Source organism: Camelina sativa, chromosome 5 (genome assembly GCF_030686135.1).
Source record: "Camelina sativa cultivar CO46 ecotype springtype chromosome 5, ASM3068613v1".
In the NCBI taxonomy this organism is placed as follows: domain Eukaryota; kingdom Viridiplantae; phylum Streptophyta; class Magnoliopsida; order Brassicales; family Brassicaceae; genus Camelina; species Camelina sativa.
In genome coordinates, this window is record NC_141884.1 from 27,080,977 (window position 1) to 27,151,549 (window position 70,573).

Genomic DNA, 70,573 nt, shown 5'->3' on the forward strand with positions numbered 1-70,573 from the left:
TTAGGGTTTAGATTTCACAATTCAAACGAACTTATATGTCGGTTTGGGTTCACAAATGAGATGGTTAGGGTTTAGATTTTACAAGTAGAACAAAATTATATGTCGGTTTGGGTTCACAAATGAGATGTTAGGGTTTAGATTTCACAATTTAAACGAAATTATATGTCGGCTTGGGTTCACAAATGAGATGGTTAGAGTTTAGATTTTACAAGTAGAACGAAATTATATATCGGTTTGGGTTCACAAATGAGATGGTTAGAGTTTAGATTTTATATATGTCGGTTTGGGTTTATTAAAGAGCGGTTTAAGATTTTTAATTTTATAATAATATATACAGATTTTATTTACTTATTTTATAAGGGGGTGAATGGAGGGGTGAACCTTCAAATATTGTTCAAATAATAATATAGATGTTGGAAGATGCTTTCTTATTGATCATTGAGTATCTTTATATAGAAAAACCCTTACAACCGACTTATGCTAAAATAAGTAAAAATACCAAAACATTAGTTCAATGATAAAAGACAGTAACAATCTAGTCTAAATAACCGACTAAGAAGAGGTTTTGGGCTTCATCGTATGATACGTAATGCCATATCTCGTATTAGATGAGCTTTATGCGGCTACTCTTTTGGTCTTGAGATTTGTTATATACGTCTAAATAGATCTATCAGATCTTGATTGAATCCTATCAGTAAAGAAAATTATTACTCTGATCTTTCTTGGCGACCCATCTTTCACCATAAAATATTGTAATTATGATTCTCTAAAATCTGCTGTTGAAGTGCTATGATTATTCGACTTCTGGTGATCCGAATGGTAACCGCACATTCAGTTTTGTTTTCTTTTTATCAAAATAAGTGCCAAAGTCCAAAATTTGTTTTCTTTCACCACAGAAATGTCGATACTTGTAAACCGGTTTGAGGGAATAACCGACTGCAAGCAAAAACAACCATAATCTCTAATTTACTACTTTTATCCTAAAAAATCACAGGAAAAAAAAAAATCTCCCTCCAAATATATACTCTATTTTTCTCGTCTTTTATGGTCTTCTTCCCCCAAATGTTCACCACATAAACCCTAGCGATCGATTTCCACCAAAATCCAAAATTCATCATCATCCTCCTTGAATTCGATCATGGCGACCTTACTTGAATTAACTCCACTTCAATGGAATCAGCCTCTTCCATCATATATGCAAAAGCCTCGTAATCGCAGTGGTGTTCTTCTCTACTCCAAACCTCAACGGAGATCAAACTCGATTCGTTTCCAAATCTCCGTCAAATACAAACAGTCGACGAGTTCGGACTCAGATTTGAGATCCGATTCGAATCCATTTGAACAAATCGTGGTTCAGGTCAAGAAAGCGTTAGATTCTTTGAAGAAACCAGCTATAGCTGCGGTTTTGCTTGGTTTGCTTTTGTTCTATGATCCTAATACGGCTTTAGCTGCGTCTGGTGGTAGAATTGGTGGTAACTCCTTCTCCTCGAGGTCTCGGAGCTCTTCTTCGCAATCGTATTCTGTGCCGCGAACATCGAATCCGAGCTTCTCGTATTCCGCTCCGTACTATGGTCCGTCGTCACCGTTCGGTGGGGGTTTTATGGGTCCGGCCGTTGGTTTTGGGTTTGGTGGGTTTTCGAGCTTTTCTTTGATTCTGGTTGGTTTCGCTGCCTTTGTTTTGGTCTCTGGGTTCCTCTCAGATCGCTCACAGGATGATAGCATTTTAACCGATACTCAGAAAACTAGCGTCATTAAGCTACAGGTGAGAATCATTTCTCTTTACAAGTTACTACGATCGATTTCTCTCTATAGTTATGAACGCTATTATTTATTCATTCTCAATAATATATATATATATATATATATATATGAGACTGAGAATGTGCTAAGATTGAGAATTTTGCATCTGTCCTTAGGTGGGGTTGTTGGGTTTGGGGAGGACACTACAACAAGATTTTAATCGTCTTGCTGAAAGTGCAGATACATCCACTCCAGAGGGTCTGAGCTATGTTTTAACCGGTAACTTATTCTTAACCATTTATCTTGTCCGTTATATATGTGAACAAATGTTTAAGACGTTTCCTTTTCTTTCTAGAATCCAGATTTTGTAGGTGTTTTCTTCGCAGCTTTAATCTTATTTACTTGTGGCACTATCTTGTTTTTTTTGTGTGTTTCTGCCGAATGTGTTGTTCAACTCTGATGAAATGAAAACCTAGGAGATAGATTCATCAATTAGAAATAGCTCTGTTAAAGCTAATTTGGCTTTTAGCAAAATTTATTATTTTTTTGGTGTTGTGATATATACTGACCTGTGTCTAACATATTGCTTGCATACCAAAACCTTTATTTCAGGATTCTGGTTCAGTATTGTGTTCTCAGTTAAGATAGTTTTAGGAATTACGAATCTTTCTAACCTGCTTGCTTTTGCATCATTATTGATGCTTCTCTTTTCACTTGTTATCTGTTTGGTTCTGCTGTATTTCATGCAACTCAGTTTTCTGTGTCTTACAGAGGCAACACTGGCGTTGCTGAGGCACCCTGACTACTGCATCTCCTGTTATTCATCAGTAAGTCTACTGAGTCTTTCCTGAGTGATGTGCATGCTCTTGTATTCACCATATTATCCTGCTTCATTCATTACATGGGCTAATAATTCTAGGATCATTCATAGATTCAAAAGAGAACCTTAGTACCTAACCACTTTGTCTGTATCATCTACTTTCAGGTGGATGTGAAGCCGAGTATAGAAAAGGGAGAAAAGCGATTTAATCAACTCTCAATTGAAGAACGGGGAAATTTTGATGAAGAGACACTTGTAAACGTGAATAGCATAAAGAGACAAAGCTCAAAGATTCGGAAAGCTAGCGGTTTCAGCAATGAATATATCGTGGTAAACTTATTCAAACTCTGAGTTGAACATTTAGTTGGATAGGGAAACACAGCTAAACCGGGTCTAGAAGGCTATTCCCCAAAAAGATAGTGCATGTGTTTTCTTACAATATTTTAGGTTGTTGCACTTTGGTTTGGTAATTGTTTGACCGGAAGTTTTGTAACATGTTTAGGTAACCATCTTGGTGGCTGCAGAGGGTATACATAAACTGCCGCCAATAAATGGAACTATAGATCTAAAGGAAGCCTTACAGAAACTCGGGTCGATACCAAGAAGCAAAATGATGGTAAGAGATTTTGTATCCGTAAGTTGACTTACTCATGGGAAAGGTTTAGTAGTAAATGAAAGATGTGAAACCAAAATGTTGCAGGCAGTAGAAGTACTGTGGACACCGCAGAACGAGGCTGACGCTTTGTCAGAAAGGGAACTACTTGAAGATTACCCACTTTTGAGGCCTTTGTAAAATTTTCTCGTAAAACCAAATAGAACCAATCTCTGGTTAGATGTTACTCTCTGTAAAGTGTAAACACACCATCTATGACCGACTGGTTACAGAAACAGGCAATGAAGGCAATTACGAATCTAAGCGACAGAGTTCATAATCTCTCTCGGCTTTTGTAAAGTAAAATCTAAACATCTTAAATAAAGACTCTATAATCTACCTAAGCCAAATTATACATTTGTCACATTTATCTGAGATAGGTTAGATATGACGTTAAACCAAATTCAAATTTATAGGTGATCATTTTTTTTAACTATCATGAGATTAAACAAAATACATCCCACATAATCTATAGGTTAAAGTCTTAAAGAGTTCATAATAATACTCAACATATAAAATCATCTCCAAAAACAAATGGTGGATATGCAAGCAAATCTGTAAATGTGAAGACATGTCTTAATGATCAGAAAATACCATTTAAACATTTAATAAAAAAATAAAAATAAAAATTAAAAAGGTAGCTTATATTTGCACCAGGCCGGACATTTATATTCTCCGAGGCAAAAAAACATGCACGCAACATATATATATATATAACCAATACCACACCATTAAAAGTTAAAACCAAAACAATAAAGAAAAATAAAAAAACTTCAAACTTGACAACAAAAGAGAAAAAAAAAAAAAAAAGAGAGACTTTTTTTCAAATTTCAGATCTCAAGGCAAGGATGATCGAAACGGTATTGACGAGCAAAACTCTCATCGGATTCGTCTCCGATACAAAATCATTCGAATCAATCATGGATGACTATTTCCGGATTCTAGATCTAGACAAAAACGGAACATTGTCTCCATCGGAGCTCCGGCAAGGTCTCAACCACGTGGTGGCTGTTGAATCCGAAGTCGCGTCCGGGGAAGAGACGGATAACGTGTACAAGGCGATATTCGAGAGGTTTGGTGAAGATCTGGTTCCCGAGAAGTTTAGGGATTTGGTTGCGGAGATACTGACGGCGATGGCGAGAGGAATCGGAAACTCGCCGGTGATTATGGTTGTGCATAACGACGGGTTGATTATGAAAGCTGTTCATCATGAATCTGACCAACAAGGCAAGTGATGTGATAAAATGATGAGAATCTTATTATTAAGCAAGCATTTTAGAAAGAAAATATATATTTTTTTTTTTTTATAACTTGGGTTTATGTGTGTGTATTTGAGATTTGGAATTGGGAATTTAGGGGGTGTATTCAACTTGACATTTTAAGTGATTTGTGTGAAACTTACAAATCCTATGTTATTCAATCATGTATTTTAAAAAGTCTATTAAAATCCACTGTTATTGAACTGATGATTTAAAAATCTACTTTAAAATCTACTGTTATTCAAAATAGTTTGTGGATTTAGGGGGGTGTATTGAATTTGATATTTTAAGAGATTTTGGAGTATTCTGAAATCCTCTGTTATTTAATTGATGATTTTTAAAAATCATCTGAAATCCTATGTTATTCAATGTGAAATTTATAAAAACCATTTAAAATCATTTACAATCTCTTGTTATTCAATTAATAATTTACAAATCTCACTTCAAATATACTGTTATTCAAAATATCACAAATTGTTTTTAAAAAACTTATGATTGGGATTCTGGGAGACTTTTCTAATATTTTTAGTTCAAAAATATGATTTACAAATCCCACCTATAAAGGTGAAACTTTAGAAGACTTTTATAAAAAAAAGCTGCGAAGCAATTACAATGTTTTTTGAAAATACCTCCTCCATGGACCATGACTCCATCTCTGCAACTTGTCTTCTCCTACTCTCTCTCTCTTTCTCTCAAATACATACATCAAGAAAAAAAATCCCAAATTTGTCTTAGAGCCCATCATTCAATAACTGCAATTCAAGATGTTCTCTCGGCCACCTTCGGAGCTGAGCCGTCGACGGTGACGGTCACAACCTTTAAGTGCTCGAAGTGGGAAGCTTAATTTGGTCAAAAGAATCACTCTTTTCTCCGAAAAAGAATGTCCACATCTGGGTTTAGTCTGTGCATCGCTCTTTTCTTGCTTTTTCTCTTGTTTTTTTACTCTCATTGAGTATCTTCTGCAGACAATTCTTGAGCAGGTGGTTAACGTATAATAAAACTGAATAGTTCTATTATATAGAGATAAAGAGGGAGACATCATGTACTTTCTTTTATTCCTGAAACTTCCAGGTTCATGAAAATGTTTACCACATCGAATTTCACATATTTTTTTTCTCAAACATCAAATGCTTCGATACCTACTTTAATTCTTTCAACTATTCTATCACTTTAATCAAATAACATAACTGAAAACAGAAACAACAACATATTCTTTAGATATTTGTCAGACATTGATCATTATATGAGGTGCAGTTTTTCTTGTCTTTGCCAACAAACGTGATCATTACAATCTCTCTTTTTTTTTTACCATATAAATATCCTAAAATCACCTAAAATTTAGTAATCAAATCTCACTAAATTCCAGTTCTCAAATCTCAACAAATCCTAAAATTCTAAATTCAATAATCAAATCTCCTAAAATTACAGTCAAATCTCTCAAAATTCTAAAATATTAAAATCCCAGCAAATCTCTAAGAATATCAAGTTCAATACACCCCCATTAGATTTTAATGATTTTTGAGATTCTGGAGGATTTAGGTGGGATTTGTTTAGTTAAAAATAAAGAAATCCAAATCTCATGGTTTTATGTGGGATTTGAAAGAATTTTACAATAAATCATATCAACTTCCCTAAAATCTTTCAAAATTCCAAATTTTCTAAATCCCATCAAATCTTCCAAAATCATAGTTTCAATACACCCCCCTTAATGTTGTTGATTGATTAAAGATAACATTGTAATTTCTATAACTTTGGGATGAAGTAACCTCGAAATCGTTTTGAATTTCTGAGTTTTTTTATTTAAACAAAATTTGATTAGCATTTTTGTTGCTTTTATTTGTAATGCTCAGTCATATATATGGCATTGTTAATGATGTTATTGAATCCATCTCCAAAATTATGGGTGAAATGAATCATAATAATTTTTATTTTTATTTTGGTTAAAAACCACATTTTAGTGTTCGATATATTCCTTGAGGGATAAACTTGCGAAATATGCGAAGTTTCTGGTTTTCTCATGTAAAAGTTAGTAGGTACATTTTAAATAGAAGAGAGTCATATGCGATAAACTAGTATTTTATTGGGTTTGAATGTTGAGAAAAGAAGAAAAAAACAGAATCACACTTGGAAACAAGACACTTGTCATAGCCACCTTTCATAGACAAAAGTGGATTATTACATCTTGCCAGTATCATGTCCGTTACTTTCTTTTGTTAATTGTCGATTCCATTTAACACGAAAAATGCCAAGAAAAGTGAAGTTCTTTAGCCCTTTTACAAGTTGCACATGAACAATATATATATATATATATATCTAAAATAGTACAAGTTGTGACATTAGAACAGCCATGTATTTTCGTCTCATGTATGTTTCGTGTTACTAACTTGTTTTGTTATCTTAAAATAATTTTTGGGTTCTTAAATTTCACACAACTTTTACTATTTCGATCTTATTAGCTTAAAACCAGAAATTCAAAATAATGATGAATCAAATGCGTATACGAAAATGATGAATAGAGCCCACACCAATAAACAGTAAAAAGCATAAAACTAAGAACATCTCAGAGTTTGACCCTAAAACTGCAATCACTAGCTTTGATGTTGATATTATTGTTTGTTGATAAACTATCAACAACAAGCTTACAATTCCCCAATATCCGAATCTTTTTCATCTTCAATTTTCCGAGTTTTACGGCAACAGGTGCATCCACTTTAAGATCTAACGGCACACGTCCAGTCTGTTGCTGCTGCTGCAATGCCGACAAGACAGTGTTCCCGGCTTGCGCTCTTCCTGTTAGAACCACATTTAGTTTAGTCACATTGCGATGCCCTTGATAAAACCTCGGTATAGGCCCCTCGCAGAGCTTTGTCTTGTCGTACCACACACCGATATGTCCTCCTTTTTCGTAATAAATGCCGATTTTTTTGTTGGGATTACGAGCTGTGATCTCGACTCTAAACTCCGCGGAGAGAGAGAGGTCTAAATTGATCCCGAGGTTGGTAACTCGTAAACTGTTTACTTCGTAACGCGGGAGTTTAGGGTGGAAGACAAAGTATACAACCGCAACCCCAATTGCTAACGCGATCAATGCAATGGCTAGAAGGCTTAGCACCCAACAGAATATTTTGCAGCAGAGATTTCCTTTCTTACTACGCATCGCAGGAGGCGTAACAGGCCGTTGAATCGGAAGCAGCTCTGTCTTTCTTGGAGCTGCTGGTGCTGTTGTGGTCGTCTTGTTAGTTTCCATTTGAAGAACCGGATGAACTTTTTGTTGATGATCTCCCATTGCTCTAATGTATTTAGTAATACTAATGCACCAACATGTATTTATGTATACCATTTTATATTCAAATTAATGTGTTGTGAAGTTGTTTACATGCATGACTTTTACCAACATCTTACCTTCCTCACCTATAACGTTGAATTTAATCGGAGACGACATATTAAAGAGACTAGAGGTTGTTCAACAGTTACTGTAATCTTGTAGTATTTAATTAGATAAATACAAAACCAAAAACTATATTGGTTTAGTTAGGATGATGACACATCTACTACACTGTACATATGTATGTTACTTACTAGAGATATGTGGCGGTGCATTCTACTAGTTTTTTTTTCCTAACAATAATGTATATCTTAGTTTGGCACAACCTACGAGTAGAGTAGTCCAAATCCCTTTTAGACCTCCTTTAAAAAGTGTGAATTATATAATCTCAAAGTTGAACTTATTGATACCTCTATTCAAAACAGAAGGATTATCAAAGCTACACAGTGATGGTGTAAACTTATTGAAACCAATTCATTTTATCAGTCAGAACATGGCAATAGAAAGCTAAACCCAGAATTCTCCCGGATGAGCGGTGGTGGTTCTACATCTCCGATCTCTATCCGCTCCATCGATTTCGACAAATCATCAACCGAGAAAGGAATACTACCAACAAACAAATACAAAACCCATCATTTAACATTCATACTTAAAGAACAAACAAATTAACATATTCTGGTTAAATAAATGAGATTACTCACCTGGAATCGTCATCCAATAGAAAAGAGTTACTAACAGCATTGTTTGAATCTTCTGTCATTAGTACCCTCATATTTGCTATCACCTACCATATATAGATACACCAAAAAGGTTACTGAAACATTTGGTATCTTTCATGTATAATCATATCGATGAAAGCAGATTTAAAAAACTTACGTCTGGGGATACGCTATGAGTTCCATACTTGTCGTCCCAGTACATGGTACTTATTCGGTATAGCTGTTGTATGCTGAGCACCTGCAAGCAGTATTAACTTTGTTTCTTCAACATCCGTACTTAATTTCTTCCTAATATCAAACAACTCATCCACTTACCGGACACAGATCATGACTTATCTCGTCCAAGGTTTTTTTAGGTTTTTGGTGTATGACCTGCATTTGTATTACCAACATTAATTACTTCATTTTGGATTTTACCCACATAGAGACTGACTCTTAAGTTTATAGCATATCATGGAAGAGGTACCAGAAACCCGATGGCCTGTCTGATATGCTTCAGCTCATCCCAAGAAGAACCCGCATACTCATCTGTTGCCTTGTAACACCAGTGCTCCAATTCAGCCAATCCTGCTTTTACGTATTCCCCATTGCTAAATGAACAACACTCCCGCCTTAACAAAAGGCTGTAAAGACGATATGAGAATTTCTTTATCAATATACAAAAAGGGTAATGTACAAGACATCAGATGAGAATGAGATGGTAATCAACGGGAAAAACCTGTTAAACAGTTGAACATTGATGAATGAGAATATCTGCGTAAACACCTTCCGGACCAAGAATGGAGGAACCTGAGGAAAAAAGTCCATGACATGAGTTGAAGTCATGGAATCTTTCAGATCTTTTTTTTTTTTTCATTTTAAAAAAAAATTTGAAATGGCTAGAATAGTGACTCACATGGTTCGATTTAAGAGTGTTCAGGAAGTTTGTAAGGCTCTTTACAATTCCTTGCCAGTGGGCGATCAATGCTTGCTGAGCTGCAGTGTTGCCCACGGAACGAGATGCTCCTTTCACCAGACTCGCCCTTGATGTTCTTGGTGCCTATTTTATGTAATCGACAGAAAATCTTTAAATTCAGCAAAAGAAAGCACCATTGCTTGTATTTGTAACCACATTGCCATATATACCTGAATACACAGTCCAAGGAGTGGAGAAATCTCTTTCTTTAAATTATCACGAATCATTCCATATATCTTTTCAACATAAGCTGTTAGCTGCTGCTTGAAGAGTAGAGCTGGGTATTTCGCCTCAACTTGCCTTAAGGTATCCACTCCACCGTTTATCATGGCAAGATTCACACCTTGGGGTGTTCCACGAAAGCTCTAGAGAAAGGTTGACATTGACAAGTTAAAACTTGGATATGATGAAGTATATATATTAGTAAGTTACACACACATACCTGAGTCATCCTTCCAAAGAGAGTCGCAGAAGATGAGCGGCGGCGCTGTGGAGCCAATCCTGCTGCCCCACTAGCTTTAAGTGTGCGTTGGAGGAGTAAAAGCAATGTCGAGGCATTGGATAACCAATATGCTAGTACGTTGTTGTTATCTTGCGTCTGAAATGAGAAAAGATGCAATTTTCATTCCAAAACATTTGCAATAGTCAACTGAATCCAAAATCAGTAACTTTTATTTTTGTGTCCCTAAAAAGTAAAGTAGCTCAAACTAACCTCAATAGCTTGTCCTATTGTCTGAATGATCCTATCAAAGACACTAGTTCTTTCAACTTCAAATGACCGCCATTGCAATAAGCATTTGTATATAATACATGCCGTAACAGGTCGGTTCCCTTGGAAACCCAAGTGTTGAACGATGCAGCGGATAAGCAGCTCTTGGTTTTCTTGCTGCTTCTCATTTAGTGATTTCTGTGGCTTATCGTCCACTTCAGATGGATCCCTACGGTTTATTGAATGGCTATGCAGATCCTGGTTCAAATTAAATGAAACTCAAATAGGCGAATCACACGGTTAAAAGAATCCCACAAAAACATCCAAGACTATATTTCTCAGGCATATGGAGGTACTTACCAAATTTGGCCTTGCATCAACTGATAGATGACCACTCTCTGAACCTCTCTGTTTTGTTTTCATGAACAGATGGGAAACCATTAACTTCAGACAGAAAAACAAAAACAAATAAAGGTCTATAGTTTTTATTAATGTACGATCCCTACCTGTAAAATCGACCTGGACCGGCCAGAGAGAAACTTATTTGGTGCAATGGACACAGCTTGTTGTCGTAACACTTTATTCTCTGATTCTAAATTGTTGCATTTTTCCTCCAGCCTGATCATCATAATTACAACTTTCAGTGTACCGGAGTCATGAGTTTACATAAATCTATAGGTTATGTTAATATATGGGGACCAGATCTATACTATTATTTAGTTCTTACTACTAATAGGGGAAGAAATTTATGAATAATGATTTTATCGTCTTACCTTGTCACTGATTCTTGGAGCTGCTGAGCTTTTTTCTCTGTTTCTTCCAACTTTTTCTTTCTTTCATCACTAGACTCTTGAGCTTCATCAAATTTCCTTGCTGCATCATCGGCCCTTTCTTTCTCTTGTTCAAGATTAGCCTGTTGGAACACAAATAGTTACTGATGCTAAATAGAGTCATCTGTAACTATGCTTCTAATACACTAGGAGTTGACTTCAGGCATGTTAATACCAACAACATAGCCAAGGGAAGGGATAAACCATCTGATTGCCATTGCATGCAGTATTTAAAGAATTCAGTTATCAAACTAGCTTCATTATTTGGCCCAGTGGAATTTAAGTTAGGACAAGGAGGTAGTATATATTACCTTTAGACCTTCTACTTCTTCTGTCAATGCTTCAATCTTCTGGGTATCTTCAACTAAGACTTGTGTTTCTGTTACAACAGGTGGTGCTTCTTCAATGGCCTTTTTAGCAGCTTCACGTTCCTTTACAAGAAGCGCATTTGTTTCTTCCACTTTCTTTCGCATTTCCTCTAATGAACTCTGCAGTTTCTTTATCTCCTGATTCTTTTCTTCTTCCAGGTCAACCTGCGAAACCATTCGACAATTTCCATTATAAGTTCGGATCAAAATCATCTTACCGAAAACAAATATATTTTACAATATAGATTGCTTTTCTGTATCAAATACCCTTGAGCGTTTCTCCAACTGCGCACGATATGTGAGTTCTTCGACTTTCTTTTCAAGCATATCCTTTGCCTCTTTCAATGCCCCTGTTTCCCTTGAAGCCTGAATATAAAAAGAGTGTTGAGTGTGTTTGGAATAATTAACTAGAAGATCACATACATGATAAGCTGCTTACCTACAGCCCAAACCATTAGAAAAAGAAAAAAGAAAAAAATCCATTTCATCTTCAAAGTCCCTAAAAAGTACAAAGTACATTCACATACCATTTTGAGTTTTCGAAGTTCTCTCCTTGCAAGTTTGCCTCTCCATAGTGTCTGCGACAGGATCACTCCTTTCTTAAGCTTCTTGTAGTACATGGTTGCCCTGTGACAACGCCACTGAGCCTGCAAATTAATAACAGGAGTCAATAAAAAAAAACAGCCAATACAAAGCTAATTCGACAATTAGACAAGCTGACCAATGTATAATTCCCACAAAAATACAAACCTGAATAGTTGTAGCATTCTTTGTTTGCTTCCTGAATCGGAATTGGTTATAAGCACTCATTGCTCTTAGACCTGTCTGTACAGCAAGCGCTGCTACATGGAGGTTTTTGTATGATTTTCTAGAATGTAATCTCCGAGCATTCTTCTGAATCTTCACAGCAGCAGCTTGTCTTCTCAAGTTTTCGTAAACTTTGGACGATAGCCTTCCTATAATTTTGGCAAAGAAAAAACTTATAAGTCATCTTATATCTAGAAAACCATTCATTAAGTATGAGAAGATTTTTCGTTTCTAAATTCTGAAGAAGAGACAAAGTACGCAAGATAAGGAACAAGAGAGTATAAGATGAATCAGATGGTTTACCTCTACATAAAGCTTGGAGAGATATGGTGGCTTCTCTTAGTAAAATGAATCGTTTTCGGGCCTGATGAGTCCGTATCCGTCTTTGAATTTTTTTGGCAGCAGCACTAAGAACCAGAGTTCTTCTAGCATCGAGTTCAGCCATCTGGCCCGCCCTTAAAAATATCTTAGTTTTACCAATCTGCATTACCCAACGTGTAAAATCATTAGCAATACTCTATGGCACCAGGAGTTGTAGATAATTATTGAACGAAGTAAAGACACTTGCAGAACCAATACCTGGTATCCTTGGAGTCCAATATTATCCAAGATCTTTTTTGATGCAGCCTTCTCATCGTAGCTGTACAGAGGACAAGTCAGAATGGTATACATTGATTTAAGCTCCAAGATAACTGATACAATTGGATTGACAGAGCGGAATGTTTCACTTACTTCCCTTCTAGAGCTCCAGGACATAGAAGTCCAAAACGGTTAATGAACTCAAAGAAAGGTTTACGAGTGGGATACCCCGCACAACTGATTCTGATTGCTTCCAAAACACCCTATAAGAATACAAACGAACAATATATGTGTGATAAATAAATATATGTAATACACTAATACTATACATGTCTAGATTAACATCACAGTTGGAAATATTATCCATCTGTACTTACACCACACCGGAGTTGCTGCATGATATTGACATTCTCAAATACGGCAGGCTTCAATAGGTTATTGGGCTTCACACATCTGATGTAGTGAGGCTCGGTAGAGTTTAATGTTTCCATCAGTTGCTGGAGTTGCAGCTGCATCAATTGGGAAATCACAACTTATTTCTTACATTTGTGTGAAAACAACCTCGACACTAGTATACTCTCAGAGAATAAAGCCTATTTACCTTAAAGCGAGAGCCAATGGACGAAAACTTTGAAGATTTAGATGTTTCTTCCGGGAGTGGAGGAAAGAGGCCCACAACAAAAGGACACTTCGAAGCACCCAACAACTCTTGATGTTCAGCGATCACATAATCCTTGTTTTTGTCCAGAAATAGATCAGACTGATACTGGACCTGAAATGAAATTACACAAAGGAGAAGTACTAATAAGAAACGTATAAGATAGTAGCTTTTGTTGTACAACGTTAAATTATCTTTCAAGGAAAAGGAACCTACTTCTCCAGCGTAATGAGCAACAGCAAAATCTGTTCGAGAGAGTTTTGGCTTGATGAACCTCTTGTGGGTCTTAAAAGTCTGATAAAGCTTGTTCGCAAATGTTTCATGGGTTGATTTCGGAAACATACTGAAGGACCACGAGACATTTTTTTAGAAAATGATATAATGAACATAACTCAAGTTGATGATAATATTACCATGCTTCATCAAGGAGTGCCACAATTCCACCCGGTTTCTGCAGACAGATCAATAAAATATTCAGATTACATTGTTATTTCCGAGTCCACAAAATTTTTATATGGATCAGCAATGACCTTTTCAATAAGATCAAGAACATCTTGATTGTCCACAAATTCAATGTAGCTCCAATTTATTGCTTCTTTTGTGTATTCTTCTTGTTCCATCTTGAAAACGTGCTGAAAACAGCAACAGAAACTTGTAAAGCCCAAAAGCCTAATCAGTGAATCTCAAGGGGAAATGGTTTCCAACTACAATCAAGATATTACCTGATTGAAATGTTGCTGCAACTTCTCATTTGTGAAATTAATACAGAACTGTTCGAAACTGCAGCAGATCCCTATTAGCAGGGGAACACAAAAAATGTAGTGGAATACTTAGTTCTGAACCTTGGCGTAGAAAATCCTTACCTATTTGTTTTAAAGCTCTCGAACCCATAAATATCAAGGACCCCAATGAGTGATCTAGAATTCGCATCTTGGCCAATTGAGACATTGATCTTTTCTACCAACCTGCAAATAACTAGAGACATTCATTTAGAATCAAACCTGTAAATTACCAATGCTTGTAGTGTTAAAGCAGCCACTTACCAATCAAACAACCGAGAATAAATAGTCTTAGCTAGACCATCCCTGCTGATTAACGCACTCTGTGGATCTAGACTTCTCTTGATAACTTCCTCAGGTGTGACCATAACACGTTTACACAGTGCATCTTCAAGTGCCTTTACATCACACCTAAAACAAGACTTTTAGTTAGTGCATGTACTGAGAACACACACCAAATCTTCTCAGGAAGAAGGGTTTACATGAGAAGTTCTGCCACTGTGTTAAGATGAAACTTCGCCTTGTCGTCTTTGGGAACTGATGAATCCACTTCCTTTCCCTTGGTAAATTCGATGTTTCCAATGTGAAGAATTGCAGCAACCACTCTGAAAATTGCTTCCTGTTGATTTATAAGGAGGGTGACAAATCAAAATACATTTAAACATGCATCAGAAGATCACTTTCATACACAAGCCTACCTGTTCCTTTTCGCTCATCCCGACAATATCCATTGCTCTTCTTGTCGCAATATAATCATGAGCATCACTTATACCAACAAGTTCGAAGCATTTCGACTGGTTCAGGTAATGAAACGTCTTTGGGTGACCCAACTTGTACTTTTCAATCTCCTGCTAGTTCTATTATGTTATACCAAGAGTTTTTTAATGACAATTCAGAATTAACAAAGACTTCCTGGTGAATTTACCTCCTGTGGTGCAGCACATAAGAGATAAAAACAGTGGTAGTTGCGCTCAGGATCAGAAATCTGACAGACACGAGACCTCTCTAGAAGATACGTCCTTACAGCAGCTCCAGATATTCTTCCTTGCTTATCAAATTGGATTTCAACAAATTTACCAAACCGACTGTGAGAAAACAAAATAAATATCAGTTCAAAAACTATGATAGGCCATGCAACATATGTTAAACCCCACAATTATGCATTAGTTTACATCACCTCGAATTGTTGTTCCTGACAGTTTTGGCGTTACCAAAGGCCTCAAGGACAGGATTTGACTGCAAACAGAAGTTACAGGCATATTATCACGGTGTGTGAAAGATAATGTACTCATGATCTAAAACAGTCCACACTGATTTAAAACCATACTTCAAGAACTTGTTGTTCAACTGTGCGTCCTTCTGTAACAGCACGGCCTCCAAGATATGCAAGGTACCTCATAAGCATCTTCGTGGTTTCAGTTTTTCCTGCTCCACTCTCACCACTTACCAGAATGGAATTGCTTTTGCCCTCGTTGATCATTGCCCTGAATGTATATATCGTGTCTCAGCTGATAACATAAATGACAAGTATATGATAAAGGTTCAAAGCTGAAAAATTAAGAAAACCTGTATGCAACATCAGCCACTGCAAAAACATGAGGACTTAATTCACCAAATGGAGCTCCTTTGTATTGTTGCATCATATGGGCATCATAAATGTGCGGCAGCCGTTGAAATGGATTAATAGCGATAAGGATATTTCCGGTGTATGTCTGTCAAGAAAATGATAGAAACTGTCAAGAAAAGCACAGCCTTATGGTCCAAAAAGCAAAGAATAGTATAGGTACTAACATAAATCTCGTTAAGTTCATATCTGATCTTTAAGTTCTGAAGAACACCAGGCTCATGCAGGTAAGATAGTTTTGTCATGTCATCAACTCCACCTGCAGGTGCTTCCATGTCTTTTGGGTATATCTTTGACAACTTTGCAGTGATCTATACATACAAAAAATTTGAAAATTAGCTTCAGCCTACTACAAATAGGCTTCAATTATATGGAAAACTCAAATATGTGTTTAACTCGCCTTCTTTCCATTTGTTGCCAGAACCTCAACATCTTGTCCATTGATCTTTTCGACCAGCCCATCAATCCAAGCCACATCTGGCTCTTCAATCCAGACATGAGAGCCTACAATAATGTTAACTGGAGTTCCCTGCAGTATACCAGGAAGAAATTGATCCACAACATTAAGTAACTGAACCACTAGGAAGATACACTGCTTTTGGTGAACGTATCATCCTGAAATGTATGTTAACAGGGAAAAGTGCTAATTAAGGAGTACACACTAATGTCGTGCTACCTGAAAATCTAAAGTTTCCTGAAATACGAAAATCTAAGGTCAGGACCAGTGAACTGCGTGTTTATACTGGTTTTTTCATCTCATTGTTCTTCTTCCACTCGACTTTGCCATGTCTTTTAGTGTTTACAAGCCTACACGCTACTAATAGATACATCAATGTCTAGAGATCTGTTGGATGGAATATCAATAATAACCTATACCTGAAAATAAGTTAAAACACAAAATCTAAGGCCAGGGTCAGTGAATCCTGTGTGTTTAGTGTTGGGTATCTCAATCTCATTGTTCAAGCCTAGATGTTAGTGATCAAAAACTGAGAACTCGGATTTGAGATTGATATCTCAAAATTCCGGATTTTGATTCCTTGTAATTAACACGGATGACTATAAAACAGAAATCATCAACAACGTACCATTTTGGAGTCTTCAAATCCAATGCTCCATGAGGGAAATATCTGGGGAAAGTGACTTGGTACACAAGGAAGCTAACAAATTATTGGGAAACACGTCGAAATTACAACAAATTCAACACCACTCTCAATCGGATCAGCCATAAATCTGAAATCAAATCAGTAAAAAACTGAAATGGATCGAAAGAGGGGAAAAAACGAAAAAACAGGAAGAGAGAATAGGGAATGAAAAATTCCGAGAGTGCCATAGTCTTCTTCGCCGCCGAGTTCTGTGTTTCTTCCCCTACGGATTCGCGCCAATTCGTGGCCCTAAATCGAGTCGCTTCTCTCTCTCTCTTCCTTCTCTTTCTCTACGTTTTTTCTAAAATATATATATATATATATTATTATATATCTCAATCAAAAGAGATTTTGTTTAGTTAAAAACTTTAGTGAAACTAAAAATAAAAATAAGTTATATTTTAGAAAGAGAAATATATTTATTAAAAACAAATATATAGTTTTAAATCAGAAAATGAGAAATGAAAATTGCAATAATTATTTAATAACAAATAAGAAAAGAAATCAAAATCTTTATTAAAAAAAAAAAAAAAAAAAAAGAAAGTATCAACCTTATTGGACTGTGGAGTGGAAAGCCCAGTTCCAAGGGCCCAAAAGCGAGAGAGGTGTTTTTTTCTCCGCACCGTTGAGTCAGTGATACCGAGACGAAACGCTTTCACTGAGACGATCTCTTTTCCTCCTGTAGTATCCTCTTTCGAAAAATCGAATCTGGAAGGGTTCTCAGAAGTCAGAAGATGAAAAATTAATTGACAGAGTTCGGCCATGGAACCTCCTTAGCTGTTTCGCTTTCACACTGCCCATCTCTTCTTCGCCTGTGAAATATCAATTAACTAGGGGGAGAGACGAACTCATATAATATCGTATTGATAGACTCAAGAAGACAAGAGGATCGAGATCAAACCTTACGGATGCCACAAGTTTTGATGTCGCAGAGATCTATCTCTATCGTCGAGCGTATCTGTATGGGAGAAGAGAACTGCATCAGGTAGGAGAAGGAGAGATGAATGGATTTCTTTGTTTTTTTTTTTTTGGTTTCTTGAAGAAGAAGGAGAGAATACAGAGCTCTCTGGTTTCGAATCTACAAGCAAAAAACAAGTTAGGGTTTTCTTTTTTCAAAAGAACAAAGAAGGAAACTTTAGGTTTTGGTTTGCTTTCGATGAGTTTTGATTTTTATACCATTGGGCTCTCTCTCTCACAAAACTACGTACAACGGCTACTTTTTTTTGACGGCTACAAAGTTCAACGGCTACTGCACGTAGATACGGGGCCTAATTATTAGAGATGGTCAAGTTATATAACTTGAGCTTGCATGTTGAACTTTCCTCTTCAATCTAAGCTTTGTTTCAGCTCTCTGCCATCGCTCTGGTCTGTCTTCTCTCACTCCCCACTTCAGACCTAAAACATGATCACCTCTTCATTCCACCTCAGGTATATACGTCTTCTTACTTTTCAGCTCATCTCTGAGCTGCTCCCTATCTTTCATTTAACTCTTAGTCTTAGATACAGATAGAACAAGGACTAGAAAGAGAAAAGAGAGAAACTTGAATACTGCTACATCGTTTAAATAATGGATCACTTGGATATATGCCACTCAATTACTTGGGACTCTGGACTTCACAACTACTAGTACTAGACATCACTTTTAACACCAATTAATTAAGCGAACAAAAAGGTACATTTATTTGATCCAAAAGTTCTGTCATAATTTTACAAAATTTAATAATGTTGTTGATTGATGTCTTTACTATACTTGTTCTGTTTTCTGTGCTCTGTTATCTACAATAATGTTGTTGATTGACCCTAACATATGGAGCAGATATGTTGTCAATTTTAAGTACAACAGTCTTCTTTTTTAATATATAGGATACATTAAACTAAAATATTTAATTACCTTTTTTAATGAAGAATATATTATTTGTAAATATTGTTTATTATGGTGGGGTCATATCTATTATGTAGTCAAATCTAAGATTATGTACAATGGATGTATTGAATCAGTTGAATTATTAATTCAAGAGTTGAATTCATACAATTGGGGCACTGAAAAATGAAAAAAATCTATGGGCGTGTTCTTTTTCCAATCGCTAAAATCAAATCCCGACCAAACAAATAGGCAGAAAACACCAGTTACTAAACACAGAAGTATGTGGAGAACATGAAGAAAATTGTGTGCATAAGAGTCGCTCGATGCTAAAAGTGACACATATTGTGTCGCCAAAAATAACAGCGACTTCACTTTTCTATTGTTGATGTTGTCGACATTCATATTCAGCGATCGTTTTTTTTTTCAATGAAATTTTTTGTCTACATTTGAGTCGATGTTGCTGATGTAGCGATAACTAAACAAACATGTCATATGTGTATCAAACCATGTTGAATAAACAAAAGCTGGGACCACTAGGACAAATAATACATTATTATTGGTTGTTAAAGTCTTTTATACTTTTAATTTCATCCTAACTACTTGACATCATTTATTTCATAGTAATCAAATTTTTATTTTATTTTTCTTTACTTTAAAATTTATTATTTTCATACTTTATAAACAGATACTTGTTTCATTTCATTTGAACATATAAAAATGAATAATAAAACAAAATGGAGCAAGGTGATGAAATTTATTAAACAAAACCATTGTAGATGATAAAAATTGAATGGATGTTGAGGAAAGAGAAGATAATTTGGAGTAATAAAAAGTAAAAAAATAAAATTGAATGGGTGTTAGAAAATAAAACAATACTAATGTTTTCAATCAAACCTAATAATAAGAACTAGATTCGGACCCGCATGTACGTGCGGGATTGATTTCAAAAACTAAGTTTGCTATAATGTTTATAATATATTACGTTAAGTTATGTTTGTAAACGTTTTTTGAAGAACATTATTTGATTTGTTTTTAATTTGGGTTTTGTTTTTGTTATAATAATGACACCTACATTAAAAAATATGGTATGTTTATTTCGGGACCGAAAATAGTAAGAGAAATATGGTGTATAATATGCAATATATGATATTTAAAGTTGAAATTAAGATTTTGATCCAATTTTATGATCTCTTCTCGTTATCTTTATTTTTCGTCATGTTTTTTCAACAAAGTTTTTATAATTTGAATTACTTGTTGTCCTCTCATAACCAATAGTTCTTTAGTCACCATAAAATTTGGATCGACATGGCAATAAACCTGAATCAAATATTTTTGACGGGTAAATTGTTTTATTAAACCCGTGAACTGTCAAATCGAAGAAAATCGTCAAAAGTAAAAACTTCCCAAACCGGGTGATGTAAATTTTCAAGAGGGTCAAATTCATCCCGATAAGCAAGTTGATGAACTAACTATCCAAATTATTTGATTTCATCCCGTCACCCAAAATTCTCTTATCGTATTTTACCATAATAGTTTGGATAACATTTTTCTATTTTCTGAACTACCAGTTTATGTTTTGCACCCATTTTCTTGTCCAAATATTTGACATAAATATGTCAATGGAAATTTTCAAATATATTACCAACCTGTCCCATCTTATATATATTTCTCTCAAGCAATACTCTTAAACCCGGACAAGACTAGCTGGATAGAGAGGTCTAACCGCAACATGATTGGTGTTCCATTCTGGTGATATACGTAAAATACGGCAAAAACTGGAAAACGGCTAAGATCCAAAAACCGTGGTTATACCAGCAAGCCGATTAAACCGGATCAACAAATCTTTGGAACCCAATTTTCATGCTAACGTGAAACTGTTATTTATTGGATAAGGCATCTAATTCTTTTTCATATATATAATCCGGTGTGAGACTCTACGTAACATTTCTAAAATAAAGGGTAGTTGTTTTTCTATCTATTTTTCCGTTATGTGTGTCTAATTGTTTGTCTAATTAAAAAGAAAATAATATTTTTCAACATGAATTCGGAATTTCCATTAAGTATTTGAAGTATAAATGATCTATGTATGCTACAGTAAAAAAATAAATGAACCTCTTCTTGAAAATTCAAATTTGTATAATTTAATTTTCTATTATTCAATTAGCCGGTTCATACTTCATATATAATATATGTATGATACATGTATGTTCCATGAAGCGTAAATGATCCATGTATGTTTCTAATTTATTATGACTATGAGTTTTTATTTTTAATGGATTATAGAGATTAGTATTTCTTTGGCTTTTCAAAATTTCAAAGGAGCATAATTTTTTTTTTTACCTGGTGGTTAGTTTTTTTTTTATGGGAATTCTTGGTGTAACATCCGCGAACCAGAATTTGGGATTTTGGAAGGAGTGTCGATCGACACCCTAGTGGCATCGATCGACACCACTAATTTCTGGGTTCGACCGGTTTGATTTAATTGCCGAATTGGTTCGGTTTGGTTCAATTAAATCCCTAAATCGAGTTATAAGTGTCTTAGGACGAATTTTAGGGTTTCAGAGTCTCATTTTGTCGCCGTTGAGTGAAAAGAAAGAGAGAAAAGAGAGAAAAACGTTTTCTGAGATTTCTGGGCTTGTTTTTGGTGATTTTGGAGAGATCTGAGGCTGTAGGAGGGTTAGCTGTTGCTGGAATCGAAGGGGAAGCTTCTGGAGGTGTTGTTTTCCACGTTTCTCAATCCAAACTTCTTGTTCTTGAGGTGAGTGCTTGACCATGGTTGATCTAAGCATGAGATCTCTCTTGTTTGTGTGTTTTCTTTGTGGTTTGTGTTGTCTTGTTGCTTGGGTTCGTTGTTTGTGTGATTTCTAGTGAATTCCGAGATGGTTAGACTTGATTGGAGTCGATTTTGGGTTGATTGGAGTCGGAGTTCGTCGCTGGGTTTCGCGCAGATCGTGTCTGCAGAGGAGGCATCGATCGACACTCAGGAGCATCGGTCGACACCAATTTGATGGGCATCGGTCGACACTGTTTGGCATCGGTCGACACCTTGTTGTAGCATCGATCGACACCGTTTGGCATCGGTCGACACTAGTCTTATCCGAGACTTGTTTTTCTGGTTTGATGTATTGTTGTGTGTTGTTTGTTTTGCTTGAACTTGAGGGTCTCATCTGCTTGTGTGTATAACCCAGTAGATGGGAGGATGGCCTCACTAAGTATTTATGATAATACTTACGCATCTCAATTGTTGTTTGTGGTGTGCAGGTAAAGGAAAAGTGTGATCGTGGAATCAAGGGCTATGAGGAGGAGGATGTTCTAGAGACTTGATTGATTGTGGTCTAGCTGTTGTTAGGTTGCTAGATTAAGTCAAAGGAACATTGTAGGATGTTAGTTGTTGGTTATCTCTTTATTTGATTGATGTTATTGGTTATTGGATTTGAATGTTGGAATTCTGTTGGTTTAATGAAATTTGTTTTATTTGATTATCCGCGGTTATTGATTGATGTTAGGATGTTAGTGGGTATGAGACCACTAGTAAATTAAGGTATTAAAAAAAAAAAAAAACGGGAAGGGTTGTTTCACTTGGTTTCCCTATTGTTTTTTCCAGTCTTTTTTTTGTTCTCGTTCTGGAGTTAAAAATAAGACATAAATGAAATCTTTTTTATTTTCACACCGATAAAACCAAATCAAATAAGTTTATATATATACAATTTCGTTCTCACCAAAAAAAATATATATATATATATATACAATTTCCAATTTAGTTGTTTGTTATTATGGAACCAACTTTAAAGAACTTCCAAAATCTCGGAATTATACATTGGTATTTTGGGACGATTATGAAGAACGAAAAATTGTATAAAACCAATTTCATATGCTGTTTGATATATTACATGTTTAACTCTAACTTTTGATAGATTTTTAAACTTTATAGAGTTAAAATATTAATATTATTTAATTTTTTAATAGAGTTTAAATATTATAATAATTTAAATATTCTATAAAATTTAAATATTTATAATATGTGTACCTTTCAAAAGTTACAAATATTATAAAGTTTTGAAATTTTTAAAAAATAAATATTATAATATTTTGAAACTTTGAAAAGTTTTAAATATACTCAAAAATGAAAAGCCGGATTAATTTTTAAATTTGGACGCTTAATAAATCAAGCCTCCTGCTCCTTCGTTAATATGAGTCCTATTTATAGTGATGTTGAACCATATTCCAATACTAGATTATGACCCGCGATATACCACAAGACTAGTTATACATTTTTTGTCAATAATTAATATTTGTTGATGAACACATTTAATTGTATTTTGTTTAAGTTTGGTGTCTAATTAGGCACATCACGAATGGGATTTAATAGTCGTAAAAAAAAAGAGATTTATAATATATAAAGAGTTGCCAAAAACAAAAACTACTATAAAATTTGGTGTCTAATTCGACGCTGTTTTAGAATGAACAGACCCTCGTTTATGTGTTATGCTGAACGACTCTCCAATAAAGTTTCATTCTTTCAACAAAGAAGAGATGTTACCGGGAGATTGGGCCACTCTGCACTACAGAAGACTACATCAGCAATTCATATGATGGCATATGGTAGTGCAGCTGATGTAGTTGACGAATCCCTCTGCACTGCTGAAACTACTGCACTTTCATGCTTGGAACATTTTGTTGAAAGCATCATACATTTATTTGGAGATGAGTACCTAAGGAGACCCACACAACAAGATCTTCAACGACTACTAGATATTGGACAGATACACGGATTTCCTGGGTTGATAGAAAGCATCGATTGTATGCATTGGGAGTGGAATAATTGCTCGACTGCATGGAAAGGTCAATATATATGTGGATATGGCAAACCAACTATTGTTTTAGAGGCTGTAGCTTCATAGGATCTCTAGATATGGCACGCATTTTTTGGACCTTTAGGTACATTAAACGATATCAATATTCTTGATCGCTCACCAGTTTTTAATGATATATTACAAGGTCAGCTCTAAGAGTGAAATATGTTGTCAACAGAAACGAATATCATTTAGCTTACTATGTCACAGATTGTATTTATCCAAAATGGGCAACTTTTATTCAATCTATTCCAATTCCACAAGATCCAAAAGCATCCTTATTTGCTACATATCAAGAACGTGTACGGAAAGATGTCGAGCGTGCTTTTTGGAGTCTTGCAAGCTCGATTTGCTATACTCAAAAACCCAGCTCTTTTTTTGAATAAGGAAAAATTTGGAAAGATAATAAAAGCGTGTATCATATTACACAATATGATAGTAGAAGACGAACAAGATGGGTACACTCAGTTTGATTTGTCAGAATTCACACAAGCAGAATCAAACCAAACTTCACAAGTGGATTTCACGTATTCTACAGATAGACTTTCAAATCTCACCAATATGATGACACGTCGAAATGAAGTTCGTGATAGAAAAATACATCAACAGTTGAAATCTGATCTGATTGAGAATATATGGCAAAAATTCGGCAGACATCAAGATTACAACTAATCATATTTGTAATCTGTTTTTAATATGCTTTTATGTAATGTTTGTTTAAAATTTTATGAAATGCAATAATTTTAAGTTTTATAAAATATAAAAATGTTTACAAATTAATACAAAATAATTTCTACTTCTAAAATTATAATTTTCAAAAAAAATTAAAGACTTAAAATTAGAATCTTACCAGGCATACAATTTTACAGTTTCTTATAAAATTTTAACCAAACAATTTTCAAAATTTAATATTAAAATAATTCTAACTGATGTATAAATCTTTTTTTAGTTTCTCCCATTCGATGCCCTAAGTATACTTGTTTTTAGAAGGGATAATTCTTCTATTTGTTATGGTCATACATGAATGGGCTACATCTGAGCCATAGTTTTCGTTTTTTCACATTTGTGTGGTTTATAATCTATATATCTAATTTTTCTATCTCATAGTAAAAAAAATATATCATACTAAAAAAATACAAAAAAAGTAAAAATGGGAAAAGGTGAAGCTTTAATCCTAATTTAAAACCAGAAGTAGATCGGAAACCACTGCTGATGACTCTCTCTGATTGAATTACCGATGATTCTCTCCGATCGGAAACCAAATCTCAAGCGTGTTTTATATTGCCGACGAAGATTACAACTCTGACGTTGTCTACGAAGAAATCTGATTTGTTTACCGAATTGGAATCAAAGATCTGAAACATGTATAAATAAATATGGATTTCACTTATGATAAGCGATGTCGGTGTAGTAAGTGATGAGATGAGTCGATATTAAGAGAAACTATTTATACTGGTTTGTAGATGTTTGTGATATAGATGATTAGGTAAATGTAGAGATGTTAATAGTGGGCTTTGACCCGATAGGTAACAGGGACCCATGAAAAATAAGAAACCCAAAGATCTAGTTTTTATGTCAATATTTTTCACGGGCTTCAAGTGGTTCGGGTACCCAAATTGGAGAGTGTTGTTCAGATTTATCTTATTAGGTTGTGGGTACCCATGAGACTTTCAAAAAAATTCACAAAAACCAAAATGAAGTCGATTCTCTTCTTTCATTCAAAAGTTAACCTAAAACTAAAATCCCAAAGTCGATTCTCTCTGTCAGCCACCATTCTCGACAGAGCCACCGTTCTCAGTAGAGCCAACATCCTCAACGGAGCCATCTTTCAAGCCTTGTTATGTACTAGAAACTAGTTACGTGGTTATGTTGAGTTAGAATGTAAGAATCCATATTTTATTTTCATAATTAACTTCTCTTGCTTTGTTGATTTATATTTTCTAATTACAGAGGACATTGAAGACAACTTTGATGATGGAGTTGAAGGTACTACATTTGTGGCTAGTAGCTCAGGAGAATGAGACCAAGGTGAAAAGAAATTTAAGATTGTCACTTAAGAGTAGAGATGTAATTATGACATAAATTCAATTGTTTTGTTGTTGTTTAGATTTTGATCAGGTTTTGGAAGAACCATAAGAGGAAGAATGAGAAAAAAATTGTTGTTGTTTTTGTGACTTTGTTTTTTTTTTTTTTGACAAAAAAAAAAAAAAAAAAAAAAAAAAAAAAAAAAAAAAACAAAGTCACAAAAACAACAACAATTTTTTGGTTTTGATATTTTCTATGATTTTGTCTATTCTTGTCTATGCTTTTGGTTTTATCAATGTTAACAAAACTCTTAAATATATTTGGTATACTTTATCTATATGATATAAGATTATAAATTTTTGAAAATTGTAACAGATATAATAAAATACACAAAATACATAATATAAAAGTCCCTAATATAAATCACATTTGATACCAAAAAGCTAAAGACACAAAAATACATAATGTAATATGCAAAATACATCACATAAGACAAAAAAATTTGGGTATCCAAGGGTTTACCCATAAGACTAAAAACTCGTTCGGTACTCACAAGACTTAAAACCCATTCGAGTTTTGTGAATTCGGGCTTTTTCTGGGCCAGCTTTTTTCAGGTTCAGGCCGGGCTGGGTTTTTTTACCCACCACAAGATTCCTAAGTAAATGAATTCTTGGTGAGCAAGAACAAAATCTTGTGAAGAATGAGAATATGCGGTACAATATAATCAAAGTCATAAAAATGTTGAGATTTTTTCAAATGTTACTAGATTTTAACTCGCGGTACACCGCGTGCATATAATTTTTATTATTATTTATATTTTATGTTGTATTTGTTTGTTAAATATTGAATGTTTTGTAAATAGAGAAATAACTAAATTTTCCGGCAGTTTGTACAGCTAAATGTTTATATTATTTTTTAACCTGCAATATACTTCATAACCATTTGTTTGTTATATTTTGTTTGTTTTTTAGTGTTTGAGATTCTATTTCGATTTTAAATTATTATAACAAAAAAAATAAGGTATCTAAATAAATAATAAGTTATATATACGCTATGATTAAGTCACATTGTTCCTAATGATTTAATTATTTTACACAATCTTAGTTAAATCAACTTGATTTTATATGTCAAATATTCTAATATTAATAGCATTGAAAATAATAAAATGAGAATTTAAGCCGTATTAGCAAAAATAATGATATTTTATTATTTCCAACATGTTTTCTTTATAATTCATCTACTATATAACTATATTATATAGTATTTTAAACATATTTTAATTGTACATATTCGTAATATTTTAAAATTTTATTAAGTTTATATATATTAATTATAATATTTAAATAAATGTGAATCGAAGTTCTTCTTACGTTAAGAATCAAAGCTCACAGGTATTGGAAAATAAAATGGGAATCAAATTGTTGTTTTTTTTATTTGCAAATGATTCAGAAATAAAATATCTTCCAAACATAATAAAATGTGTGGTTAATTATATCACATGTTCTGTTTACATATTAATTTTGCTGTAATTTTTTAGTTGGAATAAAATGTAAAATATTTATGAAACAAAATCTGAAGTAATGCTATTTTTGGAAAGTTTTTAGGGATTAACTTTGTTAATAAATTTGTAAATAAGTATAAATAAAAGGGTAAAATCCAAAATGTAATTCAAAAATGTATATATAGATTTGCCTAATTTTACAAATTGAAATAATTTAGGAAATTGATTATATATTGTGCAATTAGTTTCTATGCAAGTTTGGTAACTAATTTAATGGGATATTCATGTTGATCGCCGCTTAAGGTGCGTCACATTGATTTTGTCACATCGAGTTATTGTTTCAATGTTATTTGCCTAAATGTAAAATGTTTACATTTAGAGAAGACGTATGAATCTCGGCTTTGATTAATAATGACTCACTTCTCTAACCATTTGACATGTCTTACCAGTCCCACCGGTGGTTTCCACCACCTCCCCACGTCTTGCTCTCTCTCTCTCTCTCTCTCACTTCCCTTCTCTCCTCCATCGTGACATTAGAGAAATTGATTTGGATTAGTACGAACTAATCTGCTCCGACATCTTGCTCACCATCATGATGACTACTGAAATCTATATATACATTTTTATCCTAGCACTGCTAGGCTAGCAGTTATCCTCTTTTGATTGGACGGAGCGGATCGAGCATCAACGCACGTGACAAAAACTGAAACAACGGCAAACGGCGGCAACAAAACCACAACTTCGGTTCCACCTCATAAATGAAAAGATGACAACGACACACACCTTCTTTGGTGGATGGGATTTCTGCTAGGTTTTCATGCTTCGTGGTTGCTAAGGGAGTGGGAACAAAATAGAGAAATAAGAAGAATTGAAATCTTTTTGATTCTATTAAAATATAATTGCTAGAAATCAGTGTTCAAGAAAGCGCTAGGCGGTATCTGGGCGGTGACCCAGCGCCTAGAGCCTAGAACGCCTAATCGGGGTCTAGACGATTTTTAGGCGATTTAGACGTTTACAACATAAAACATTATATATATAAAATTATGTACAAATATATGTTTGAAAAATAAAAAATTTATAAATTATAAACAAAAGTAAGAAAAATACATTTATTTAAGTTATATTAACAACTTATAAATATTTATAATTACGTATACAGATATAAAAATTAATAATTTAAATATATGTAATTAAAAATAAAAAATAAATATGAAAATTAAATTAATGTAATTTTAAGCGGTTTAGGTGGTTATCTAGGCGCCTGCTGAGCGCCTAGCGCCTAGACGGCGCCTAGGCGACCGCCTAGACCGCTTTCTTGAACACTGCTAGAAATAAAGAGAGAGATTTGGAAGTCTTTTACACTACTAGAAAATCTGTTATTTATGTCTTTAATTCCATTCAATCAGTTTCTATTAAATTCTTTCATCCAATACCCCCTCCTTAGGCAATCGCTTATATACTCTGCAATAAGTTTATATGCCAGTTTGGTAACTATTTTTCCGGTATACTGATTTTGTTTCTTTGTTTTTCTGTTGCAGAGATTTTGGTGGATAATTTTAAGGAATAGTTTTGCAAATTTAATATATTATCAAAATTAAATTTGTTAACATGTATAAAATTTTGATTTTTAATTCTTTCTATCTATACTAATCATAATTAATTAATTTGATTTCGTTAAAGAAATATTGCAAAATCTAAACTAAATGATTATTTGTTTTTGTTTAATTTTATTAAATTGATTTGTTGTTTCTGTAAATATCTCACAATATAAAACCAAATCAAATATGTATATATATATATATATATTTTTAATTTTGATTTTAATTCTTTGATTTATTATGGAAACAACATTTAAACAGCTTCCAAAGATATTGAGTAATTATCGGTTTTATTTATATGGCATGTAGAATTTAATTTTGATTTCCTTATATATCAAACGAAATTGATTAATTTTTTTTTTAAAATCTGTTTGGATACTCATTTATAACTGATCTGTTTAATCACATTATACACGATCAATATAAATAGACCTTTTTGTGAAAAAACTAAAACATATAACACATATATATTTCTCAAATACCAATAATTCTTTTTAAAAAAAAACATGATGAGTATCACAAAAACTATTGTTTCTTTCTTTCTTGTAGTAATATTGGCAATTTCTATGTCGAAAAATGACGTTTTGGCCTTCGGAGGTAAGGTTTCTCTTTACAAAAATAGTCGGATTTATTGTTTTGTGTGTACATAATTGCTTTTATATAACTACGATTAATCATTAAAAACCATTACTTGAATAACATTTTCTCAGGAAAAATATATAGAATAGCCATTAGCCATGTATATACTACATATTTATGTGTGTAATCTATGCTTTTTTAAAAAAAAAAAAGTTTGATATTTTATTGAACACTTATACAATATGGCTTATGGCATATATATAATTATAGTGATCACTTGTTGTTTATATACGTGCAGATCCTGGAAACTGCATTGGTATTCCATGTGTGCGGTTCCAGTTTGGAAGCCATGAATGTCAGCCTGCTTGTCAAGCAAGAGGGTTCAGAAATGGAGCATGTTTTATTGTTTCTTATAATAATGTTCAATGTTGTTGCAATAAGTGATTACAAAAATATAATGCTCTCTTATTGTTGTGCGTTTGTGTGTTCAACTTTGTTTTTCCAACTTTATAAGATGATTTTCCTATTGTGTTTTGACTAACAAATCTAAGTAAATACAAAAACTGTTTTATTATTCTACTGATTTAAATCAACCGTAAATAACGCTTCATTGTGTTATAGAATTAAATTCCTAGTTGTCGACGCCTCGACGGCAAGGCCATGGAAGGCCTTCGAGAACACATTAAAAAATGGAAGGCCTTCGAGAACACATTAAAAATATCGAGAATATTGTGATGAAGCGTTTTGTGAAACACATCCGAAGGCCTTCACAGAAACGTTCAAAAATCGATTATAATACGGTAGAAATTGATATTGTTACTTTTCGCGTTTTTAAATCCAGTGAGTAGAAAACGAATTTACTTTTGGTTAAAACTATATGACCGCAGAAATCCAAATGAGATATAACAATTAAAACTTTTGTAAAACCATAAAAGCAGGGCAATTGTCATAAATACCACTAAAATAGGTTTTTGTTCCAAAAATACGACAATTAAGTTTTTTTCCCAAAAATACCACTAAAATATATTGTTTTCCAAAAATACCACATAATTGAACTAAAGTTCTAATACTAAAAACTAATTTCTAAATTATAAGTACTAAACCCTACCCCTAAAAACTAAACCCTAAAACTAAATGTGTCAACCCAAACCTAAAAAAAAAAAAAATTCTAAATCCTTAAAAATCAATTTTAGTGTTTATGGTAATTTTGGAAAAAAAAAACTTTTGTGGTATTTTTGGGAAAAAAACTACAATGTGGTATTGTTGGAAAAAAACCTTTTTAGTGGTATTTAAAGAAAATTCCTCTAAGAAAGAGTACATGGATCTGAAGATACAAACGTAGCAAAACCGTATCACAACGCTTGATCGAATGATGGCTCAACTATATACACTCTTGATTACATGTGAAGAATGATGAATGAACTGTTTCAAAATTCATCTATATATACATTTTTGAGATATTTAGCAAATAAATCCTGAGGTTGCAACCTATTTACAAGTATGCCATTAGCATTAATTATTAATTTGTTTTTATTTAATTAATTAATATTAAGTTTTGATTTTTGGAAACAAGATTTCTTATCCTAATAAAATTTCCAAAACAATCTGAACCACTTCCTTTAACATTAAATATTAAGTTTATAACTAATATTAAGTTTCCAATTTTACAAAACAATATTTTCTCCATACAGACATTTCCTAATCAATCGGCTAAATCAATAAACGACAATGTTTTTAAAACCGGATAGGAAGGTGCACCGGAAGTCTTTTGGGTCGTTGGGTCAATTAGTCAGACCGATTAAACCACAGATCAATTAGTTTATTGGTTTGTTTATATTTTATGAATATAACATCTACTTTTTTATAAATATATGAACAAAACATACATCCCTATATAAGTAAAAGAGAAGTACAAAAGTGTTTCCGGGTCGGGTCAATTTTGCAAAAATAACCTAAAATTAAGAGAATCGGATTCGAGTAAAAAATATCTGCGACGTTAACGGGTTATTGGGTTTTCCAAAAAATAAATCATAAATGTTAACATCAATAAATTCCCCAGAAATAAACCATAATAGTTACGATAATATATATTTTCCTACAATTTAGGAAACTAACAAATATACATAATTAATGTTTATTTTAAATTTATTGATATTAAATCGGACTATCAATCTTTTATATATGTAAACTAATTTAATTTTCATTATATATTAGTATATACTTCCGGAATTAGAATTCATTTTAATATAATTCATAAATAATGATAATATAATTAAATAATTTTAAAAAATCTGAAAATTAAATTTTAAATTATATAACTATACAAAAACGAAAATACTAATGAGAATTAATGAGATGTTTATAATTACATTCAAATCTTTTTTATCAATTTTGTTATCATTTTAATATGTATAATAAAAATACTAATGATAATTTAAAAAAGATATGGAAAAATGTTCTGAGATTTTCACATACCTCTATCAATTTTGAGTTACCTAAAAAACAGAAAACGTTTGTAACATTAGCATAATTTATGCAAAATTATTATTCAATTTGGAACAACCAATAAAGACAGTTTAACAAACATATATGATTAGATTTCAAAGATTTTCACATATCTCTATCAAATTTGAATTATCTAAACAAATGGAAAACATTGTAACATTAGCATAATTTATGCAACATTATTATTCAATTTGGAAACAATCAATAAATATAGTTTAGCAACCATATATGATTAGATTTCAATATGTATTACCAAATATTCAATCAGTTAGTTTAAGTAATTAACTTAAAATCTGAAACACTACTAATATTCTATATATATATAATTATTAGAAAATCACTTAAATTTCTTTAGAAGCCGAAAAAGATTTTTCTAGAAGACTTTCATTTACTAACCCTAAAAATTGACACCCATTCCTCACTATAAAAAGTCATATGAACAAAACATCAATTGTTTCATTCCAACTTTTCTATGTTTTTCTGATGTTTTATTTTGGTTACTATATTCATGTATTTTTATCCAATATGATATATATTAATGTATTTAATTTTTATTTTACTGGAACATCAAAACCATTGTGAATCTATCAATTTATATGTTCTTATGTGATACGGGTATGTACAAAATTTCATTTAATATTTTTCTAATTATGATGCTGATTATGACTATCAAACTCAATTATGAATTTGATTAATATTTTTGGGTAAATGATAAATTGTTCTTATGGTTCATTACATTATACATATTAGTGTAACTTTTACAAGTGGAATTTTTTTATAATATTTTATGTAAGGTACTATTTTCTACTACTAAAATGATCAAATTGAATTTTTTTTTTTGTGTTGTTAGTACTTTTCTAAACATTTTAATATTTATTTTATCAAAATTCATTTTATTACTATTTACTCTCTTTTTTTCCTACTATTCTTTTATTCAAACTCATTACACAAATATATGATTTAATGTAATTGACTGTAAAAATGAAAATATAGCATATTTCAATCTATATTAATAAACAATCCCCTGCGCTGTAGTAGTTAAGTATTAGTAGTCAATATAACATTCCTATTTTTAGTATACGTAAGAATTCTATACTACTAACAAAATATTTTCTAATTTCTATACTAACTAATATATCCATATTTGTAAGGTTGTACATATTTTAAAAATTTTAATTAAATATTAGTTATATATAGTTAATCTATAAAACAAATTACAATTTTTATAAAAAGAATAGTTCCACGGTGTACCGCTAATATCTAGTTAGACTAATTAATTTGAAAAATGTCAATTGTTAGAGATACCGGAGCCTCCCCAGTTATTTGTCAAGTTTTTAGAATATTGTGCATTAATTTAAAGAGGTTCTGCTGTAGGACACAAGTAAAATTTTGTGTTTTAAAAAACCATAAATTTTTAACAAATTACAACATAATGTGTCCCTTTTTATTTTATAAACGAGGCAAAGGCCAAAAGTTGCAGAACATGTGAATTAGTCTTTAGTTTGTCATTGTATTGTCCTGAAGCTTACAGTTTAGAGGTTATGCGGCTTACGGTCGCTTCTATAGATCCATGAGGTTCATCGGTTGGCAGGTACACATCATCTTTAAACTGCAAAAGTAAATTATTAGAAACCAAATGTGTTTTGGCATATTATTTTTGAGTATTTACAATGGTTTCATCATAAAAGGTAAGATCACAGAGACATTCTTACCTTCACCATTGAAGGGTTTTCCTTGGTTGAAAGGTTTACAGGTAGAAAGTGAATATTTGGCATTTTCAGGTGAATCGATGATACATCAGTGAACCTGTTCATGTTAACAAGAAGCTAATCATGGTAAGAATCACATAATCACAACAGAAAACAAAGAGAAAATACACAGAATATGCTGATACCTTCTGAGTACAGCGCTTCCCATAAGATAGAGAGTGCGTTGGACTGAAGGGCTATACACACCGTTTCTGGAGGACCAAAGAATGTCTCCATCAGAACTTTCTTTACATCCATGAAGTTCTCGCTGAAGTAGAGTCCTTTTGTTGGGATGCTTGCAACTGAATCATACGAGTACCTGCCACCATTATCGTGTATGTCGGTATCAAGAATCAATCACAAATAAGAAAGATGTCGCAAGGCTAATTAACGCCTACCTCCAAGATGCATTCACCTCTGTGGCCAGCATTCTCTCTCGAGTTTCAGGCAGAATGGTGTATTTGTCTCTGACAAACCTCTCAAATCCTGACTGTTAATTTGCAGTCAAGCGGTTTTCGTGAACAATCAATTATCAGATCTTGACTTTTGAAATCAGTGTGTCAACATACTAGTCTTACAAAGTAGACTGATACTAATACTATCAGTTTCTAGATTTTCACTCATTCTTCAGATCAGTCTTCTGTGTATTTTCTCTATATAGAGTTTCTAAGTTAGAGGAGTAGCCTTCTATTGGACTGCAAATATTTTAATAGATTAGAAAAAGCTATGGCTAAGTTGTTCAAGCGAAGCACAGCAATAAAGAAGACATATACAAAAAGAATTCTGCACATTATCCAAAACTCTAGTACTGACATTATATTTTTTAAACCACTAAGTTTCTGAGACACATTTGTATCCTCACGATAAGAGATCAAACTGGGAAATGCTGATCTAAAGACCATGGAACACATTAAACTCACCATTATCCAAATATATAACAGTAGTAACATAAAAAAAAATTCAACACCTTTTTTAACAAGATATATCTGCAGAGAGATGTTGTATACCTGGGTTGTCTTCAGTAGAGCTAGTCCTGCAATACCAGAAGTTAAGTTTAGTGCACCAGACTTTTCTACTCGTGCCTTCACAGTATGAGTCTCTGATCCCAGCTTGAAACCTTGAACAAATTGATTGATTGAGAAAGTCATCAAACTATAGCGAAATTGGTTCCAGAAAAAAAAAAAAAAAAAAAAAACTCACCATGTAAATGTGGTTTGCCACCGATAGATACACGCTCCCAGGGTTTCTCAATGATATTTATGATAGCAGTATAAACCTGGGAAGGAAACAATGAAAGAGCTTAACCATATGGAGAAGACGTTGAATTAAAAATAAATTACGTTATTGCAAGAAACGGTACATCTTTAAGGGTAATCAGCAAGATGAAAATATGGAATTGAGTAGAAAAATATATGGTGATAGTGTTTCCCATACATATTTGATCATACCTGTGGATAAAATGAGCAAAAGTGTTTACCAATAAGTATGGCAAATTCCTCCACCGAGAGTCGATCTTCACATTCCTTGGCTTTCACATAAACCTTCATTCCAACATAGAAGATTGGCAACAAAAAAAAAAATTGGATGGGAATTTTAAGAAAATCAGCAGATTTAAGCATGAATAAGAAGAAAGTAATTGGTGAAACGAATCCTAACGACCAGAATCTAGGACCAACAATCCAAGTCTAAGCCAGGCAGAGAAAGTTCACTAAATGACTAAAATAGGCAATAACATGTAATACAACATAAGAACAGAACCATGAACATCATTCATTATCCTCAAGAGCCAACAAAAGTTGTATTTCACAGATCAATCTATGATATGATGTAGCAATCCAATACTAAGCACAGCCACAAATGAAATGGGCAATTCAAAAGTGTTTCAATCTTGTTTTGTTAAGACTTACAGTGTTTTTCATGGTATCAGTGGCAACAATATCGGAGTTATCATCACGGTAGTAAGAAGAGAGACAGTGAGAGAGAAGACTGATACTAACGTTCCACTCAACAAAGTGATGAGATCCGTCTCTCCAAACTCGCCCAACTCTCACTCGAGCCTTCCCATGTCTCTGCTCCAATCTGATCCCATCTGCTTCTTGTGCCATTATTCCTGGTAACAGTAAGCTTCATCAAAAAGAAATTCATTTTTTTTTTCCAAATCGGATCAAAGCTTTACTAATCTAACTTAGTAGACCATTCAAAACCCAGAAATCGATTTATAACTCACTTGCGATTCAAACGAAAAAAGCAACCAAAATCGTTTCTCTAACCTCTGTTTGGAAGCTTGAGTATATCGATCGCAACGAAGAAAGGGTTGACAGAGATTATCTTTGAGACTGTGAGTGATTTAATGATGAGAGAGATGCGTTAGAGGCGTGAGATCGATGATGACGGGTTCGATTACGTGTTAGATCGCACTATCGCAGAAGAAGAAGATTGCGTAGGAGAGAGTTTGGTTTTGGTCATTTCGGTTAACAAATTTTAATTCAAATTATTTCCGGTTTGATTTGGTTTTCTTAATCGAACTTTTGTGATGGTTTGGCTCTTTTTTTTGTGAACTCAACCAATTTAAAATATGAATATTCAACTTGTATATAAATGATGATGGGGGGGATATACATGAAATGTTCTATACCACATGTTTTGTTGTGTCTGTAAAATAGACTAAACTTACTTTCTTACTGTTCTTTTGCTTCTTTTTTTTTGGTTTGAGTCATGGCTCGAAAGAAGGAACATGAGTTGCGGTAGTGTGCGTCAAACTGTAGTTTAATCTGTCTAAGACGCTTCTGTATGGATCTTCCTCTCGTTTCTTCAACAAATAAGCTATACTATTCTCTACTTCCGCTTTTACCTCCAAGTAAACTTGGTTTGCTTCTTCTCTGTCTTTTACTAGTTCTGGTCTTCCCTTTGTCTCTATCGGTTTCCCAAACAGGTAATAGAACCTACCCGGGATTTTCGGTACCAGTCCTGGTATGTAGAGCGGTTGGTTCGCCACATCTCCATCTGATTCTTCCCTATCAACAACAAAACAAAACAACACTCATCAATCTTTTGACTAGTAACAACTTCAGTCATTAGTACCCTTCTGGTTGTTTCAATAGCCAATTTCTATGTTATTGTTTTTCAAAAACAAACATGATCACAAGTTCCAGTTACATGAAAAGCAATTTTTTACCTTAATTTAAATTGTTTGGTATCGCGAGTAAGATCCTTGATATAGTCATTGAGAATTGGAATCTTCATCAGGTCGTTGTAATCAAGAACCAACTGCAATAGCAACAGAAAAATATATATGTTTGCCTCGTTTCAATTACTGTGCACAAGAAACTCGGACTATGGTAAGGTTTGCTGTGACAGGAAGCTTACTTCAGCTATGTCGTCTTCACCAACCGTTCCAAACGGCACTATTGTTGCACCAAACCGTGCTGCCATTCTTACAAACTCTTGATTTTCAGGCCAAATTAATTTGTACTGTTCACCCTGTAAGGTCGTAGAAAATAATCTAATATATAATCATCAGAATTTTAACAACACATATTTAGCAGATTTAACATAAAAATTCTGTTAAAAAATGCTAACGGTTGGTGAAGTAACTTAAACAAACAATGAAGACTTAAATAGCCAACAATGAATGGATTCTTAAACAATGAACTTTAAAAGTTTCATCAACTCTGTTCTCATCTCTCTATGACCTTAGGGGGATATGCAGGTTCAGCTGGCATAATCAAGACTGTTTGATTTCACCCGTTTTTAGTGGGTGGAATCACTCCTTTTGGCTACTACTTTTTCATGTGCTAAACTAAGAAAAGAAAAAGATATATGAGTAAGATGGCTAACTAACCCGGTTATGGAGAGCCTCTCGTGCACCGCCGGGGAAGAGAAGGACATGAGATTTAGAAGATAACAGCTTAAAAAGATTGGTTGCAGTGACAGGATAGGCACCAAATACCTTAATCCAGTCACTATAATCAAACTCCTTACTTGGATTATTATCTGAATACAGAACCGGATGGGCCATTCCACGAAAGAGAATGTTTTTTTCTTTTATAAATGCCTCGGACATTGGACCAAGTTCAAGACCCATCAACATGTGGTAACCAATAAGTAACACCGGACCTTCATCTGGAACACCAGCGAGTCCCCTCACTATTTTCCCGTCTTCCATAGTTGAAAAGAACACAGAACCAACAGCATTTCGCAAGAATCTGCATATCACAAAGGAATCAAATCAGACCAGATACATCACATGAAGCTTAGTGCATTTGGGTCTCTTTTGCTCATTTTAAGGAGATCCAACGAACGAGACGATAAATTAACTTCTACTGTCAGTGTTTTTGTCAGAAAGTTTTAAAGAGTCAAGGAAGACTTAGCATGGGTACCCGAGCACTTCATCAAGGGCGTAATCAAGTTCTCCCTTACTTGGAGGCAAGAAATCAGAAACCAAATCATATCTCCAAGAGCGCCGGTACTTGCCTGTACCTTTTATAACTGTGAGCAAACTGACGCTATCTTCCTGTGAAAATGAATAACAAAGTCAGTCACAGAATAATAGTCATACTCTTCTGTGTTTTTCTCTTCTTGTAAGAAATTACTTTTGACACTACTTCATTAGCTCCACCTACCATCCATAACAAAAGGAAGTGCATTCAAAAGTAATCAGTATGTGAAATTATAATTACCAGTAGAAGGGTATGCCCATTGTCCTTGAAGCATCGAACTGAGCAGTTTTTTAGTACCCCATGAAGCCGCTTCGCTTCTTCTTGGCTAGGAAGCATCATGTCTTTTCCACTGAAAGTCCATGAAATCCAAAGTCATTTCTATTTTCTTGATAATATGTCAACCATTGTACGCCAGCCAGGTCTGTGATATTACTTACATAGACCAAAAATAAGGAAGAGAGAAGAAATGCAATACAATAAGGAAGAAGATAACCTAGCAAGGATCAAGGTCTCAGCTTGAACTGCATGGATGCGGGAATTGGCATAAGCAGAGCTAGATCTCAGCAACTTAAGCTTCCAAAGTAAAGTTTCCCGTGGAATAATTTCACCGAGATCCTGAAACCGTATAGTTAGAAAAGATGTCATCTTGCATTGATACAGGATAACAGGACAAAGTAAATGCAATAAAAAAAAACACTCACAGAGAGAAGCGGGAGCATAGTTTTAGTAAGCCTCTGTCTCAACTTTTCCAGTTTTATACCTGATGGAAGTTGGTTGTCGATACCAAGTGTTGCCATCTTTATTGGATCACCTAAAATTCCAAAAAAAGCCTAAGTAAAGACAATTTAAATAGAAAAAAGGACTTATTAACTTATACAATTTTAACATCAGTTCATGTACCCATAATAAAGCTTAGAGCATATGGAACTGTAAAATGAAGCTCCTCTGGCACCATCTCTAATATAGGGATCAACGGCTGTAGCGGTGACCTATCAAATGATGTAGCTAAAAAAAAAAAGAGAAAAACGTATTTGTCCATCAAATAACAAGCTTATGCAAGTATGCATTTAGATACGAAGCTACAAAACTGAACAAATAAATGTTTGCTAACCTGGGTTAACTAGTATCAACACCAAGTCTAATGAACTGTTTCTGGCAGCAACAGCAAGAGCCAGGCATCCTCCGAAAGAATCCCCCACAAGATATATCGGCTTATTTGGACGTGTAGCCTGCTCCTGCCTCAAAACATCTTCGACTATTTTCACCAGGCCTTAATTGTAAAACCAACATTAAAGAACATTCAGAGAAAAGAGCAAACAACATCAACAACTACTGACCTTATAGAGAAGAAGCACTCGTTAGATATTTCTATCTATGTGGAAGTCAATCGTATACATATAACAGTAAACGTGTATTTGGACAACCATATTAATTCATGGAAATCTTTTCCACGCATTGTTACAATCTTCCATTTGATGTCACACAGAATGAGCTGAGTGCAGGTAATCTAAGCATTGTTGTATGTATGTATATATACTCGTAGAAATCTATGTATACACAGACATATATCTCAAGGAGGTAACATAAGCAAGGGAAGATCTATTCTATGATAATAAAGAGACAAGTACGTATAACCAAATGTTTATATCGCTATTTTATATTACCTTCAAATGGAGTTCGGTCAAGTACAGGAATATGCAGGCACGAGACATGAAAAGCCCTGTATTGGGAAAAATACAATAACAACAGTAAGAGGTAACATAACCACAAGAAACCTTTATTTGGATTAGTTTTTTTGCTATAGATACTATTGCTTCTGCATTAAGGGTTGTTCAAGTTTATATATATATATATATATACCCACTTCCACATTCTTAATCCAATGTTAAATCAAAGAACTGAGACTAATAAGAAAGAGTAAACATACTTGCCAAGAGCTTTGTGATGTGGAACGAGGCCCATCCCTGTGCCATCAAGCCCTGTATACAAAATTCACATCAAGCATTACAAAAGTCAAATCCATATATATTAAAAGCTTGGAACTTTGCAACGGACATGATCTAAGAATCAGATACTTAAAGATAAAAACAGTAAAAACGTATAACTAAGAATTCAAGTAAACAGCCTAAAGAATCAAAGAAGTGAGAAATGAATACAAAGGTTTAATTTTTTTAGCGTATGAGAGGACAGACAAAACCCAATTACTGAATTTGTTTTACCGGGTAAGAAGAGTAACGTAGGAGCATCTTCAACGGGTCGACCACAATCAACGGGACTAAACCACCGAGGAGGACCACCGTCAGGTTTTTCCAAGATCTCTTTAGCCGCAGAAAAGTAATCTTTGACAGATTTGGAGCCGTACCCATCATCCCACAACAGCTCAATTTCATCACTCACTATCTTCTTCTGGGATTTTACTTTCCCGTTCACTTCATTTGCCCCATTTTGCTTTTGAACAGTAGAGACAGAGACCGAACCGTTGTTCACAGGCTCCACTGATGTCGTCTTCTTCTTCTCACCAGAGATTTGAGCTCTTACCTTGAAATTGGGTCTTCTTTTGTTACAATTCCATCTCAAATTTGGTAGCACCGATAGGCTTGAAGAACATGTTGCCATTGCCTTTGTTTGATTCAGGCAGGCAACGTAAGGAAAATTAATTCTTAGAAAAAAAAAAAAAAAATTACACAAAATGGGAAAAGATTGAAACTTTACAAATATCTTACAAACGTTTTTGGAATTAGACAAAAAAAATATTATTAATTTTTCTTCTTTCTTTCGGTTTCCTTTTACATTTATTTATTTCATGGAAAGTGCTAATAAAAGTATCTTTAGTAGAAAGTGGAATAATTGCAAAAGATGTTCTAAAATTTCATCCGTTCTCTGTTTTTTGGTTTTTTTTTTTTTTTTTTTTAATTTTCATATTCATACTTAAAATGAAAAATAAATCAATTTTGTACTCTTGTGTTTTTTTAGCTAGACAATTAATTTGGTAGAGACATTTAATCTGCGACGTGGAATAAAACAAGTACACAAAAAAAGTTATTAAACTCATTTAGTAGTTATAATCCCATGAAAGGATTATATTAGTTAGCTTCCAAGTTTTAACATTATGGGTGCAAATGGTTGCACAATTGAAAAGGTTGAAGGAGTTGAAAAAAATTATTCAACCAAGTTTCACCATTTGATTGGAAGAGGTTGAAGAAGTTGGAAAAATCTATTCAACCCATTCAACCTAAAAAGTTGAAAAAATAAACTGATCCTACAGCAAAAATGTTCAACTTGTTCAACCACTATTTTGGAGATGAATGGGTTGAATATTTTCCAACTCAATTTTGTTCAACTCATTTTTTCAATTTTAAGCAACCATTTGCAGCCTGCAAATGGATGCAAAAAAAAAAAAAAAAATGGGTTGAATAAAACTGGATTGAATAATATTCAACTTATTCATCTCCAAAATAGTGGTTGAACAAGTTGAAGATTTTTGCTGTAGGATTAGTTTATTTTTTCAACTTTTTGAGTTGAACGAGCTGAATAATTTTTTCCAACCTCTTCGACCTTTACAATGCAAATGGTAAAAATTGGTTGAATAATTTTTTTCAACCTGTTCAATCTCTTTAACCGTGCAACCATTTGCATCCTATGACTCAAAGGGACATGTAGGATGATGCACAACATAGGTTATGTTTATAGATGGGTTGACAACTTGACACTATCAATTTAATTAAAAATAATTTAACCTATAATACATAATTTTTTTCCCATATTTCTCACTATCATTGTATCATATATATATATATGTATATTTCTAATTCCTCTCTCAATATCCCACTAAACAATTATAATTCAGTATAAAAGTTGTGTCTAATTTAAGTTTTCTTATTATCATTTTCCAAGCTGTTATGTTTAATCGTTTCATTTATTTCTCTAACTAATTGTTCTGACCTTAATAATGAGAGAGCTAGATTTTGAGAGAGATATTTGATTTTAAAAACTGATAGATTTGTAGAGGGTTTCACTTTTGTGTTTTAACTTTTTTAAAATATATATGGGAAAACGTCCTATTTCCCCCTCGGAACTATCATATCGTATTAAATCCACACCGAACTTTGACCTTGTTCTATAGCTCCTTCGAGCTTAAGTCGTCCACCTATTTCTACCCGAATTCGTAATTCTATTGCTATTTCTCCAATTTTTTTGGTTTAAACGGTTTACTAACAAACCGACACAAATCTGGTATGTAACCAATTTTTCAAACCAGACAACATTAAAAATTTGACCCGACCCGTAAACAATATGTCTAACATATTTTTCTTCACCCGGTTTTTGAAACTAAAAAAAAATTACTATTTTGTGAATTTTGATTTCAAAATTACAAAAGTACATTGGAAAATCATTGCAATTAACCAAAAATCATTTCAATTGAGATTTGATAATCTGTCGATAAGGATGAACCAATCTAGTGTCGTCGATGTTACCCACGTCTTTCGTTTTCAGATTTTTTTTTTCTGGGCAAATTTTAAGATTTTTGTTCATCGGTCAATTTTCATAGCAATTTGAATCATCTCTTTGATTCCTTGATTCCATTCTACGCCGTGAATCACTTCCATGACCATTCCTTATCCATCCATTACACACCTAAAGAAATCAAGACTCATGATTTTGACCTAATTCCATAAAACAATCGAAACTACATTAAAAAAAAACCCAGACCTGGTCATCATTATTATCATCGTCATTGTCGTGAAGACAAGAAGAGTGAAGACCACACAAAGACTCTTTGATCTTCTCCGCTTCACCACCACTAGAAGACGACAGAGGAGATTAAGCCACATCGATATCATCATCTCCTCTCACCACAGACGAGCCACAACATGATTTGCTCCGCCCAGATCCCATCTTCTTCTCAAAACAGCAAACTTTATGCTAAAATCACATCATTGCCAATTTGCCACAAGACCCAAAAGTTTTTCCCCAGTCTTCTTCTATCTAATAACCCACATAATCGAAATCCTCAATTCAAAATCCAAAGGATTAGTCTACCTTGGCTGACGAGAGATTAATGAGTTTTATGCAAAGGTTTCTCAATTGTTTTTAAGCTTTATTTTTTTGTGGTTAAATTTTCAGCTTTCTTCATCCGGTTTGATGGGTTTAATTTTAAAATCGGGTTGAAATAAGATTTAATCCGGTTAATAGGATTTATTAGTTAGTTAAGCAAATATTAAACCAATTATAAACCGTATAAACCAAATTTATGGAGAATTAGATGAGAAGTTTTAATCCGAAGAGAAAATAGCAATAGAACTATGGATTCGGGTAGAAATAGGTGGACGACTTAAGTTCGAAGGAGCTATAGAACGAGGTCAAAGTTCGGTGTGGATCTAATACGATATGATAGTTCCGAGGGAGAAATAGGACTCCCAATATATATATATATAAACTTTGAGAATCTCATGTCGTAGTATTCTTAAAAAATGTGTTTAATGAATAAAATTGTGAAGATCCTATGTCCCAATATCACTAGATTTTGATAAAGGGCTTTCAAAAGATTGAAAATTTACAAATATCTTACAAAAGTTTTTGGAATAGACAAAATAATATTTTTTGTAAGAAAATATTACTAATTTTTAGTGATAACAAAACTTTTCATATAACAAGGTATTTTAGAGTCATCAAAGTACAAAATATCTAAAAGTTCATAAACCAACAACAACGGAATCCCAAAAATTTTAAAATCTTTCCACCAATAAGTATATATTCTGCTAGCTAGGTGATTCATGAGTGATTGTGATTCACAATCTTTTTTTTGATGTCTATGAATTAAGAATCTTTTTTGTATGTTTGTTAAAGTTAGACCAGGAACAAATTTTATGGAGATATATATCTTATACAAGGGAACTCAGAGATGTCTAAATCAGAAATATATCTATACTAGTATTTTTGCAGCAACTTTTTGCTCAAAAATACTTTTTGGAAACTTATAGAATTAAATGAAATTGCATTAAATTTACATTTATTTTTTTCACAGAAAATGTTAATGAAATCGGGAATTTAAATCGTAAAATGATTTTAACGGAAAAATATGTAAAATGAATTGAAGACCATTGATTTCACTTACCTTAAAAATTCTAAATTCGCAATCAAAGTAGAAACAAAATAAATCATTTAATGAGGTACATCGGATCATAATTAATCATTCTATATCCCAACAAATTAATAAGGAAAAATATTATCAATGCTTTCAAGACCTACTACAAAGCTAAGAACACGAAATATTACATATCATCAAAGTTTGAACTTGCTAACCAAGAAATCTATTAACTAACATTTATCACATTCATCTACATATCACACTATAAATAGATCAAAGTCCTTTCATCTCATCTCACATCTTACCAAAGCAAAATCGTTTTGTTTTAACATTTAATCTCAATATTTTTTAAAAAAAATTCTTATAATTATCATAGTTATCATTTATTTTTTTAAAAGATTTACAGTTAAAACCTCTCATATTTTCAAGATATCAATATATGAATTAAATTTATAAAATTTGTAACTCATTTATTTACTTTCTATTTTTTTATAATTTATATGATTTATACAATTTGGAAGAAAAAACAAATTGATTTTTGTTGAATTCTTTTTGCTTTCTTTTTGTTTTATTTTAAAGGTATCTTCGATTGAAACTTATATTTCTGAAATTTCAAATATGAGAAATATTCAAAATTTTTTAAGAATTCTAAGTATTATAGATATTTAAACTTTAAAAATATTTAAACTTTATAAGAAACGCCAATCTTATAAAATTTTAATGGTTACAATCTTAATAAATATCATACTAACTCAATCTAATTTTTATAATACAAAATAATAAATATTAAAAATTAAGAATGATATAGTGCGAATTAAAATATCTCGGGACATGGTTATATGGCGGGATGGGTTTGGTCAATATTTATATAATTTTAAAAATATTATTAGTTTGGTGTTACACGGCTAAAACATCATTAATATTATCGATATTAGAGAAATAGACTTATATAATTAAGTTGATTAAATTAATATTATGTAAAAACTAAATTATATTGCGGTACTATATGGTTTAAACCATAAAATTGTCAATTATTATACAATTATAACATATTTAATAAACAAAAACAATTTATAATTTAAAAAGTTTTAACTACAAATAACTTGCCTCGCGGTACACCGCGGGTCGTAATCTAGTATATATCTTATACCGAGAACAAATTTTATGGACATCTTTCCACCAATAAGTTCACCTAAATAATTGTTACTTGTATTCGTTTATCAAAGATTACGCAGTTATATCTATCATTCTTAATTTCTCTTTTATGATAGATATTTTTTTGTCTTTCTATCATAAGGGTAATTCTTTGTATCAATAACTATAATGAAAGAAAAAACAAAACAAGAGTTAGGTTTGGTGTAGTGTGTGTTTCAGTGGGTTAGGTCACACGAAAGACGTGTTCAAATGGGTTCCGTAAGTTTTTTAACGGTAAAGAAGGAAGAAGCAAAACAAAGCAAGCATCGATTCTTGTCTACGCACTACGCGTATGTCTTTTGGATGTATTCATATTCGTCTGCTTAATTAAGTCCTTCCGTGTCTCAGTTTGGACAACTATGCAAGATCACATGTCCACACTGATCGTACGTACCACATCTCTTTACATTGCTTCTTCTTTTTTTTCTCTTTTATAAACTATTTTGGGTATCTGACAACTAGTACTTACATGGATATGAATGTGATGTCTATCGACTATCGTCCAATGCAATTTGCAAAATAAACATTATACCGTTCTGATTTTCTTTTTTAAAGACTATAGTTAAACAGATCTATATAAATACGTTTATTACCATGAAATATAAACACATGGGAAAAAATTGTGGTTTTGTGTTTCTTTTTTTTTAGTTGTTGGCTCGGATTAAGTTTTTGTGTTTCCACAGAAGTTCTCTCTTTTTTTCTTTTTGGAGGAAGAGTGAATCTTGCTAATTTCTATGAGATATTTCCCATTATTATTTTCTCATATGTTACAATTGTGCATTTCTTTCAAAATCAATTGCATATATATATATATATATATATATTTCATATATGTTAATACTTAATAGTATTGTCCAAATCAAACTAGGAATATATTTGTTCAAGTAATCAAATAAAGCAATGACTGTAAGATGCTTACTGATTTATAATTTTTTTTTATCACAAACTTTGAAGAGTACTAATCAGCAGTGGTTGTGTTTTGGCAGTCCAAATTAATTCCTAGTAGGTTCATGTTGGCAGTTTGAAATATTATGAGATTTTAGATGGCAAAAAGATTCGTGTAAATGGTACTTTAAAATATGAAAGTACGATTTGATTATATTCTCTTTTCTTTGTTGTACGTTTGATATTAAAAGTAGAGGAATATGATTCTTGAGTGTGGAATCTTGCCTTCTCTACCACGCTTCATGCATGTGTAAGCAATATAAAAAGGTAGATGTATGTTTATTTCTTTTCAACTTTGAAACTCACAAGACAGTTTTCTTAATTCTCTCCCTTGGAAAATGGTGGATCGTCATGGTGGGTACAAACGCGACGAGAAGAACCATTATGGTTTTTCTCATCACGATCTTAGAGCTGACCGCGTAGTTGCTCAGGTAGAGAAGTCAGTCAATATAATTATCGGTCATAGACAAACGCAAAGGCAGGCCAGTTCAAGGGAACAAAATCAATCGGGTTACAAAGGCACCACCTCAAGGGAAGAAGGTAAAACGAAGGAGAAATACACAACTATGAAGATCCCCAAATGGAAGCATTATGAATCAGAGAACAAGTTAGGTCAAAAGGAGAGCATGAATGAAAAGCCAACCATGATCGTCGCTGGTGGATGGGTCAGGCCAAATAGAGCCATGTGGGCTTCACCTCCAAATTCCTCAAGCTCCAAGTCACAAAAAAATAATTGATTATCTGAGAGAAGCTGGTGAGAACATATATATGTATGAACTTACATGTTCAAGTTTGGGAAGTAGACAAATGTTGAGAGAGAGAGCTAAGCACGTCTTTTCAAAACATTCGTTGTGAATCAGCCATGGAGGGTGTGGAGTGGCATATACTAGATATGCGCCTAGATGGGTGAATTTTATAAGTTTGTTATATGTAATAAATATTGTACCATGGAGTCGATATATTTATGTACTGTATATTACGTGCGTATGTAATATATGGAATTCAATAAAACTTACGAGGTCAAAAAAAAAAACAAGAAAAACTTTTCTTTATTATTTTTGATATCTTTGGATCAACCGCGTCTGATTCATAATCAATCTCTAGTATGCGGTTAACACAATTTCTCGAGTCGAATTCCGATGAGAAAGGTCGCACATGTGGACTTTTAACCACTTCACTAAAAACACTATTCCGTAAAATTATCTTTATTTGTTTTCATTTTTTTGTTGTAAATTCATTTACTTCAAATGATCGTATATATATTTTTGAATGATTTAAATCAATATAATTTAATTGTCAATCCATCTTGAATGGTGGGATCTGAAATTAATAAATTCCAAGTATATAAAGTTTGATTTTGAAGTTACTTTAAAAATATTTAATTTGAATGGAAAAAAATAAGATTAAAATATCCTAGAGTGGAAGTTATCAACTATAGGCATAACTAGGTTATGTAGATAATTTGGTTTAGAGAAATGATATAAAGATTATGACTTGAAGTTTTTCTTTTATCAAAAGTCTGTATTGAAATGTAATATAACACTTATTCAAAAAAAAAAAAAATTAAAAGGACACCTAATTTAAAACAGAGGAAATAATCAATACAATAAAAGAACAAGATGTTTCTCTCTAGAGCATGACATATCAATTTTTGTATTAAAGCAGAGACTGACACCTCAGTTAAAATAGGTAACCAACCAAATTATAAGAATTAATACAACTCATCATTTTTTTCCAGTAATAATCCTCGGTTCCACGTCACTTTGTTGACTCGTGGTGTTCGATCGGAGAAGATGGAAAAATGTGACAACCCGTCCGTGGACCCCACTAGCCTCACTGCTAGTTGCCCCCATAGGCTGGCCTTGCAGGGCATCGATCTTAACCCATCACTGTGAATATCCAAATCCACAGTAGGTTATTGGTGCATCAGGCGTTCCTCGAACCCTGGTCCCTCACCCTTTAACAACCTTCCCACAGACAAGTTGCCACCAATTGACCTGCAGATCACAAACAGAACATGCTGCAGAGACAGTCTCCCTTGACGAGCCTGGGAATCCGCTGTGACATTCGCATTACGAGGAACAAAGGATAGAGAGAAGGATGAAAACTCCGCTTGGTCTATCTTGATATCTTCGAGGTAGGGTGTAAAAGCCGGCCAGTCATGAGGAGAAGACACCATCTTCACCAAATCAGAACAGTCCGTATAGAAAGCCACGTCCCGATAGTCGTGTCCGATCATGCACCGCATAGCCCAAATAAAAGCTTCTACTTCAGCATGTTATGGAGATAAACTGCGTCGAAGATTGGTAGCTCCCATATCTGACCCCGAGTGAGGGGCAGAACAAACCCAACCTGCACCTGCATAAGTATCTGACTCCTTCCAAGAGCCATCAACAAAACACCTATAACCTGTAAAAGAGGCAGGAAGGGAACGTGGGGGCCCCCTTTGTCGAGAATCAGGGGCAGGTGAGGTATGAGGTTGATCCCCATCCTCAACCTCCACCTGAGCCTGCAACCAGACAGCTGCCTCCCCCTCCACCAATCAAACAACATCCAGGGGTTTATCCATAACATTCTCAAAGACACAAGCGTTTCGCTTTTTCCAAATATACCACATAATCCACGGAAAGGCGACTATCTGTGATCCCGGATTAGCAGAACCCAAGAAATGATCCACATTAGCGTATACGGACTCCGTCGGAAAAGAAACCGAACCTACAGGGACTTGAGCTAAAGCCCACACCTGTCTAGCCGATGGGCACCAGAAAATGGCATAATTAATTGTTTCTTCCTCATCCCCACATCGGACACACCCAGAATCACACGCAATACCGCGACGCCGCAGGTTGGCCGAAACCAAAATACATCCTGTCAAGACCTGCCACATAAAATGTTTTATTTTCGGTGGACATGAAACACCCCAGACACCCGCAAAAAGGGAAGTAATCTCTGGACCCACACGAGAAACCCTAGTAACCTGTGAACTTGCAAACCGTTCCATTTCATACCCAGACTTAACTGTATACTTACCGGTAAAATGCCAACCCATGGAATCAGGTAGCCGAGTATTCCCTAAAGGGATAGCCCCTATCAGATCAACATCTTCCGGGGCGAAATGCTCCTTGAGTATATCAATACGCCAAGAATTTGTGTGACACTCAATTAAATGAGAGATTTTAAGAGAAGGATCCTTAAGAGGACCCTTACTGGTCGCTGGTCTTGGGGATTGAGCCGGTACCCATGGGTCCGTCCAAATCAAAATGGACTCCCCCGAACCAACCCGTAAAATAAGCCCTTTATTAACCAAAGTTCTAGCGGAAGTAATGCTTCTCCATCCATAAGAAGGAGAATAAGATCGTATCGGTTCCAAAGGATTGGAATTTCGATAGTACTGCCTTTGAAAACCCGAGCAAACAAGGTATCTGGAGCCTCAATCAGCCGCCACAATTGCTTTGCCAACAAAGCTGAATTAAAAGCATCAACATTCCTAAAACCCAAGCCCCCCAATTGCTTACTGCAACAGAGCTTATTCCAAGCTAACCAATGCATCCCCCCAGACTGTCCTGATGTACTCCACCAAAAATTTGCCACTGCACTCGTGAGTTTTAACGTTATTGTTTTCGATAACCGGAAGCACGACATTACAAATGTCGGAACCGCCGTAGCTACAGACTTAATCATCACCTCTTTTCCCCCTTTAGAGAGAAGTTTCACCGTCCAACCCGTCGTTCGACCCTGAAGACGATCACGAACAAAAGAGAAAACCTTTGTCTTTGACCCACCCAGACTCTCCGGTAACCCTAGATATGATCCCATTCCACCCAAATTCGTTATCCCCAAAACCCCCTGCATCTCCGTCCATATAGCGTCATCCACCTTATGACCAAACTGGATTGAAGATTTAGCAAAATTAATTTGCTGGCCCGAGACTGCCTCATATTGTTTTAAGATATCCAAAATTACACCACATTGAGCTCTATCAACCTTGCAGAAAAATAGACTATCATCCGCAAATAACAAATGCGTAATTGGGGGACATTTATTCGCAACTTTAATCCCTGTAATTAATTTATCCCGCTCAGCCCTCCGGATATTTGCCACTAAGACCTCCGTACACAGAAGAAACAAATAAGGTGACAACGGATCACCCTGCCTTAAACCCCGCTCTGGGACAATCCTGCCATTGGGTTGCCCATTGAGAAGGACCTTGTATTCAACAGAAGTTACACAAAACATAATTCTGGAAATCCACGTCTCTCCAAAGCCCATTTTCCGTAACAGAGTCTCAATAAAACCACATTCCACTCGATCATACGCCTTACTCATATCTGTTTTGATTGCCATAAATTTACCTTTACAGGAAGGATTTGTCCTTAAACCATGAAACATCTCCTCAGCAATAAGGATGTTATCCGAAATCAAACGTCCTGGAACAAAAGCGGATTGTGTTTCCGAAATAAGCTCAGGTAACACTACTTTTAAACGTTGACACATGATTTTTGAAATAAGCTTATACCCCACATTACAGAGACTAATAGGTCGCATCTCCGCCATCCTGGTAGGCTTGGCCACCTTCGGAATTAAACAGATATGCATCCTATTCAAACTTTTATCAAAAACCCCCTTTACAAAGAACCGGTTTACCATAGCCACCAAATCCTGTTTAACCACTCTCCAAGCCTTCTGGTAAAACAAAGTAGTCATCCAGTCCGGCCCATGGGCCTTATCCGGGGACATCAGAAATAAAGCTTTACGAACCTCCGCCTCCATTGCCGGTGCCATTAACCTCTCATTTACCTCATCCGTTATTACCATCTGCACCTCACGAAGAGCATCCTCAAAATTAGACAGATTAATAGAAGTAAACAGATCCTCAAAATACGATACCGCCACGGTGCAAATATCCGTCATCCTTTGTTGACCAAACATTATTCCTATCGTAAAGGCCAGTGATTCGGTTCCGAACCCGTCGCTGCTTTGTTTGAGCTTGAAAATACTTTGTGTTTTTATCCCCCACCCGCATCCATTGGTTACGACTTTTCTGATACCAATAAATTTCCTCATCATTATAGGCATCCGACAGACATGTGGTTAAATCAGTAATGACCTCCTAAGAAACCGCATCATCAGCTTGAGCCACCGCCAACTGGCGCTTAAGATCCTCAATAGTATCCCGTCCGAATGGAACTTGCGTTTTAGGCCAATGAGAAATAGCTCGTCGGCAATTTACAATTTTGTCCACAAAAGTTGTCGGACCCACATCTTGTCCCCCATTCCAACCCTGCGAAATAGTCTCCATCAGACCCGCCTTACCAACCCAACGACGATCAAACATAAAAGTTCGTCGCCCTCGCGGTCGCTTGGCACCTATATTCACCACAAGCGGGCGTGATCCAAGGTGATCCTTGGTAAATATTCCGTAACCGTATCCGGAAACAAATCGTGCCAGTCTTCATTACCCAGAGCCCTATCTAACCGGCAACGGATTGGTTTTTTATCACGCCAATCCTTCCAAGATAAACAATCTCCCAGATACGGGAATTCCAAAAAACCACAATCCCAAATCATCCCATTAAAGGAGAGGAAGGAAGAAGCATGACGAAGCTTCCCCCCTCTCTTCTCATGATTTCCTGTTAACTCGTTAAGATCTCCAACAATGAACCAAGGAGTCGATCGAGCAGAACTGATCCTCAATAATCTTTCCCAAACGAGGTCCCAATTGGAACAGGATCCCCAAAAATAAAAGTTAAATGAATAACTTGACCATTATAGACAGCCTCAACATCAATTAAACGGTTGGACTCAAATAAAATTGATACATTAAAAACATCTTTATTATAAAAGAGGGCCAACCCTCCACTACAACCAATTTGTTCCACAGTTTTAAATTTTTATAGCCAAAATAGCCTACAAATTGTTCCAAAAAAGAAAAACATTGCTTAGTTTCCATAAGAAATAAAAAATTTGACCTATGCTTATTCCATAAGTCCCGGAGATTCCCGATACTGACCTTGTTTCCGAGACCTTGACAATTCCAACTCAAGATGTTCATTTAAAGACCATCGGTTTTGGTGGTTTGGACCCACCGTGACCTCCCTTAGCCCCTTCCTGAGCCTTAAGAGGATGATCATTGTCCCCAAGGTTTGAACAGATGGAGGAGGACGGCGTCGTGGAGACAAAAGCAGAGCAGCATTCCGCTTCTTTGTGCTGACCCCCCGAAGAACCAAATGCCCTTTCCCTTTTTTCCCTTTATCACCTTGAGCTGCCTGAGAATCGCTACCAATCGGTCCACCCCCCCCCCCCCCCCCATCACCTGCAGCCTCCGAGACCACCCGTTCTTTGTCCTCCCCCTCCTCAGCCAGCAAATCATCTTCCTCTATGCCAAAAAACTCCCCAGCAGCCTTTTCCACCACCATGGGTTCCGTGACAGGATCAACAGAAACTTGCAGCACCAAAAATCCAGTAGAAGAACCCTGCACAAACGAGATATCCTCACCCAGGTCCTTTTGCGAGGCAGCCTCCTCGCCCAAAACTGCAGTAGAACCACCGGGCATCAAACCCTCCTGCACCTCAACAATTTCCTCCTGTACTACATTGCCACCGACCGTAACCATGTCAGGATGAACAGACTCTGAGCCCAAAACCACAGTCTCCACCGCCCCAGTTGGTGCATCCACAATCTGTCCTTCTTCGCAAAGGCCCTCCTCCATACCAGTGCCACTCATGGCCCCTTCCTCAACTGGAGGATCCTGAAATAACGCCTTTTTAGCTGATTTCTGTTTTGAATGGCTCACCTCTGCCTCCCCTTCCTCCTCCAGAACCGGTGGCATAACCGGGACAAACTTCTGACGAGACTGTCCCCGAGAAAGATCTTGCCTTCCCTTATGCTCCTGCGGATAACCCGAACCAGCAGACCCCTTAGACGAACCCTTTCTGCGTGTTGAAGACCCTGAGGGAGGATCTGTCCTGGATTTAGAACCCCCATATTGAACCCCATGGTGGTGACTCCTAGGGTGACTACCAGAAGATGAACCCCTTCTCGCATCAGCCAGGACCGCCCCCTTGTAACTCATATACTGATCCGATTCTAGCGGCTCCTCCGAGGGAGAGCTGCTACGAGACACACCCTTCCCCTTCGCCAGAGGACAGACATCCTCAGCATGGCACAAACTATTACACTTCTTACACCAACCGTGCAACCTCTCATAAAAAAGTTTCACCACCGTGACTTGTCTGTTAAAGAACTCGATGTCCGTCTCAAAACAGAGAGGCTTGAGCCCATCTATTGTCACTTGCACCCTCCCTCTGTCAGCATCAACCGCCTCTACCACCCCCAAATCCGACCCGATATCCCTAAAAGTAGGTTCAGCCCAAAACTGTATTGGAACATTAGAAACCCGGACCCAAAATTTCAGAGATGATGGATAATTGGGGTCCACCACTGGTGTCCACCTCACCAAAGACACCATCCATGAATCAAAGTGATAAGGCTCCTTAGATAGAACCTCAATAATGTCTGCCTCCTCGTCGAAATCAAATTGAAACTTGCCTGATCCGAGATCCGTACCAGCAACTCTCCCCTCCACCTGCCATATGCGTGGCAAGACGACCAAAAGAGACTTCATCTCTTGCAGCTTTGGGTTAAAACACCTCCCAACCACCGTTTTGGAATAGCCAGCAATAAGCGCTGAGTTATCAAAATAAGATATCTTGATTCTGCGCCTTGGCTTGACCTCGCCTTCCGATGAACCAGCCAAACCCTTTCCCATGAGCCCTGCTTGTGACATCATCGCCCACCCTCTCCAACAATAGAAAAACCAAAGCAGAACAACCGCAGAAAGATGTAAGGAAATAGAGAAGAATGAATTGTGTTTCAACTCGGGAATTCTCCACTCCTTTATATACTGAGAAAAGAACCAACCAAACCCACCAAAGTGATTACCCATTAAAGACAGAATCAACTGATTCAACTCCCGTATAAGCCTGATTCTCACAAAAGAGGAAACCAAATCCATTACAGACAACAGACAGAAGAATCTCCCATCTTTAAACCCAAATCTCAACCAATAAAAACTATGTAACCCGGTCCGTAATTGTGGCAAGTCCCACACTAATCGTATCCCCAAGAGATAACACAAACTCGCTGAAATAACGAGAGCCCTATCATTAAAACCACGCGATCCCCATAACCTGTGACCTGATCCCATCGTACCACGAAGTAAACAACAAACACAAACCCAATAATTCCTTTCCATAACAACCTCCAAACAGAAGAGTCATTAAACCAAAAGAACCTGATAAATCTGCCAAACGTATCCAGCAAATCCACTCGAAGATCCAAAACAATTCCATGAACCCCGAGAACAGAACTTTTCCCAATCCAACCACCATCACCGCAACAATGATCCCCCAATCATAGCTCAGTGAATCCCGTGAAACCACCAAACCCAAATGACCCAATAAAGCCAACGGAGAGATTATCTTCTCCAAATCAAAAACCCAGAAAGATACTGCACGAATCCAAGATTCGTGTAGAGACCACCTCGCAAATCCGACCTCATTAAGATCCAATATACTCAAATCCCCCAATCGAAATCCCCTGAAATCCCCTTGTTTCCAAAACCTCAACAGCAGCAAATAAAACTCGTCCTCCGTGAGTATAGAACCGAGTAAACTCCATAAAGCGAGATCTTGAATTAGATCAGAGAGGCACCGCAATCTCTACAAAGACCCAAATCGCCAAATCACCCTCCAATAACTCAAATAGATCCCTGAGAAAATACCCAAAAATTGGAAACTGGAATCTACCACAATGAGAACCAATCGAACCCCATGAAGACCAAATCCCAACCAGACAACACCCAAAGGACTCATGGTCGGGCTCAAAACCCTAGAGCTATCGCCATCGCCGCTAGAGAGAAAAAACGTTTTTTTTTAATTGGGATGGTTGTTGATGAATTTTTTACATGTAAAATAATTTGTAATAAGTTGTGAAACGTCTTTGAAATTTGACAATAATAATATTTGTAATGATGAGTATTTGGCAAAAATTTTGGTAGAGTATAATTTAGCTTTAGATTATTGTAATAATTGTTATAATATAATATAATAAAAATATAAATTAGTGTATGAAGGTAAATACAAATATAATTTTGGTAGGGTATAATTTAGCTTTATATTATTGTAATAATTGTTTTAATATATTAAAAATAGAAAAATATATATAAATGTATGAAGATAAATACAAATATGATTTTTTCTCTAACTAAAATTATTTATATATTTACTTCAAAAAATAAAATTTCTTTTTATAATTTTTAAAAATTGTTTAGGTTTAGTATTTATTTTCTTCAATGATTTTAGTACTCGCACTTCATGTGATCCTTATCTAGTGAAATAGAAACACAAGTTTTTATTTTTTTAACTATAATTATTAAATATTTTTCATATTTGAATATTGAATATCTTAAAATTTCAAAAAGAACTCATTAATTTTAAGTATAATTAATTAGACTTAGAAAATATAATTAACTTGAAAAAAAAAATATAATTAACATCATTTTCCAAGCTGCATCTACATATATCTGCCAGAGCACCCACCCCCACCTGTCTTTCTATCTTTGTGTTCACTTTCATTGGAATCTCAGAAACGTTTCATTTATTTTCTCTAAGTATATTTAAAAAAAAAAGAAAACTCTCTCCCACTTGGGTTCATCACTCTCACTGTACCTCCACATCTCTTCGCTCCAACAGCCTCCGATCTCTTCATAAATCGATGGCTTCTTCCATTGCTGCTTCCACTTCCCTGCAAGCTCGTCCTCGCCAACTGGTCTATTTCTCTTCTTCCCTCTAATATCCTCTTTTGATTCATCTAATCGTGTGAACAGATCTGATTGTTTCCTTTGCCTTTTATGATACGGATCTCGATCTAGTTATATGGTAGATCTAATTCCAGAATCGTTTGCCCAGCTCTAGTCCGACTTTGATCTGTTGAAATGGCTGCTTTGCTCGATCATTTGTAATTGGAATAGTTATCTTCTAAGAATTTTTCACTGGAAGTTTTAGTCTGGTCGATCTGATCGTTAACGGCACACTTGTGAACATTGTTAGAATGCAGCGATTAGTTCTTAGTTGCTTCTGTTTAACTATTTGTTTGGTAATTCAAGCAACTGAGGAGCTTCGGTTCTCGCAGATTGTTTTGCTATTTTTTTTGGTTTTATTTGATTGCTTTTGCGAGTTTTGTTTTGCATTGTACTGATTGAAAGAGATTTGTGGAATGATGATTGATTGATGATTGATGGCAGGCGATTGCGGTAAATCCGATAGAATGCAATGCCTTTGGAAGAAGCAATCTTTCTTTTAAGATTCGTCAGCTTCCTTCCCGCTTGACCGTTTCCTGCGCTGTAAGACTCTCTTCTTCTCTCATACATATATAATATGATGCTTTCCGATTCACCTTTTACATCACAAAACTGTTACTTTAGAAGTTTCAGCAATGCGTTTTGTTTTGTTTTTTGTTGCTTGATTTGGTTGCGGATAACAATATATTATTGATTAATCGGTTGTTGAACACAGGCTAAACCTGAGACAGTGGACAAGGTGTGTGCAATTGTCAAGAAGCAACTCTCTCTTGATGATACCAAGAAAGTTGAGGGTGCCACCAAATTTGTTGATCTCGGTGCTGATTCTCTCGACACGGTAATTCTTTGTCTTTCCTCCATCCGCTTTAACAACAACCATTGGTTCCAACTCCTGATGCATTATATAACCAATGCCCCTTTGTCATCTTTGTCGCTTGCATATGCTGTGTTCATTGTAAAAGCAAAACTTTGAAATATATATATATATATATATATATATATGCGTTTGACATTTTCTCATGTGTATGATTTCACAGGTGGAGATTGTGATGGGACTAGAGGAAGAGTTTGGGATCGAAATGGCTGAGGAGAAAGCACAGACAATCACCACAGTTGAGAAAGCAGCTGAGCTCATCGAGGAGCTCTTGTTGGAAAAGGCCAAGTAGAATTCGTTTATTACCCATTAGCAACAACGAAAACACGAAAAACCAAACCCCAGTATCATCTTATTGTTTCGTTAGCTATAGAGCGATTGTGTCCGTTGAGACTTATTCTATTTTGGGGAAATTATTACAAGACTTTGTATTTCTTCTACAACTTTTTATTCCACCTTACAAGTTATCGTTGCTAAGTTATCAAGTATCTTACTGCTTATTTATCTCTGGTAATTTTTAACTGCCAAAGTTTGATTCCTCTTGTAACATGATGCATTTTCAAAATTAGCTTAACTCAAGAATATTGAAGACTTGTCGTGTTCCAATCTCTGTTGGGGATACACTTAAAACTTAATATGAGTAGATCAATCATGCTTTTACGATTTATCTAAAGCAAACTGAAGTGTGGCTTACGGTTGATTTAAATCGATAGTTTTTATTTCATTGGATTTGTTGCTCAAACGGTTTTGAAAAACAACTATAGGAAATTCATCTCTTCAAGTAAATAAACTTAATTAACACTCAAATTGCTAAATCATTAGAGGAGCATCATTATGGCAACAACATTGAACATTATGAGGAGAAACAGAAACAATATAACATGCTCCACCTCTCAACCCTCTTGCTCGACAAGCCGGTAGACATTCATTGACTTCCAAACCTGGGCCGAATACACTGAGAAATGCAGTTCCCTGGATCTTCTACACGTATACAATCCACACAAATATGTTATATGATTATATAAATGACATATATCAACGTTGGAACTATTTTTTTAATGGAAGATCTTACAAACACATATATAAATTGCACACTTGAATGTACAAGACTACTGGCTATTATCAATTTTATTTTTCTATAACATCCTGTTCAACTATTGATATTAAAATGATAGTAAAAGAAAGAGATGTATTTTTGTGAGAAATCACATACCTGCAGAGGCTATAAAGTCATTCTTGGACAATGAAACTGTCAATGTTACTACAAGAAAATAAGCAATGAAAGTTTTTGTGATACCCATATATATATATATATATATATATATATATATATATATATATATTTAATATTTTTATTGAAGAAATAGAGATGATTTATAGTTTTCTAGTTCTTCACAAAAATATCTTATTATATATGTGACTCTTAGTCTAGTAAAGTATTAAATTTCCTCCGATATTGTTTTTGGTTACTGTAAGTGAGATTTCCACATTTGCTAACAACATGTTATTCTAGGTAAAAATATTAACATTTTCCGTATAGTGCATGTCCTGATTCAAATAATTCAACATTATATTACTTGGTTAATTCAAAGAAATATAATGTTAGTCAAAGTTATTTGAATAGATGAAAGATCTGAGCATACCATAGAAAGTCATTTTTTAAAGTACATTTGACTTCCACAATTCTTTGTGACTATATAAAGGGCAAAAAGGGAAATAAACGATAAGGAATGTAACGGATAATTTTGAGTAATGAAAATGCAATAAAATGTAGAGAATGAGTCAAAATCACAGATCTCTCAACTAAATCCACCTCTCTTCACAAGCTCTCTTATGTTGCCGCCAGTGGCGGAGCTAGAAAATGAGTTATCAGGGTCAAAAAAAATTTTAAGAGGTTAATTATGTTGTTAAATTTTTTTATAGGGATCAATTATGCTATTTTAACAGGATTAATTTGATTTTTTCCCCTAAAAATTCACCAGAGTCATTTGACCCACATGATCCTATATTGGCTCCGCCCATGCTCGCCGCACTTCACGGTGTCGATATGTCTTGGGCGGCGTTTCACGCTGTCGAAGTTGTTTCCTCTCCACGGTTCCAACACAAAAATATCGGTTACCAAGCAATTATTCAATCGTTTCATGAACAGATAACCTACAAAAAAAACTGAGAGATTTAATATTAAAAATAAATAATTAATTAGATAATCAGGATAAAATTAGAATTTTGAATTTGTTAAAAAATCATGGATATTATAATTATACTAATTATTTTGGGTTTTAAATGACATGTTTTTATTATTTCGTGTATTTTTATTCTAATCAAAAATAATTGAGTATTAGATTGTTTAGAAATGCAAAATAAAATTTCATTATTATATTAACTATATATGTATATAATATATTTTGTATTTTTAATCTACTATAGTTTTACATCAATACATTGTGTAGTGTATATATAATTTCCATTGTTTACATATAGTAGTTTATCTATATATACATTTTTTTATAACAATTTGTGTCAGCTCGAACCCCGCAGGAGTATATTTATTAATAAAATCTCTCTTCTTAAGTTATGCACTTATGCTGATTTGGAGAAGGTAAACTCTCTTCCTAAGTTATGCTGATTTGGAGAAGTAATTTTTTTTTTTAACAATTTGTATCAGTTCGGACCCCAAATTTTTTAAAAATTAAATTTATTATCAACAGTTTACCTTCTCCAAATGTATATATAGATTATTTAGATTGTATAATTTTAGTTGGATAATAATATGTGAAATAAAATAGATAAATATACCAAAAGAATACATAGAGAAATATTATACAATGTATCATTTTCAAAACTTAGAGAATGACCCGTGGACAATTATTTTATATAACTAAATGGGAAAATATTCGATTGTGTATGCACATATAGATAATATTGTTTATCATGATTGATTTTGTAGGATAAAAGATTTTGCCAAATATCAGTTTCAGAAAATAACTTAACTATCTTGAAAATATTAGTGAAAAATATACAAACAATCTGAATTGTATGGAAAGTTTATCACCTATAAAGAGCTCGATCTCTTCTTAAATTCACATTATTTTTCTTTATTTAATATAACTTTTCTTTTCTTTAAGTAGGACTATCTGGCTAAAATGGCCAATAAGACGAAAAAAAAACGATTTGGTTATCATAAGACTACCATAATAAAAGAAAAATCTGAAGTAAATATTTATAGGAAGATATGACATTAAACGAAATTACATTAAATAATTTAGATTTTTGTAGAGTTTTCTTAAATTAATTAGATTCTAGTATAAAATAATTATTCATAATCACGTTTTTATTTTGCTTTAATTGCGAGATTTTAGTTATCACATTAACTATCTTTTGTTATAAATTGTCTAATTTGGAAACTAATTAATTATAACCATAAAAGATTTTAATTGTAATTACTGAATTTTTTAATTAGAGATGTTTCTTATTGTCAACAAATTAAAATGTAATTTTAATATAGATAAATAATTATAGTTATTATCTAAAAAATATAAAATAATTTGAGAATAATAAAGTAAAATAAATAATAATGACTTTAACTGTATAAGAAAACCTTATATTTGAGAACTGAAATAAACACCATGACAAAAAAAAAATAACTACATTATAAAAATTCCAAGTATATGATATTACAAAATATTGATAGTGCTTTGTAATCCAAAAAGAAAAAAAAAGTATAATAAACACTCTATTGTTTCTCCATCATTATCTTTTTTTTTTTCTTATAAAGATTTCCAAGATTTGGAGACAGATTCACGAGTCAACATATGTTGATACAGATCTAAAAAATCATGAAAAAGAGGGTTTACCAATTATGTAGTTCTGATTGCTGATATATAATCAGAGTTTCGGTGTATAGTATTTATAGGGTGAACATTAGGTTGAAGAAATAAATATTTCCAAGCAAAAAAATCTGATTTAATAACTAATTAGGGAGTAAATCATTGTAATTTGTTTTTTAAGGAATATGGTAGGGATATGATATCTTTTGGTATTTAAATTTGTTTCTTTAATTTGATTGTTAACATATCTTAAGGTAAAATAATCGAAATTAATGTTTGGAAATCGAAAATCTCAGCTGATATTTTTAGCAATTAATAAATTATTTATTACAAAGATTTTTTGGAATTTTTTTTTCAAAAATCGCATTCTTAGTATTATTTAAATTAATTACCAAGTTAATATTTAATAATTAATACAATGGCATTCTTGTAAATAGGTGGCAAGTTCAGGATTTATTTGCTAAGGGGGGTGTATTCAACTTGACATTTTAGGTGATTTGTATAAAAGTTACAAATACTATGTTATTCAATCATGAATTTTAAAAAGTCTCATGAAATCCACTGTTATTGAACTGATGATTTAAAAATCTACTTTAAAATCCAATGTTATTCAAAACAGTTTGTGAATTTGGATTTTAATAAGTTTTAGGAATTCTGGAGGATTTGAGAGGATTTGTTTAGTTAAAAATACAGAAATCTAAATCTCACGGTTTTAGGTGGGATTTGAAAGAATTTTACCATAAATCATATCAACTTCCTTAAAATCTATCAAAATTTCAAATTTTCTAAATCCCATAGAATTCTCCAAAATCATTGTTTCAATACACCCCCTAAATGTACTTGCAAAATGTATATATAGATTAAACATCCACACAAAAATAATTTAGAATTTTTATGACATTCTTCTAACACTGCACCGTCTCTCCTGCAGAAATTCGTCGCCTAAACATCGATCTACCACATTTGGAAGCAGCACAACAACTTGGTACACAACCAAATCTTCGTACCTCTCACTACAATCTCCAAAATTATTCATAAGAAGGTTAGAAACATCATCATTGCACGATTGATAACACCTAATACGATCTCCCTAGGATGGAACTCCGATGAAAGGCTGAAGACAAACGGATAGTGATGAGATTCGATGGTGATGGTGCGTGAATGATAATGTGGGTGGATATGGTGATGATCGAGTGATAAAACAATGATGAGATGGTGAGGATTGTTTCGATGGTTATATGGATGGTAGCAAAGTGAAGAGTTTCTGAATCACAAAGTGTATAGAAACCTAGAATCCAAGAACGCATTCAAGGATTCGAATTGAGAGAAAAAAAGTTTAACAATACTTGTTCATACTACTTCTTCGCTAAAGAACAAAGAGGCGTAGCTTTGGGGCTTTATAATTAACCCTAGGGCTCGGCACTCCAAGCAACAGGAAGTTCAAAATAAAACAACAAGACGTTTAAAGGAAATAAGAAAACAGCAAAACGTCTAGGTGACCTGTAGTAGTACAGAAGTCACTTGTACTAGTTTAGAAGTACATTATTCCCCATTGGTAATGACTTCTAGATAACTCGACGTAGTGATCCATTTGCCTCATTAAAAACCATACTGAGAAAACCCATTGGGACAAAACTCAGTTATGGGAAAAAGAGTACAAACTTCACACCTAAGTTATCTAGTTATCATTACCGGGTGAAGTCTTCAAGGTGGATATGTTGAAGACTTGGATCCTCGGTAGGTTGAATGACCCGTCAACTATGAGTGAGTGAGCTTCCTTGGCCATCTCCTTAGCTCTTGAACGAGTGATCCTTCCCACCATCTCCGGTTTCTCTGCAGCCTCTGGCTCCGTGCTTGCCACGATCATGTCATCCTCCCCCTCTTCAAAAGGATTTGTCCTCAAATCGGAATCTGCATAGTAAGGGAGCAAGTCAGAAACATTGAATGTTGATGATATGGTATACTTACCTTGAAGATCAATCTGGTATGCATTGTCATTGATCCTCTTGATGACTTCAAATGGACCATCAGCTCGTGGTAGAAGCTTGCTCTTCCTCTCTTCTGGGAACCTATCCTTGCGTAAGTGAATCCACACTAAGTCTCCTTCTTCGAAAACGACCTCCTTCCTGCCCTTGTTCGCATGCTTCTCGTATTGCTTGGTCCTTTTCTCTATGTTCTCCTTAGCTTTAGCATGTATCCTCCTCACCTGTTCATCCTTTTCTTTGCCATCAAAGCTACACTTCACACTTAAAGGAATCAAGTCTAGAGGTGATTGTGGATTAAAACCATAGACAATTTCAAAAGGAGAAAACAGAGTAGCAGAATGCTTAGCGTGATTATATGCAAACTCAACATGTGGTAGACATTCTTCCCATGATTTGAGATTGCTTCTCACTAAGGTCCTGAGGAGTGTAGATAGCGTCATGTTCACCACTTCGGTTTGCCCATCTGTTTGCGGGTGACATGTGGTTGAGAATGATAGCTTGGTTCCTAGCTTAGCCCATAACGTCCTCTAGAAGTTTCCTAGAAACTTTGTATCTCGGTCTGAGACGATTACTTGAGGAATTCCATGTAGACGTACTACTTCCCTGAAAAACAAGTTAGCTACAATAACAGCATCGTCTGTCTTGTGACTTGCAATGAAGTGAGCCATCTTGCTAAACCTGTCAACCACTACAAAAATCGAATCTCTACCATTTCTGGTTCGAGGTAAGCCAAGAACAAAATCCATAGAAATATGAGTCCAAGGTTGAGAAGGGATAGGGAGAGGAGTGTACAAGCCGTGGGGCTGTACCTTACCCTTCGCCATTTTGCAGATATGGCACCTAGAATAAACCTTCTCAATGTCCTTCTTCACTTACGGCCAATAGAAGTGTTCTTGCAGTCCAAGTAGAGTCTTTGACACTCCAAAATGTCCAGCTAGTCCACCTCCGTGAGTTTCTCTGATCAGCAGCTCTCTCATGAATCCTCTTGGTATACACAATCGGTCCTTATAAAATAGATATCCATCCTGCCTATAATAGTTTTCAAAAGCAAACTTATGGCATTTGCCATAGCTCTCAGCAAAATCGATGTCAGTCTCATAAATTTCTACTATTTCAGCAAAACCTTCTAGCTTGGAAGACAATGTAGAAATGAGAGTGTACCTCCTGGATAATGCATCGGCCACTACATTATCCTTACCTTTCTTATACTTAACCGTGTAGGGAAAAGTCTCAATGAACTCCATCCATCTGGCATGTCTCTTATTGAGGTTCTGTTGTCCTTTGAAATGCTTCAGGGACTCATGATCAGTGTGAATAACGAACTCCTTGGGCCACAGGTAATGCTGCCACTTTTGAAGAGCCCGGACTAAGGCGTACAGCTCCTTGTCATATGTAGGATAGTTCAACGTCGATCCTCCCAGCTTCTCACTGAAGTAAGCTACTGGCTTCCGATCCTGCATCAAAACAGCACCTATACCCACTCCGGAGGCATCACATTCAATTTCAAAAGTTTTCATAAAGTCAGGAAGTAAAAGAATAGGGGCAGTGATAAGCTTCTCTTTTAAGGTTGAAAACGCCTTCTCTTGTGCTTCCTCCCATCTGAATCCTACATCCTTCTTGACAACTTCTGTAAGTGGCGCTGCAATAGTACTGAAGTCTTGGAAGAATCGCCTGTAGAACCCGGCTAAACCATGAAAGCTCCTAACTTCTGCCATGTTTTTGGGTGTTGGCCACTCCTTAATAGCCTTGACCTTCTCATCGTCCACTCTAACTCCTTCTGCACTAACAACAAAGCCTAGAAAAACAACCTCAGTAGTACAGAATGAACATTTAGAAAAATTAGCAAAGAGGGATTGAGAACGAAGAACATTTAGAACTTGGCGGATGTGTTCTAAGTGTTCTTCTAGACCTTTGCTGTATATGAGTATGTCGTCGAAGTACACAACCACGAAGATGCCTATGAAAGGTCCGAGAGCATGATTCATTAAACGCATGAAGGTGCTTGGAGCATTTGTGAGACCAAACGGCATGACTAGCCATTCGTAGAGCCCTTGCTTGGTCTTGAAAGCTGTTTTCCATTCATCTCCTTCCTTCATTCTGATCTGATGATACCCACTCTTCAAATCGATCTTTGAGAAGACTGTTGACCCACATAACTCGTCCAGCATGTCATCTAATCTCGGAATCGGATGTTTGTACTTCACTGTGATATTGTTAATAGCTCTGCAGTCAACACACATCCTCCATGAACCATCTTTCTTGGGTAAAAGCAAAACTGGTACTGCACATGGACTGAGACTCTCTCTGATGTGTCCTTTGCTCATCAGCTCTTCTACTTGCTTCTGAAGCACTTTAGTTTCTACTGGATTGGTTCTGTAAGCTGGTTTGTTCGGTAGAGCTGAACCTGGTACCAAATCGATCTGATGCTCTATCCCACGTATTGGAGGCAAGCCTGGAGGTATCTCATCTGGAAACACATCCTTGTATTCCTCTATAATCTCTATCATCTCGCGTGGAAGCTCTTCTGCTGACTTAGTACTGGTGAGTGTCTCCTTATACACAAACATGAATGTGGTCATCTCTGGATCAAATAGCTTGCTGAACTCGCTGTGATTGATGTACAGGCTGTGAGACACTTTCTCTGTATCCTTGCGGTTCATGTGAAGCTGGTCCTTGTAGATTTCGCTGGGTGTAAGTGGTAGAAGGATGACCTTGCGTCCTTTGAACTCAAATGACTGCTTGTTAGTGTAGCCATCATGAAATACTCTTCTGTCGAACTGCCATGGTCTTCCCAAAAGGATATGACTTGACTTCATTGGAATCACATCACAAAGCAGCTCATCCTCATACTTCCCAATCGTTAGTTTCACCATCACTTGCTGCGAAACTGTTAAAGCTCCCTTGTTGTTCAACCACTGCAGCTGGTAAGGTCTTGGATGTGAAGTGGTCTTGAGATTAAGCTTCTGTACCATCTCTTCACTAGCTGTGTTAGTACAACTACCACCATCAACGATCAAGGTGCAAACCTTGTCTTGAACCATACAACTGGTGTGAAATAGGTTCTCACGCTGCCCTCTATCATCTGGATGAATCTGAACACTTAAAGCTCTGCGTGCTACTAACATTTCTCCCATGACTGCTGGTTCACCTTCTTCACCGAATTCAGACTCTGGTTCACTCTCTGAACTGTCTACTGGCACAATCTCTCCTCCGTCTTGAAGAAGAAACATCTTCTTGTTAGGACAGTCTCTGGAATAATGCCCCATTCCTTGGCATTTGAAACACCTGATATGACTTGTAGAGGTGCTACTCTTGGGCTTGTAATCGATCTTAACCTCTTCTTTGACTGTGGTTGTCACGGGTTTGCTGTCCTTGGTGAAGGCGGGTTTACTGAACTCTCTCGGCTTGGACATGTTAGGCGTAAATGTAGTCCTCACTCCCTTTCTCTTGATCTGCGATTCAATCAATTCTGCCTTATGTACCATTTCTTGTACATCTTCATAGTCCTGCAACTCTACCTTGTCTTGAATCTCTCTGTTTAAACCTCCAAGGAATCTCGACATAACCATGTCTTCACTTTCTCTTAAATCAGCCCTGATCATAAGCGTTTTCAGCTCTTTATAGTAGTCTCTAACAGACTTAGTACCTTGAATGAGATGCCTAAGCTTGTTGAGAATCTCTCTCTGGTAGTGTGTAGGCACAAACTTCTTTCTCATCTGCGTGACTAGCTGTTCCCATGTAGTGATAGCAGGTTCTCTCTGTCGATGTCTAGTAAGTCCCAACTGCTCCCACCACAACAAAGCATAGCCATTGAATTCAGATATGGCTATCTTCACCTTGTTCAACTCATAAGTACCTTGAAGCTGAAAATTAGATTCCATCTTCCTTTCCCAGTCTAGATAAGCCTCTGGATCATTGGTACCATGAAAAGAATGATACTGAATCTGAGGTGCTTCAGCTGCTGCCTCAAAGGATCATAATCCCTGCCATTATCTCTGTTTCTGCTTCTCCTCATTGTTTCTTGACTATGGTCTGAAACTTCTTCTTCTTCTTCTTCAGAATAATCTCTATCTTACTCAATGTATATTCGATGCCCAGCTACTTGTTCAGCTCGTCGTGGGCGTGTAGGGTCTCTACCAGTTCTGTGATGCTCTCTTTCGGTGCCTTGAGTGTTTCTTCTCTGATTGAAACAAGTCTCTCTTCCCCCAGTAGGTGACTGAACTGTTCTGATCCGTGTGCGTTTGGAGGAAGCTCCCACGTGAGCCTTTCCTTTAGCTAAACGAAGGGCTTCATTAGGACTAGGCGGTTCTGTAGAACTTTGATCTGAGGCGCTAGATGCTTGAGCTATGTCTTTGATCTGCTTCTCAAACTGGTTACTGAGCTGCTCCATCTGTTGTTGAAACTGAGTAGACATTGTCTTATTTGCTTCTGCAATTTGCTTGGACATGGCTTGGTTCAAAGCTTCCATAGCTTCTGGAGAAAGCTCCATTGTACCTGCGAATTAAAGAAGAAACTTGCAGTAAGTTGTTCCTTGAATGAGATAAACAAAAATAAACTCTAAGACTCGAAATTTTAACAAGAGATACTCGACTATAAGGAAAAAATTGAAATCCCCAAACCCTATAATGAACAAACTCGAAATAATTAAACCCTAATGCAATCAAATTTCGAAAACAACACAAAACTAAATCCTAAACTCACAGAATTCGATCTAGACACAAACGAACAACCAAAAATTCAAACCCTAAAACTAAACAAACGAAATTAAGCAAACAACACAAGAGATTAGGGTTTAGAATCGCTTAGCCTTTGGCACAGAGTTGGCTCTGATACCACATAATACGATCTCCCTAGGATGGAACTCCGATGAAAGGCTGAAGACAAACGGATAGTGATGAGATTCGATGGTGATGGTGCGTGAATGATAATGTGGGTGGATATGGTGATGATCGAGTGATAAAACAATGATGAGATGGTGAGGATTGTTTCGATGGTTATATGGATGGTAGCAAAGTGAAGAGTTTCTGAATCACAAAGTGTATAGAAACCCAGAATTCAAGAACGCATTCAAGGATTCGAATTGAGAGAAAAAAAGTTTAACAATACTTGTTCATACTACTTCTTCGCTAAAGAACAAAGAGGCGTAGCTTTGGGGCTTTATAATTAACCCTAGGGCTCGGCACTCCAAGCAACAGGAAGTTCAAAATAAAACAACAAGACGTTTAAAGGAAATAAGAAAACAGCAAAACGTCTAGGTGACCTGTAGTAGTACAGAAGTCACTTGTACTAGTTCAGAAGTACATTATTCCCCATTGGTAATGACTTCTAGATAACTCGACGTAGTGATCCATTTGCCTCATTAAAAACCATACTGAGAAAACCCATTGGGACAAAACTCAGTTATGGGAAAAAGAGTACAAACTTCACACCTAAGTTATCTAGTTATCATTACCGGGTGAAGTTTTCAAGGTGGATATGTTGAAGACTTGGATCCTCGGTAGGTTGAATGACCCGTCAACTATGAGTGAGTGAGCTTTCTTGGCCATCTCCTTAGCTCTTGAACGAGTGATCCTTCCCACCATCTCCGGTTTCTCTGCAGCCTCTGGCTCCGTTCTTGCCACGATCTTATCAACACCGAAAGCGATTCCGAAAGCGATTCCGCAACTTGATGCAAGATGGATCTAATGAACTCATTTTGTGATTTCCCAATTTTGTAACCTTGTTTTTATTTTTCTTGCCAAGGTTTCAAAAACCATAGACTTAATTTTTGTAAAAGCCAAACTTTTCAATTTATAATAATATTAACTTTCTTAGCCAAAAAAAAAAGAAAAAAAAAAGAGTGGCTTCATAGACATACGAGTCTTAGAACGTTTTGAATCCTTACGTGATGCCGTTTTAGAACCCGATCTTTGTCTGAAAATTTAGACTAATATCTCTTACTTGTTACCACATCTTGTTTCACGAACATTCGATGGTTTTTTTTACTTACCAAAAAAAAAACATTCAATGGTTTTTTCCTTTTTAATTGTCAACAAATAATTTGAGTCATTTCAATAGATCATAGTTTATTTCAGTATGTTTCTATTTGATATATGGATATGATAAATTTAAATACTAAAGGCACATTATTATGTTATTTTTCCTTCCAGTACAGATAAATAATTTTTAAAGTTTTATATGTTCTTAAAGCATACCCCGGCCCCCAGGGACCAAGATCTAGCTAGTGAGTAATTAAATTTATTTCATCTTCTTGTTTATCTTTGAAATCCTTTATATGGAATCATTTTAAAAAACATTTTGTTCTTTTTCTGTATATTAATTTAGTAGATTTTACATTTTTTTTAGTTATTAGTTTTTTAAAGGTACATAGAAATTACAATTCTCATTTTTCCTGAATATATTATATACAAAATATATCTAATCTGATATAATGAAAATACATATGCAATTAGATTTCTATATACTAGCGTATAAATTATTATCATTATGAAATAGATTTCTATATATCCCTAGCGTATAAATAATTAACATTATAAAATAGATTTCCATATTAGTAGTTCCCTTTTTTTAATCAGGTATTGGAAAGTTCCCTTTTTTTTTTTAATTAGTTAGTCAAATTTACATATCTAGGGTTTACTTTTTTTTCCGCAGGATCCATCTATATATACATCACATCTCAATACGTTACGTCTATCTGTGTGCAAATCGATCGAGTAATATTTTTCTTTCTCATTCACTTTATTGAATCTCCTTCTCGAGACAGAACCATGTCGCTGAAACCTAGCGCCAGGACGGAGGCCCGACGGAACCACTACAAAGTTGTGGTGGATGCGGAGGAGGGGCGACGAAGGAGAGAAGACAACATGGTTGAGGTTCGTAAAATCAAACGTGAGGAGAGTCTGATGAAGAAGAGGCGTGAAGCTCTTGATGATTTCTCGGGATTGGTCGACGACGATATGAAGTTGGAGAGTTTGCAAGATATGGTCGCTGGGGTTTGGTCGGAAAATCCTGACTGGCAGCTTAATTCAACTACTCAGATCAGGAAGCTTCTATCTATCCGCAGAAGTCCTCCAATCGATAAAGTGATAGGCTCTGGAGTCGTGCCTCGGTTAGTTGAGTTTCTTAAGAAAGAAGATAACCCTAAGATTCAATTAGAGGCAGCTTGGGGTCTAACAAACATTGCATCTGGAACATCGGATCACACAAAGGTTGTAATCGAACACAATGCTGTTCCAATCTTTGTCCAGCTTCTTGCTTCACCCAATGATGATGTCCGTGAACAAGCTGTATGGGCGTTAGGTAACGTTGCTGGTGATTCAAAGCAGTGCCGTGATTATGTTCTTAATTGTGGAGTACTTGTTCCGCTTCTTAATCAGCTTAATGAGCATACCAAATTTTCTATGCTTAGAGAAGTCACATGGACCTTGTCAAACCTGTGTCGTGGTGGTGGCCAGGTGAATCCCGAGGCGCTTCAAGCCCTTGGACGATTAATTCATTCTACCGATGAACAAGTCTTGACAGATGCTTGTTGGGCTCTCTTTTACATCTCTAAAGAGACCAATGACAAAATCCAGCCAGTCATCGACGCCGGTGTTGTCCCAAGACTTGTTGAACTTCTCCTCCATCCTTCTATATCAGTGCTAACTCCTGCGCTTCGCACGGTTGGAAATATAGTACGTGGAGATGATCTACAAACACAATTTGTGATCAATAGTGGTGCTC

The 70,573-nt window shown here is 34.9% G+C and overlaps 8 protein-coding genes and 3 pseudogenes across 12 annotated transcripts; 7 read left to right on the forward strand and 4 right to left on the reverse strand.

The window, feature by feature from the left end:
- Positions 1–679: 679 nt before the first annotated feature.
- LOC104787327 (FLUCTUATING-LIGHT-ACCLIMATION protein 1, chloroplastic) lies at positions 680–3,476 on the forward strand. Its single transcript, XM_010512890.3, has 6 exons — positions 680–1,762; positions 1,917–2,019; positions 2,512–2,567; positions 2,726–2,890; positions 3,063–3,176; positions 3,261–3,476. Exons 1-6 carry the CDS (start codon positions 1,139–1,141, stop codon positions 3,351–3,353), a joined length of 1,155 nt encoding a protein of 384 aa, XP_010511192.1. The 5' UTR covers positions 680–1,138; the 3' UTR covers positions 3,354–3,476.
- A 165-nt stretch (positions 3,477–3,641) lies between these two features.
- Positions 3,642–4,674, forward strand: LOC104787328 (uncharacterized). Its single transcript, XM_010512892.2, has one exon. It carries the CDS (start codon positions 4,061–4,063, stop codon positions 4,445–4,447), a length of 387 nt encoding a protein of 128 aa, XP_010511194.1. The 5' UTR covers positions 3,642–4,060; the 3' UTR covers positions 4,448–4,674.
- A 2,219-nt stretch (positions 4,675–6,893) lies between these two features.
- Positions 6,894–7,890, reverse strand: LOC104787329 (NDR1/HIN1-like protein 6 pseudogene; annotated as a pseudogene). The gene has a single exon (XR_015557554.1). The product of XR_015557554.1 is annotated as an NDR1/HIN1-like protein 6 pseudogene (transcript).
- A 269-nt stretch (positions 7,891–8,159) lies between these two features.
- On the reverse strand, positions 8,160–18,616 carry LOC104787330 (myosin-11). 3 transcript variants are annotated; one of them, XM_010512894.3, is made up of 40 exons: positions 18,143–18,616; positions 17,868–18,044; positions 17,518–17,778; positions 16,910–17,267; positions 16,225–16,353; positions 15,992–16,135; positions 15,767–15,912; positions 15,528–15,684; positions 15,378–15,436; positions 15,126–15,285; positions 14,899–15,048; positions 14,683–14,819; positions 14,465–14,611; positions 14,285–14,386; positions 14,144–14,201; positions 13,952–14,053; positions 13,835–13,872; positions 13,638–13,764; positions 13,365–13,535; positions 13,141–13,272; positions 12,917–13,026; positions 12,764–12,824; positions 12,488–12,665; positions 12,128–12,333; positions 11,905–12,024; positions 11,645–11,743; positions 11,321–11,542; positions 10,953–11,092; positions 10,686–10,797; positions 10,540–10,587; positions 10,183–10,437; positions 9,913–10,068; positions 9,641–9,835; positions 9,411–9,554; positions 9,234–9,304; positions 8,982–9,138; positions 8,831–8,887; positions 8,673–8,753; positions 8,498–8,580; positions 8,160–8,402 (listed from the first exon to the last, which is right to left on the reverse strand). In XM_010512894.3, exons 4-40 carry the CDS (start codon positions 16,910–16,912, stop codon positions 8,279–8,281), a joined length of 4,581 nt encoding a protein of 1,526 aa, XP_010511196.1. In that variant the 5' UTR covers positions 16,913–17,267; positions 17,518–17,778; positions 17,868–18,044; positions 18,143–18,616; the 3' UTR covers positions 8,160–8,278. The 3 variants fall into 3 exon arrangements, with proteins under 3 accessions (XP_010511196.1, XP_010511198.1, XP_087306993.1); XM_010512896.3 differs by having other exon boundaries at positions 17,868–17,924; positions 18,143–18,559; XM_087450867.1 differs by lacking the exons at positions 13,835–13,872; positions 13,952–14,053; positions 14,144–14,201; ... (12 more) ...; positions 17,868–18,044; positions 18,143–18,616 and adding an exon at positions 13,908–13,926 and having other exon boundaries at positions 13,638–13,817.
- Positions 18,617–23,308: 4,692 nt separating this feature from the next.
- On the forward strand, positions 23,309–23,731 carry LOC147944449 (uncharacterized). Its single transcript, XM_087512591.1, has one exon. It carries the CDS (start codon positions 23,309–23,311, stop codon positions 23,729–23,731), a length of 423 nt encoding a protein of 140 aa, XP_087368717.1.
- Positions 23,732–23,995: 264 nt separating this feature from the next.
- Positions 23,996–24,355, forward strand: LOC147944450 (uncharacterized). The gene has a single exon (XM_087512592.1). The coding sequence runs from the start codon at positions 23,996–23,998 to the stop codon at positions 24,353–24,355; it is 360 nt and encodes a 119-aa protein (XP_087368718.1).
- An 8,923-nt stretch (positions 24,356–33,278) lies between these two features.
- On the reverse strand, positions 33,279–36,063 carry LOC104787332 (uricase-like; annotated as a pseudogene). Its single transcript, XR_015557555.1, has 9 exons — positions 35,910–36,063; positions 35,547–35,763; positions 35,088–35,180; positions 34,840–34,915; positions 34,647–34,756; positions 34,038–34,129; positions 33,786–33,958; positions 33,604–33,697; positions 33,279–33,500 (listed from the first exon to the last, which is right to left on the reverse strand). The product of XR_015557555.1 is annotated as a uricase-like (transcript).
- Positions 36,064–36,206: 143 nt separating this feature from the next.
- LOC104787333 (phytyl ester synthase 1, chloroplastic) lies at positions 36,207–41,128 on the reverse strand. The gene is made up of 13 exons (XM_087450868.1): positions 40,298–41,128; positions 40,006–40,057; positions 39,743–39,798; positions 39,190–39,348; positions 38,979–39,083; positions 38,780–38,889; positions 38,572–38,693; positions 38,319–38,427; positions 38,019–38,152; positions 37,481–37,844; positions 37,006–37,119; positions 36,815–36,906; positions 36,207–36,653 (listed from the first exon to the last, which is right to left on the reverse strand). Exons 1-13 carry the CDS (start codon positions 40,692–40,694, stop codon positions 36,353–36,355), a joined length of 2,115 nt encoding a protein of 704 aa, XP_087306994.1. The 5' UTR covers positions 40,695–41,128; the 3' UTR covers positions 36,207–36,352.
- Positions 41,129–46,505: 5,377 nt separating this feature from the next.
- LOC104787334 (uncharacterized) lies at positions 46,506–47,347 on the forward strand. The gene has a single exon (XM_010512901.3). The coding sequence runs from the start codon at positions 46,644–46,646 to the stop codon at positions 47,040–47,042; it is 399 nt and encodes a 132-aa protein (XP_010511203.1). The 5' UTR covers positions 46,506–46,643; the 3' UTR covers positions 47,043–47,347.
- An 8,516-nt stretch (positions 47,348–55,863) lies between these two features.
- On the forward strand, positions 55,864–57,520 carry LOC104787335 (acyl carrier protein 3, chloroplastic). The gene is made up of 4 exons (XM_010512902.3): positions 55,864–56,134; positions 56,610–56,708; positions 56,881–57,003; positions 57,203–57,520. The coding sequence occupies exons 1-4, from the start codon at positions 56,081–56,083 to the stop codon at positions 57,329–57,331; spliced, it is 405 nt and encodes a 134-aa protein (XP_010511204.1). The 5' UTR covers positions 55,864–56,080; the 3' UTR covers positions 57,332–57,520.
- Positions 57,521–69,588: 12,068 nt separating this feature from the next.
- Positions 69,589–70,573, forward strand: part of LOC104789456 (importin subunit alpha-1 pseudogene) — a 1,539-nt pseudogene continuing 554 nt past the window's right edge.

Coding starts and splice junctions, on each gene's coding strand:
- LOC147944449 (XM_087512591.1), top strand. CDS start 23,309: ATGTGTTATGCTGAACGACTCTCCAATAAAGTTTCATTCTTTCAACAA.
- LOC104787334 (XM_010512901.3), top strand. CDS start 46,644: ATGGTGGATCGTCATGGTGGGTACAAACGCGACGAGAAGAACCATTAT.
- LOC104787333 (XM_087450868.1), bottom strand. CDS start 40,694: ATGGCAACATGTTCTTCAAGCCTATCGGTGCTACCAAATTTGAGATGG. Junction 39,799..40,005: donor CATCACAAAGCTCTTGGCAA/GTATGTTTACTC, acceptor TTCCCAATACAG/GGCTTTTCATGTCTCGTGCC. Junction 38,890..38,978: donor TGCTCTAAGCTTTATTATGG/GTACATGAACTG, acceptor TTGGAATTTTAG/GTGATCCAATAAAGATGGCA.
- LOC104787335 (XM_010512902.3), top strand. CDS start 56,081: ATGGCTTCTTCCATTGCTGCTTCCACTTCCCTGCAAGCTCGTCCTCGC. Junction 56,135..56,609: donor AAGCTCGTCCTCGCCAACTG/GTCTATTTCTCT, acceptor GATTGATGGCAG/GCGATTGCGGTAAATCCGAT. Junction 57,004..57,202: donor GTGCTGATTCTCTCGACACG/GTAATTCTTTGT, acceptor ATGATTTCACAG/GTGGAGATTGTGATGGGACT.
- LOC104787328 (XM_010512892.2), top strand. CDS start 4,061: ATGATCGAAACGGTATTGACGAGCAAAACTCTCATCGGATTCGTCTCC.
- LOC104787327 (XM_010512890.3), top strand. CDS start 1,139: ATGGCGACCTTACTTGAATTAACTCCACTTCAATGGAATCAGCCTCTT. Junction 2,568..2,725: donor GCATCTCCTGTTATTCATCA/GTAAGTCTACTG, acceptor ATCTACTTTCAG/GTGGATGTGAAGCCGAGTAT. Junction 3,177..3,260: donor TACCAAGAAGCAAAATGATG/GTAAGAGATTTT, acceptor AAAATGTTGCAG/GCAGTAGAAGTACTGTGGAC.
- LOC147944450 (XM_087512592.1), top strand. CDS start 23,996: ATGTCGAGCGTGCTTTTTGGAGTCTTGCAAGCTCGATTTGCTATACTC.
- LOC104787330 (XM_010512894.3), bottom strand. Junction 16,136..16,224: donor TGGCAACAAATGGAAAGAAG/GCGAGTTAAACA, acceptor TTGTATGTATAG/ATCACTGCAAAGTTGTCAAA. Junction 14,387..14,464: donor TATTCTCGGTTGTTTGATTG/GTAAGTGGCTGC, acceptor AGTTATTTGCAG/GTTGGTAGAAAAGATCAATG.